The sequence below is a fragment of the Quercus suber genome, unplaced genomic scaffold, assembly GCF_002906115.3.
Source record: "Quercus suber isolate HL8 unplaced genomic scaffold, Cork oak 2.0 scaffold_186, whole genome shotgun sequence".
NCBI lineage: Eukaryota > Viridiplantae > Streptophyta > Magnoliopsida > Fagales > Fagaceae > Quercus > Quercus suber.
In genome coordinates, this window is record NW_027069644.1 from 77 (window position 1) to 72,165 (window position 72,089).

General features: G+C 36.0%; 3 protein-coding genes and 1 pseudogene across 3 annotated transcripts; 2 read left to right on the forward strand and 2 right to left on the reverse strand.

The window, feature by feature from the left end:
* Positions 1 to 6,217: 6,217 nt before the first annotated feature.
* LOC111991514 (uncharacterized) lies at positions 6,218 to 9,441 on the reverse strand. The gene is made up of 5 exons (XM_024023290.2): positions 9,027 to 9,441; positions 8,749 to 8,969; positions 8,095 to 8,619; positions 7,546 to 8,001; positions 6,218 to 6,355 (listed from the first exon to the last, which is right to left on the reverse strand). The coding sequence occupies exons 1-5, from the start codon at positions 9,439 to 9,441 to the stop codon at positions 6,218 to 6,220; spliced, it is 1,755 nt and encodes a 584-aa protein (XP_023879058.2).
* An 11,643-nt stretch (positions 9,442 to 21,084) lies between these two features.
* Positions 21,085 to 29,824, forward strand: LOC111991515 (uncharacterized). Its single transcript, XM_065778575.1, is given in 8 exon segments — positions 21,085 to 21,546; positions 21,588 to 22,205; positions 25,827 to 25,882; positions 26,054 to 26,284; positions 28,101 to 28,392; positions 29,034 to 29,230; positions 29,367 to 29,455; positions 29,458 to 29,824. Coding segments are annotated over 8 exon segments (2,007 nt in total). The 3' UTR covers positions 29,520 to 29,824.
* Positions 29,825 to 44,261: 14,437 nt separating this feature from the next.
* On the reverse strand, positions 44,262 to 45,538 carry LOC136069739 (uncharacterized). Its single transcript, XM_065778576.1, has 2 exons — positions 44,668 to 45,538; positions 44,262 to 44,554 (listed from the first exon to the last, which is right to left on the reverse strand). The coding sequence occupies exons 1-2, from the start codon at positions 45,536 to 45,538 to the stop codon at positions 44,262 to 44,264; spliced, it is 1,164 nt and encodes a 387-aa protein (XP_065634648.1).
* A 10,034-nt stretch (positions 45,539 to 55,572) lies between these two features.
* LOC111987924 (beta-xylosidase/alpha-L-arabinofuranosidase 1-like) lies at positions 55,573 to 58,682 on the forward strand (annotated as a pseudogene).
* The last annotated feature ends 13,407 nt before the right edge of the window (positions 58,683 to 72,089 follow it).

The window sequence follows — 72,089 nt, forward strand, 5'->3', positions numbered from 1 at the left end:
GAAAGCATGTTTATATATATATATATACATACATTATCCACAATGCAAGCACGCAAAGTAGGAAAGTAAATGCCAACATCCCTAGAACATGGCCCAAAATATAAGTGCAAGAAAATAAACAGGGGTTGTTATACTCTAGAGATGAGGATGAATGGTACATGACATGATATACCTAATACAAACCATCTAAGAGAGAAAGGAGGAGGAAGGAAGAGTTTCAAAAGAGTACATAACCAAAGGGAAAGGCTAAACTCCTAAATCTACTAAATACCCCCACTTGGCTTATTTCTACATGCTCGCGTCTGCGCCCCTTTTGCTTGTGCTTGGGAGATTGTGCCCTAGCTCCATTTATCCTTGCTCCATATGTATAGATGCAAAGGCAAAGACAAAAAACTAGCAGACAAGCAATGGAAGGAAAGATGCAAAAAGCATATGAAAGAGGCATAAAGCGAATAAGCATGATAGACATGGCAAGCAAAAAAGTGAGAAAAGCAAACAAGCAAAAAGTGAACAAAAGGTGGTGTTCACGAGGGACAAATGTAGGTTTGGATTGAATGTCCATAACTTCGTTGTGTTGAAGCATGGACAACGCACTAGCAAGCAAGACTCATGCATGAACATGTAAGTAAGCATGTAAAGATGCATATAAAGCCAACAGGTGACACAAACAAGCATGGTAAGAACATCATCACACGAAATGGGAAAGGGGAAAGGTATGCACGAAGCAACCAGTATCATGGAGATGCATCCCAAGTGGTTACATCTGAACACAGCCTCATGGGCATCGGATGCAACCACATAACCACGAACTTGCTAAGGGCATCAAGCGTGGCAAAGCCTAGAACTAGAGAGGCTAACACAAGCATAAAGCATAGAAGCGAGCAAGCATGGACGTGCAAATAGGGGTGATCTAAACCTTTAATGTGGTCCAAGGTGTACGGACAATGACAAAGACCATAGGGTCTAGATCAGCTCCTAACCATTAGGGTAAAACACAATAAAGAAGGGCAAAGCGACAAAAGGGCTACAATAGCACATGGCATGACAAACATAGCCTAGGTCTAGGCATACAAACATGGTATGGGGCGCACAAGCACATTGAACATAGCATAAGGCATGTAGAGAACATAGATCCAAGCAAATAGACATGTGAGAACATTGATCTAGACATATAGGCATGGAAACATACATTTAAACGTGTAGAAACTTAGCACATAAACATGGAAGAACATGAATCCAAGCGTATAGACATGTACGGATGTAGATCTAAGCATGAGACATGGCAAAAAGCATGTAAACGCATAGATCCAAGCAAAGTGTAGCCAACAACATCATACAAACATGTGAACATGTAACCCTAATTGTCAACCTAGAACTAAAAAAGGCATAAAACGTAGGAAAACATGACATAAAACCTTAAACATGTAGATCTAAACGTATAAGCATGTAAAGATGTAGATCTAAGCATGAAACATGGTATAAGGCATAAAAGCTAAGAGATTTAAGCTAGAAACACAAATAAAGCATGAAACATGCTAAAGAAGGCGATAAATCATATTATTCAAGCAAAAAGAGTAAGATAAATGCTAGAAAAAGATTTAGAAGGTTTGGGCTGTGGATGGTAGCTAAAAGCTTCATCCACACCCCTAAACCCTAAATCCCAAGTGTAGAACCAAGGAAAAGAAGATTGGGTATAAGAACAATACCTTGGGTTTGGTGAAGAGAGAAGAATCAACAAGTTTTGATGTTTTTTTTTTTTTTTTTTTTTGTGTTTTTTTTGCAGTTTGGAAGAGAGAAAACGTGTAGAAAAACCAGGCAGAGAGTAGAAAATTCTAAAAAATGTGTCTCCTCCCTGATCTGAGAGGTGCCTAGGGCTATTTATAGTCTTGCATGTGCTTTGAGGCGGCGGCCCTTGGAGAGCCACTGGCCTCAAAAGGCATAAATGGTGTTGATCTTAACACCCTTGGAAAGATCTTGACTTCCTATTATTGAAAAGGTGTGGAACTCGAAAATCCAAAGGTCGGATCAAAAGTTATGGCCCTCGTAAGTTAGCAGTACATTGATCAATGCGTCATCCGAGTTTTTATGATATTTCGATGGTTCTTACTTTGATTTCAACCTATGAACAGTAATTGGAATGAGAATTTGATAATCTTCGTCGGGTCAAAATTAGGGTTTTTGGGCCCACCTGAATCGACTTTGGGTCAAACTTGTTAAAATTCTCCAAGAAGCTCGGGTTCGATGTAAAACTATGGAAAATGTTGTTTTGTGAGAGTTTTGACTTTGTTCAACCTTCGATCAAATCTAGGGTTGACTAGGGGTATTTTGGTCATTTTTGTTGAAAGAAACACTTCAGATGCTTCGGTGCCCAAACGGGTTGTGCCACATCATTCTGGATGTTCTCGTGGCCCCATAGAGAGAAAATAATATTTTTGGATTTTTCGAGTTTCGGCACGCAAATCGAGGTAGACAAAATACGGTATCAATAACCCCAAAACCTAAAAAACTACTAAAATAGCCCTAAAATCTAAAAATTAACGAAACACCCCTAAAACCTAAAAAGTTAGTGACATTCCCTCGATACCTACAAAATGACTGAAATACTCTTAAAACCTTTAATTCGACGAAATACCCTCGAAACATCCAAAATACTCCGAACCCCTATTTTGGTAATTTTAGAGGTTTTAGGTGTATTTTATTCATCGTATAGGACTAGTGGTATTTTGGTCATTTTTGATATTTTGAGGGGTATTTTGGTCGTTTTATAGGTTTAGAGCTATTTTGGTCGTTTTAGAGGTTTGAAGGTATTTTTAGTAATTTAAGAGGTTTTGAGTTGTTTGTGGTCATTTTAGATGTTTTGGGTTTATTTGGGTCATTTAAAAGGTTTAGGGGTATTTTTGTCATTTTATAGGTTTGAGGGTATTTTGTCATTTTATTGTTTTAGGGGGTATTTTGAACATTTTTTTAAGGTTTAGGGGGTATTTTGGTAATTTTTAGGTTTCAAGAGTATTTTGATCAATTTTTAGGTTTTGGATGTATTTCCGTCATTTTTTAGGTTTCAGGTGCATTTTGGTTTTTTTTGGGGTTTCAGAAGCATTTCAATCAATTTTTAGATTTAGCGGGTATTTTGTTCAATTTTTAGGTTTGGGGGGTATTTTGGTCATTTTTTAGGTTTCGAAGGTATTTTGATTTTTTTTTTTTTTTTACATTTAGGGGGTATTTGGGTCATTTTTTTAGGTTTGGGGATATTTTGGTCATTTTTTATGTTTTGAGGGTATTTTGGTCAATTTTAAGGTTTTAAGGATATTTTTTTCATTTTTTTTTTTAATGTTTTAAGGGTATTTGGTCATTTTTTTAGGTGTAGGGGGTATTTTGGTAATTTTTAGGTTTCAAGAGTATTTTGATTAGTTTTTAGGTTACGAGGGTATTTTAGTCATTTTTTGGTTTCAGGAATATTTCGATCAATTTTTAGGTTTAAGGGGTATTTTGGTCATTTTTTAGGTTTCAAAGGTATTTCGATAATTTTTTTAGGGTTAGGGGGTATTTTTGTAATTTTAGGTTTCAGTGGTATTTTGGTTATTTTTTTAGTTGTGGGGCTATTTCAGTAATTTTTTAGGTTTCGTGGATATTGTTGTCAATTTTTAGGTATCAGGGATATTTCTGGTAAACTTTTAGGTTTCAGAGTTATTTTAGTCATTTTTAGTGGTTTTTTTTAGCATATTTGGTTTTTTTTTTTTTTTAGGTTTTGGGGGGATTTTGGTAAATTTAAAGGATTTTATGAGTACTTTGGTCATTTTCAAGTTGTAGTGGCATTTTGGTAATTTTGATTATTAGGTAATTGGATAGATTGAGGTTTACCCATAATAACTGGGTTGGGTTGGGTTTGGGTTAGAAATAAATCGTTAAATGGGTAATAAATGGGTAAAGTAGTTTTATGTACTCAACCCAATTAGGTCCACCCAAAACCCACTCAAACCTACCCAACCCCACCAATTTGACACCCCTAAAGATAGGAGAGACAGCCCATACTTCTTCCAATAGATTTTCATCTATTATTAGAGATGGGTCAGTAATTTTAGCCAACCACAAACTGGGATTGTTTCGGCAACTTGAAGGATCGAATGAGGTTAAGTAGTTGGAGTGAGCGAGGATAGACCAGTTTTGAGAGAAAGATGAGAGATTGTATTGCTCCGAAGATAAGTTGGGACAGAAAGTGATATAGAGAAGACTTCTAGTTTTCAATTAATTAGTAAATAATAATAATAATAATAAAAAGAACATAAATATTAAAAAATAACCAAAATTAGATGATATGTAAAATTGTGAAACTTCCAAAGTTTAAGTGGCACAATATAAGAAAGTCAACAGTAGTCAAATGTTTCAGTTATATAGTATTTATAGATTATATATAACTAGCTTGTAACCCTATGCACTTAAAGATATACAATTAGATGCATAATATAATTCCTATATATATATATATATAATTTACATACTATTAATAGTCACTTTTATATTTTGTTATATCTTTAAAAAAATTTGTAAGGATATTATTAGGTATAAAATGTAAATTGGTCATATTTTATTTATTTATGGGAAATTGCAATTTACCCACTTATGGTTTGGCCTGTTTTAACAATGCCCACCCGTGGTTTGAAATTTGTCACTTAACCCACTCGAGGTGACCTCCGTTAGACCCCCGTTACACACCGCAGCCCTTTCCGTTTAAAATTCCCCTTTACTATATAAGCCAAAAATTAGAACCCAATAGAACACAATTAGAACCCTAAGGACTGAGCTCTCTCCCTCTTCCTACCTTCGAACCCTAAAAAATCCCATTAGCCTTAATCCCTTTCCCTCTGTACTTTGGTGAAATCCTCAACATGTCTTCTTCAAGCTATTACTCTGGTGCCAGTCACCATTCATGCTTTGCTGACCATTGTTGGCTACGCACTACTCTGACCTTGAACAATTTTGGGAGAAAGTTTTATGGGTGCAGCTACTATGATGTGGTGAGTAATAGTTGGGTTTCATATTTTGTTCCTTTTTTTTTTTTTTTTTTTTTTGGTTTTGTTGGCTTTATGAATAACCCAAATTTGATTTTGTTTGTAGGATGAGGAACCTACTTGTAAATACTTTAGGTGGTTGAATGGCAAAACCTGTAAGCGTGGATCTGAAGTTGCACCTATTATCCTTGCAAGATTTAGAATGTACAAGAATCAAGCAAGAGTTGCAGAGGAAAAGGAAAAGGAGGCTAGTGATAGGGAAACAACAGCTATTGAGAGGGAAAATAAAGCCAAGCGAAGGGAAGAAAAAGCTAGGTTGAGAGAGAGGATAGCTAAAGAGAAGTTACAGAAGTACAAATTTCCACTTCTTGTGTCATGGGGGTTTTTTGCTATTTTTTATGTGTTTTCTGGTAGGATGGGAGGATTTGGAACAAATCCATTGTGTCTGCCTTGAAGGAAAATTTTTGTAGTTATTGTATAATTTTGGGTACTACCACTTTTGACAAGTGCATTTCATGTATTTGGCACTATGTAATGTTGTTGTTTATTTGAATATAGTATGTGTTCTTTATGTTGTTCTTTATGTACTGTTGTTGTTTATTTGGCACTATGTAATGTTGTTCTTTATGTGATGTGTTCTTCTTGATGTAATATGTTGTTGTTTATGTAATGCTACCTTCTTTATGTAATGTGATATTGTAATTTGAATAAGGTATGCAATCTGTTAGTCTTTAAAAAGATTGTGTATGTTGTACATCAATTGGGTAGGCAAGGACATGCACCCCGCAAGATTCTGTTTACATCAATTGAAGAAGCATAAATGTTTTAAAGTAAGACCATTCCATACACCTATAATACTGCCAAATATTAATGGTTAAACACTATATATAATATTGTCATACATATATAACACTGCCAAGTTTCATCTAAGCAAGAGTACCATTCCATACTATATAATAAGCATTGTTCAAAATAAGTGGTCTTCACCAAACATTAATGGCTAAACACTGCCAAATTTCATCTACACAATAGGTTGTTCTGTTCCTACTAAGACTACAACAAAAGCACTTTATAGTATAAAGTTCTGTATAATAACAAAAAAATAAAAAAGTGGTGACATGCCACTATCAACTAAACAATTGCCCTTGTCCTTGCCATAATAATAAAAAAAAAAAGTAAAGTAAAGTTCCTGCTTGCACAGTCTCCAATTTTCATTTCCCAAAGACATTGCCTTTGTCCTTGCCTTTGCCCTTGCCTGTTGAGAACATTGCACCAGATGTCTCAGCTCTTAATCCACCTCCTCCACCTCCTCTCCCAACGACCCTTGGTGGTACCAACCCCTTTCGAGCCTGCAAAATACATAGAAACTCCATATCAAGATCTAATTATGTAAGTATAAAGGGTAGTGTTTGTGTTTGTGTATATACCTGAGGATCCTGAGAGATGGGTTGGCTGCATGAGAACCATTGAGCAGTGGGTACTTTGCTTGGTGGTCTGGTTGAAGCTGAAGCAGATGTTTGGGCTGGTTGTGTGTAGTGTTTGCCCGTTGGCTGCCTTAGTGGTTGCTTTTGTGGCTGGTTGACTGGTTGACTTGCTTGATGGGTGGTTGGCTTTCTTATTGAATGACTAGCTACCCCACTTGTTGGTTGACTGGTTGTCTAGTTCTTTGCTGCTTTGGTTAACTGGTTGGCCTTGGCCTTCTTGTTTGCTAATCTTGTTGACTGCCTTGCTTGCTTATTGGCTGGCTGGTTGGCTGGCTGCTTTGCAAACCTCCTTGGTGGTTGCCTAGGTGGCTGGTTGGCTGGCTGGCTGGCTGCCTAGCTAGTTGGCTGGTTGGCTACTTGGTTGGCAAACCAGGGTGGCTGCCTTGGTGGTTGGCTGGCTGGCTGGTTGGCTAGCTGGCTACCTGATTGGCTGGCTGGATGGTTGGTCCTTGTCCCTCTTGTCCCTACAAAAATAATAGCCTTGCATCAAAAATAGACTTGTAATATAATTGTCATAGTGGACACATTATTGCTTTACTTACAAATTTTTTTTGCCTCTCAATTCTCTGCCTCATTTGCCGTGGTGTCTCACCAGTTATTCCAGCCTTACACCTCATTGAATTATGTCCCTCCTGATGGCAAAACCCACATTTTATAGGTCTATATGACCTAGAGACTTTGTATAGGTTGTTTGGCTCATCTGTATCTTTCTTCCTTTTCATTGGTGGCCTGCCTGAAGGCTTGTACACAATTGGAGCAACAGGAGCAGGTTGGCTCGTTTCAGCCTATTCATCTTGGCCAGGCAGTGGGGTAATCATCTCCTTATATGCAGCCACATAGGCATCCTTTCTAAAGCATGCATGCACATAATCCTCAGGCCTCTCTAGGTTCTTATAGATTGCTGCAACACCATGTTTACATGGGATTCCTGTCAAATCCCAAACTCTACACGTACAAGACTTTCTGCTAAGATTAACCACATGTCTTTCATACTCATTATCAACCTCATATATATAGCAAGCTGATGGAATAGCAGAAAAAGGCTAAGAATCAACTTTCAACTGCTCAAGCTTCTGCACTATGTTTGGACAAAGGTCACTAGTGAATTTTTCTATCCCAGTCCTCTTATTGTACATTCTAGTCATCAACCTAACCCTAATCCACTCGAGCATGGCAATGATAGGCTTATCCCTAGCTTCTAGTATCATAGAATTAAATGACTCACTAAGATTGTTCACATAACAATCAGAGATGGCCCTTAGAATGAAATGTGACTTAGTCCATTGGGTTGGTTGGATATCTGCTACATACTCCCGTGCTTCTCTGTCCAATTTCTTCAGCTCTTGCATTCTCTTTTCAAACTCCCTAACTGTTGTTGCTGCAGCACACCTCCATAATGTAGCCTTCAACTCTGAACCCTTGAATTTTAACTTAAAGTTGTTGTAAATGTGTTTCACACAAAATCTATATTCCATTGTTAGGAACAACATCTCCATGGCAGGTATCAATCTCTGGTTATGATACATACAATCAACAATGAACACCATCAGCCTAAGAATAAAAACAAACAAGTATAAAGCAGAAATGAACAAAACAAATATTACCTTTTGCCTATCTGAAATGAACACCAGATTCAGCTCATCTAGCTTCCCAATATCCTTTGCAAATGTTTGTAAAAACCACATCCAAGAATCCCTGTTTTCTTGCTCAACTACACCCAATGCAACAGGGAAAATATTGTCATTCTCATTCCTGCCAGTTGCTGATAATATATGTCCACCAAACTTGCCATTCAAGTGGCAACCATCTAATCCTACAAGTGGCCTGCACCCCTCCAAGAATCCAACTTTTTGCGCATTGTATCTCATATACATCCTCTTGAACTTGGGTTGTGTGTTAGGCTCAGTAATCTCAGTTTGTAGGATCACCTTACTCCTCACATTAGTTACTCTTATCATCTCTGCATAGTCCTTAAGCTTCCTATATTGCAACCTTTCATCGCCTAGTATGAACTCTTTAGCTTTCCTTTTAGCTCTGTACACTTGATTTATGCTCAAGTCAACATTTACATCCTGCATGACTCGGTGCTTCACACCAGAAACTGCCCAGTCAGGGTTTTTGTTGAAATCCTACAAGTATTTCCTAGCCATATACGTAGAAGTGACCTGGCTATGCTTGAATGTCCTCCCACATGTACAAGTTGGAACCATGGTCTTTATCTGGAAGGTTAACTCCCCTACAATCTATGGTGTGTATACCCTCCAACCACAGTCATACTTGCAGTAGACAGAAGCTTTGGTCTTCTCACTAAGCTTGAACTTAATGTCCACAAACTTTCTTACTGCATATTCCCTCAAGGCAGCCTTAAACACCTTAACATTTGGGAACTTCATACCCTTGCATAACTGAGGGTTGCTCATGCCAGTGTTCTCATTAAACTCTGGATATGCCACCTTCTCATCCTCATCCTCTGAACTATCTATGCTCCTAGCATCATCATCATCAAGGGCTTATTCAGCCCAATCATTATTATCACCAACTTGATCACTGGCAGTAGCTTCATCACTCCCAGCAGCTTCTGGTCTCTTCCTATCATCTGTAACTTGCTCTTTCACACTATCTCCCTCATTTACATTTTCACTATCTCTTTCATGCTCTCTCATATTGGGCACCTCATTATTCTCAGTACCAAATATGTCATCAGGATAATCTAGTCCTTCATACCCTTCCTTTAGCCAATCAGGTTCATCCACATGAACATCTTTACTACCAACAGTTTGTCTATGGGTTGTTTGGTCATCCACATGCACAGCTCCACCAACACTGCCATCCCTAAAACCCTCAACAAGTTCTTCACTAACACCATTTTGGTCAACCACAGACTCCCTAACAGTATTGGTCACCTCCTCATAATTAGGATCATCATCAGTATCATCATCTTCATCATTCATTTCCCATGACTAGTCTACTGCAATTGGTAGATCTGATTCAGCTATAGGTTTTTCAATAGCAATTGGTTCAACTTCAAGTTCTACATAAAGTGTGATTTCATTTGTTGGCCACTCAGCATGTAGTTCACACATATAGGTCACATCCTCGTCTGAAGTAATTAACCTTAACCCTTGCTCTAAGTCATCGCCAGTTATTAAATAATAAATCCTACTGTTAATGGGTCCCCTAGCCTCAACACAAATGTCTTGTATCTCAAAATGACTTAGTAGATCTGGATCAACATTAGCCATTGTAGATACCTTGCCACCTCAATACTCTAAACCAGGGTTCCACTCAAAATTCCCACTATGGTGAATGGTAAAATCAAAACGAATTTCAGCAGCCATCTGCAGGGTTTAAAACACATGCACAAACAACAGTAAGTAAATACATAACCAACACATGCATGGAGACAACACATAAAAGCAAAATAATTTCAGTTGCACACTAAACACCAAGTAACATGGGGTCAGAGACAAGAAATACAACCAACTAAACAATTTGTCTCCATAGGACCACAAACAACCTAAACATGCATCTAACCAAAATATTCCTAGGGACCACAGTCATCAATGTCAACTATAAAAGAACAAACACACCAATGGTAAACCCAACAATGGTAAACCACTAATTTTATGACAAAAAAACTTTAATCTGAATAAAAATTGGAAAAGAATAATGGTAAACCACTAATTTCATCAATCGTTACACATTGAAAAAGAATAAACACAACAATGACAAACCTTAGAAAGTAATTTCATACCTGATACAGAGGAAAACTCAAACTTCAGCACTCCTTCTTACTTGCAAGTGTTCGGGGAGGGATTTCACTTTGGCAATCGGAGTACAGAGGGAAAGGGATTAAGGCTAATGGGATTTTTTAGGGTTCGAAGGTAGAGAAAGGAAGAGAGCTCAGTCCTTAGGGTTCTAATTGTGTTCTAATTTTTGGCTTATATAGTAAAGGGGATTTTTAAACGGAAAGGGCTGAGGTGGGTAACGGGGGTCTAACGGAGATCACCTCGGGTGGGTTAAGTGACAAATTTCAAATCAGGGTGGGCATTGTTAAAACAGGCCAAACCACAGGTGGGTAAATTGCAATTTCCCTTTTATTTATTTATTATTGAGAAGCATTTTTTTTTAATTTTTTTTTTTTATGATTCATTTATTCTAAACTCTTTGGTTTTGGTACTTAATAACTTACTTGATGAATAATTATGATGTGGTCCCATATTTGATTCTAAAAAAAAAAAAGGGGATAATTACAGTAAATTACCTGTGGTATGACCTGTTTTCACTTTGCTTACCCGTGGTATAAAACTTTACACCTTGCCTACCTAAGGTTAATCCCGTCAGCCTTCCGTAATCCACCTCTCCGTTTGCTGTTAGAAAAACACTTTTTTAGGTAAAAACAAATATAACAAGAATCAAAAAGTTAGGGTTTTAAATTCACTCTCTTTGTTCTTCTCTTCTCATCTCTATCAATTCTTTCTTTCTTATTTCATCAAATATATATATATATATATAATGTAATCAATGTGTAAAAGACAAAAGAAACACACTACAATACCAACTTTTAGATGCAATATCTTTTTAAAGTGCAAAGCCTCACTTGAACCACCGGTCCTTCTATGCATATGGGTGAATACGTGTAACGGAGAAGAAGTGTAGTTCATCAAGTTCGCTTTGTGTGATTTTCATTGGAGAGAAGGACATTGAGGGACGATAGTGGTTGGGGAAGAAATCTAGGAGGACATAGCTTACTTGAGGCAGATATTTGCTTCGGGATTTTATTTATTTATTTATTTATTTATTTATTTTTTAAGATTCAGGTGATAGGTTTGAAGTTGGGGAAGAAATCTAGTAGTGCTTACCTTAAACCAAACGTGAAGAAAGAGAGTATCCTAAACCCCAAAGTACACATATCTGATGGTACTGGTGGTGGTGTCCCTCGCCTATTACCAAACGTTGAATCATCCACATCCACTAAATTCTACCGGTGTTCTAATTCCAGCCGAAACTGTGATAAATATGTGGCTTATGATTTCAGCTCAATTTGCCCTTCGTGCCAGCGTGCTATGAGCAGTGAGGTAAGTTTCGTAGGCCTACCAAGCGCAACAAATATGGAGTCCTCCAGTGAGGTAGGCTACGTGAAAGGCCTAGTTTCATACATGGTGATAGATGATCCGGAGGTGAAACCCATTTGATTGGTGTGTTGTTCCTTCACTTTGTTCTCATTGGAGTTCATGAGCAATAAAAAACCTAACTTTTTTTATTCTTGTTATATTTGTTTTTGCCTAAAAATGTGTTTTTCTAATGGCAAACAGAGAGGTGGGTTATGGAAAGCTAACAGAATTAATCTCAGGTGGGCAAAGTGTAAAGTTTTAAACCATGTATAGGCAAAGTGAAAACAGGCTATACCACATGTAGATTTACTGTAATTATTAAAAAGAAAAAGAAAAATTAAACTCTTTAAGAACAAATTATTTAGGACGCATGGCGCAAAATTAGAACTCTAATTTAGAATTCTAATTTGAGTTTCTCTCAGTTTCATCTATTATTTTATATATATATATATATATACATTGACATGGAAATAATTAAATCCTTATGAAAATTCACATAACTTGCACAATAAATTTATATGTTCAAAGAAATTATGTAGAGGGCGATGGGGTCCTCACACTCATTTTAGCTACCCGAGATCCAACGATCTACTTATGGGTTTTTATTACATCTTTGATTGATTAAAGTTCATAATCCAATCTATTGGATTTATGACTTCGATCCAAACCCACACCAAACATCTAATCCGTTTCCAAGTTTTGTGATTTCTTGTCTTTGTTTTGCATGTATGAATGGAGCACAAACTTTCCAAAGGTAAACAACGGCATTTTGTTAGCCCCTAATTCCATTAGTGATCCAATCCTTTCTAGCTCATATATTGTTCATGCATGCTTATGCTACATATCTTGTGTGGAGTATGAAGCACAAAAGTAAATTGTGCATTTAGATAATGGAATTTTGTGATCATGGATTTTCTTAACCTTGGGATGTGAGCATATATTTAAGGTTGTTCTTGTAGACATATCTCCACGTTCCATGTGTTCATACTTAGCTAGTGAAATGAAGCTTCGCCATATGTACAATATGCATCACTTAGGACATCATTGATGCATGTTAGTGCACCGAGAACCGCACATACCAGTGACACGACACATCTAAAGCAAAACTCTCCCAAATTTTCGCTGTGAAAATAATTGCCAAATTTTCACTACAAAAGTTTGGCAAGGGCACTGTCATGCGTGTCAAAACGCATCTACTCTGAAAACCTTATCAGTTTCTTTTTTTTCTTTTTTTCTTTTTTTTTTTTAATTTTATTTTAACATGAAAACTAAGGTAAAACTCTACTAGATTTTTATCATATACATCTAATAGAGGTCTAAGTTAACTAGCAAAGCATTGGTAGAGGCCATATACCTTTACAAAAAATTTCAAATCACCAAAGACATTGTTGCCTTGAAAGCTAAGCCAACAGTTTCTTTTTATCTGCCAATGACAAAAAACTAGGAACAAATCAAAATAAAGTGTTGTCAAGTGATAGGCGTAGTAAGGTGCCTAACACCTTCTTTATGCATAATCGAACTCCCAAATTCATGATTCTGTTTCAAGAGACGATTTTTTACCCTCGCTTAGATTAGGAACACTTGAATTTTCTTCTATCTATGCTTGGTAATAAAATCAAATAGACATAGGTGGCCAGTCATACCTTAAAAATCCCAATAATTGGCGGCTACTACCAAAACTTTAGGTGAATTGTTAATATCCCCCACACTTAGTGCACATAAAGGGTTCACACACTCATCACGAGCTCGTTCACACATTCTTCTCAAAAGGAGGGAGGACCCATTGCCGACTAGGCCTTGCATATTGTTGTCACGAGTGGTTGACTATCCTTGACGGGAGGGAATCGACATGATGTAGTTTTAATGCATTAAACAGTATTTTTTGTATGAGTAGGCATTTGATGGATAACTCATCGACATATATACACGAGTTTAAATCCAAAAACTAAGTGTTCATTTGGCATCAACTTATTGGGCTTTTTGAAAATGGATGTAGGCACCCCATTTTGTTATAGGTTATATCTAAGGTCCCTGATCTTGATGACAAAGAAGGCCCTGATTTCTACCAAAATGATTAGCACTGTGTGTTAAAGTCCAACAAATAACCTTGAAAAGCCCCATATCCATTTTTCAAACTCATTCAGTGACTTCCTTCTGAATGTAGAGTATTCTGCTGATATAGTAGCGTACTTCGCTTAGAGTACTCTGCTTTGAGGTTCTTGCCCAAAGTAGAGTACTCCACTCTTTTAGTGTAGTACTCCAGTTTGAAAACCATAAGCTCCATTAAGCCTATAAATAAGACTCTCCACCTTAATTTCAAGGGATCCATACTTTTCCCATACGGAAACTCTGCTAGTTTTACTTTACGCCTAGTATCCAAGTGGTAGGAAAGGATTTTTAAGAGCTCAACTTATTTTTCTAAGGGCCCTTTATTAGAAAACTAGTCTCCTACTCACTAGTCCCAGCTATCACTATCGCACCATCCCACCATCACAATTGTTCCTATCCTTGAAATTGCTAATACCTTATTGGAGTCTTGCTAATATCGCATGTCTTCTGTTTGGTTAGAGATGCAAATTTGTGGTAGAGATTTGATGATGCAAAAAAATCGTCAGTGAGCTGATTGTTCACACATGCGTTTGCTAGGGTTTCAGAAGCGTAAGAAAACAAATAACCAACAGAAAGCACTAGTGGGTGCTGATTAAAGACCCTTTGAAGGTTAAGTAAGTTATAGGAAAATCCCAAGAACTCAATTGTGTGAGAGCCAATAATTTTCATGTACCTTAAAGAAGAAGATGTTTGGTGTTTATATAGTGGTGTAGAGCTAGCCAAGATCCCTTGAATGTGAGGAGTTTCCTTGTAGAGAAGATTTGCAGTTAAGGCTTTGAGGTCTTAGGGCCTCCCTACCCATATAGGAAAGATATAGATGTGTAGTAGGGTTTCTGGATGTGGTGTGCAAGTTCTTTCCATGTAGGGACACATGAGTAGAGGATACGTAAAGACTTGTGGGACCTAGTAGGTTCAACTGTCGGTGTGACCATCCATCTGTAGGGATAATCCTCCATCCATCGATTTTCGAGAAAGGGATAAGGTGTGAATTGACCATCGAGCAAATACACAAGTTACTTGACGGGTCTTGAGTAGACAACAGAACTATTGGGATATTGAGGCATTTGAATAGGGAACTTATCCTGACGGGCCCTTTGTCTGTGGTATCATTGGGAGTGACATCTGCCCTGATGGGTCAAAATGTACCAACAATCTTCATGGACAAAAATACCCCTATCATGATTCAAATGAAGGATCGGTCATATAATCATCATCTAGAGGTAAGGAAAGAGGTAATGGTCTGCTACCATGACCCTAATTCTCCTGCTTAATTTCTTATTTCATTTTCTTCGTGAATCACATGTTTGATTGTTTTCTTGTTGTCCTATACTTATTCTTGTTGTTTATATTTTAGAATCAATGATAACATGAACACTGCACATACAAATTATCCATTAACTTGAACTTTTCACATTTTTTCGTGTTTGAAGCTTACTGTCCAAAGTAGCCTACATCTAAAATGATAAGTTTACGCCATTTGTTCTTGTGTTGTCTCTTTTGTTGGGGTTTTATTTGGAGCTTAGTGGTGTACGCCACCCTGGGCAAAAACCTTAATTTGATTTATTTTCCATTATCTAAATTTGTAAAATTTTAGATCTTGCTAGGGAAGAGAGAATGGAAAGGAATGAAAAGAATAACTTTAGAATATTCTTCTATTCCATTGTTTAAGAGTTTTAATTGAAGGAATGGAAAATTCATTTCCTTATTTGCGAGTTTAAGTGAGAGGGAATAAATTGGATAGAAGAGAATACTCATTCATCTCTATTTCCTCAAAATCTCAAATTTTCTTTCCCCTTGAAATTGGGAAGGATTGGAGGGAATGAAATTAGATTTAATGAATTTTTCATTAAAATTTCCAAAATACCCTTATATATTTAGCCCTTTATTTTAAAATATGGGTCTAATAGTAATATTGTTGTAAAATTATTTTATTCCTTTCGCTCTATGTTATTCCAAAATAAGGTTACTTACATTTCATTCATTTTCATTCATTTCTATTTCTTTATTTTAAAAAAACCAAATAAGGTTACTTAATTCCATTCCATTCCCTTCCTTTATGATTATTCATTTTCATTCCATTTCTTTATGAACTCCCAAACGAAGCCTTGCTTTATTTTATTCTACTTTATTTGAGTCATTTTAATTAGTTTAATTAATTTAATAAACCAAAAATAAATAATTCTTTCAATTGGCATTTAATTCTCCTTTATTCTCAAGATAGGGTTTCCTTGACTTGGTTAGAATAATTGGGATAAGAAATAATTTATTAGGGAACCATAATAAATGAAGGGTCATGCTAATGAGTGCCCTAAGGACACTCATTAATAATCCATTTTAGGAAAGTTTTGATACCACTTTTATGAGAAATGAAAAAAACTGTCAAAATATTAATTACTTTTTTGTTAAATTTCCCATAAAAATTTCTTTAAATGAATTATTAACCAGTGTCCTAAGGGCACTCATTAGCATTTCCCATAAATGAAAGATCACCTTTTTCCTAAAGTGAGCAAGGTCAAATGGAATTTTAATTCCAAATTTAATTTTGAATGGTTAATTTTAGGAAAGTCTTAAGGACATTTAAAGATAAAATAATTCACAATCAATGAGAATCAAACCTTGTGTCAACTAATTCAAGATTCAAAATTTTGAAAGATGACAATCTTAAATGCATATCTTCCCATAAAAGATGATAGATGACTAGGTTTAAATTTCAAATTCGAATCCAATTCATATAAGAGGGAAAATTCTCAATTACCTAATTAAAGATTAAAATCTTTCCAAATTTATGGAAATTAAGATTTAATAACATAGGGAAACTAATTTAAAATTTGAATTTTCTAGTCAATTAAAGAAAAGATAAATCTTTAATGAGGTAATAAATGTAAATCTTTCCTAAAAGACTTTAAGGATTAAATTTTAGATTTGTTGACACCATAAGACATTAAGGTGGCGTTTGGTATGGGGTAATGTTCTAGGGTTCTTGTGAATATTGAAAGATTCTCATGTTTGATTGCAAATCATATAAGGGAATTAGATACCAGGGGTATTTGGATTCTCCCGCAAAGCTTTTTTATTTTATTTTATTTTAATTAATTAATTTATTTATTTATTTTTGTGTGTGAATGTGAATTCCTTTTTAAAAGGTGGGCATCCACATTCCCATTCCCATTCTTGGATAAAGTTGCATTTTGTATAAATTAACAATTTTACCCATTCTTTCTACCCTTTAATAGAAACAAAATAAAAATAAAATAATTATTATTATAAATTGACAATTTAAATAATTATTTTTGTATTATACATGCCATTTAAAAAATGTTATATTATATTTTTAATGAATTTTCTATGCTTTATGGTATATATATTTTTTATCATCATTTATTTGGAAGTAGATTAAAAAAAAAAAAAAAAAAACAAACTTCACATTGTATTTACGAAACAATTGGTATTTTGGAATAAGCATCTCATATTTTCATGAATTTTATAAAATTCCAAATCAAACCTAATATAAAAATAGTTACATTTCAGGACATCCAGATTGTCATACATCACATTCTTAGGAATTTGGATGCCGAGGATAATGTGGATTCTCCTATACCAAATACCACCTAATGGATTAATAATAAAAAAATCATATTGCCTAAAACATTTAATACAATTACATTTGATTTTTTTTTTTTTGGATACAATATAGAAATTCTACACTAGCTTAATCTAAATGTATATGTGTGTGAAGCTCTCTCTTGGTAACTTGAACCTTGACTCTTATCACTTACACCCTACAAGCACTTATACAATTATACTTGTAAAGTGACCATCGCACATAGGGTGCGTGGTAGTTATACAATTACATTTGAATTTGAAATTTTATTATGAAGGACAAGACAATTAATAACTCAATTAGTGGGAGAATCCTTCCTAAAAGACTTGAATTGAACTTAAAAGCTAAGTGTACATTTAATTCTTAATGTTATGACTAATTTGGGAAGATACTTTAGATTTAATGAAGATAATTATTCAATTCAAATTAAATGTCGAATCTCTTCATTGATGACCACATTCTTGGATGCTCACATGTTTGGATGATACTTGATTGATTCTCAGATTTTTATTTTTGAGAATCCTCACATGATTGGTTGACCAAACTATTTGGGTGGCTCTTTTTTTTTTTTTTTTTTTTTTTTTTTTTTTTTTTTGTACTCCATCATTGTTTTCTCATCTCTTTGGTTCTCCTTTCTTAGTTAGATTCTAAGGTTAGGGTTCGAGTGCATGTATAAGGACCTATGTAACACAAATGGGGCCTAATTACGGTTGGGCAATGTGAGGTACCTAATCATTTTTCGCAATTGTACTTTGACTTTAGACTAAATCTGGTGTGTAGATCCTCATCATAGAGTTAACAAATGGTTCATGAATTTATAATCAGGTGGTGACTTTTTTTGCGCTTTTATTTTAGAGGCACGTGCATACTTGATTTATTGCCAATAACAATGTCAAATGGCAAAGGGATTGAGCAAACCACGTACCCCAACCGTGAGACAAGGGAAACCAAAAGGCACTAAAAAGGGTACAACCCAGGATGCTTATTGGCGTTTGGCAACACTTATTTTTGTCAACTTATTTTACTATTCAGCTTATTTTTACTACTATTTATGGGCCCCATTGCATTTTTTAGTACTATTCATAGGTTCTACTGTACTATTTCAGCTAACTTTTACTTTTATCTAAAGTACTTTTAACAAAAAGTTTTCAGTTAAAATAAGCGGATCTCAAACAGACCCTTAGAGCAACCATATTAGCTTGTGGAAAATTTTGCAAAATAGAAAAAGTCACTAATTTTACACAATCTAAGCAAAAAAACACCTACATCAGTAGGTGTAAACTTGTGTATAAATGCAAGTTGCTACAGTAACCATGTACGGTTACTGTAGCATATGCATATAATATATTTATAATTTTTTCTCTCTCCTCTCTGTATTGACTCTCAACTCCCTCTCTCTTAGGCGCACAGCTCTCTCTTTCTCTCATCTCATCATTCTTTCTTCCCCTAGCTTCCGCTGATCGCCACCACTGCCGATGAGAACAAGGTCGAGCAAGCTGAGTCGTTGGACGAGTCCATCGCCTACAACACAAACAATGTTCTTCGACGGAGAAACCTGAGGCTTTGTTCTAAGCACCGAGGAGCAGAAATTAGACCACCACGTAGACGAAGTCGAAGATGACAATGTGGGTGTGGGTCGGTGGTATTGGTGATTGTGGGTATGGGTCAGTGATTGTGGAGCTGGTTTTTTGGTTTTTTTATTTTTATTTTTATTTTTGATTATTATTTTTATTTTTTACTGGGTTTTTTTTCTCTCTTTTTATTTTTATTTATTTTTTCTAGTTTTCTTTGGGATTTCGGTGATTGGCTTGTGTGGATTTTGATGTCGATCTTGTTGCACAGTAGGAGGCTGGAGGCATTGATCTTGAGAGAGATGGTGGCTAATGATGGTGGGTTGTGTTTAAAGAAATGAATATTTTATTTGAATAAATATGTATAATAGACAAACTGATGTAGGTGTTTTATAAAAATAGGTGTGTAAAATAGAAAAAGTAAGTTTTAAATGTGTAAAATGGAAAAAATTTTACACATACTGATGAGGATGCTCTTACAGTAGGAAAAAGTATAATTATATAGAAAAAAAAATTGTATATATTTAAAATAAGCTAAAAGCTAAAAAAATACTCGTGACAAATAAACACTTAATAATGTTAGCTACACATCTAAGTTTTGAAATGTTAAGAAACAAAATCAAATTTATCACAAATTTTAAGAATGCATTTAGTTCCCCCCCCCCCTCCCCCCCCCCCCCCCCCCCCAACCCAAAAAACAAAGAAGAAGAAGATGATGTGTATATGATTTAATATTAATATCACAAATTTATTTATTTTAAATGAATTTGTACCATGAAATGGTTGATGCTTCATCAGCACCATAATTATAGGTGCAATTAAAGGTTCCAGGCTTTCTTAAAGTTTCTGAGTAATATTAGATACATACAAAATTTTACAATATATTTTTTTCTGTTTATAATTTATTGAGATGGTAAGTTGTGAATTTTATTTTTTGAAGGAAAAAAGTTGTGATTAATAAAATATAATTTTATACAAATATATAAAATTCATTATTAATATCCTTTTATTTTATATATCTCAATCTAAACATGCTATCTCAATTATTATAAAAAAAAATGTCGTACTTTTTTTTAGTGACTAAAACTTATTCTCCTATATTATGTAAAAACTGGAAAAAAAAAAAAACTGGTCCACTTGTTTTTTAAGGCAAATAATTCTTAAGTAATCTTTTTTGATGAACTAATAATTCCTTATTATTTCGTTGTCCAGTTTTCAATTATTTATTTTTGATAGGTTAAGTTTTCAATTATTGGGTGGCCACTGGCCTAATGAATGGAATGGGCATGCAATTTGGTTTGAAATTGTCGAGATTGAGGGGTATATTTCCGGAATCAGCACTGAGATGATGCTCCCATTTAGAGCGGTATAAGTGGCGCCACTTGTAGGATACGATGTGACCCTTAACTCACTAACAATTAATTAGCCCAGTCAGATGAGATGACTTGGCATCATGCCCCTAGATCACCGCCGCTATAACCGTTCCTTCGAAATTCACAAAATTACCCCTAATCCATTGCTTCAAACTCACACTACTCTCACAGCCACAGGGTTCTTTTTATAATTTTATTTTTTTTTAATATATATAACTTGCCAGGAGTGTCATTTTTCTTTTCATTTTAAACTTTATTTATTTTACCCGAAAAAAAAATACATAGTCAGTTGAAATATTCAAAAAACTAATAATCAATAATATGGTAAATTGAATACAAGACTTCAAAGCTTTACGTCACGTTTCAAGCTAATCACGTTTCAAACTAATCGGATACCATTTTTAACCTGGGGTTCTCAAAGGGGTAACTTAGTCCACCCATAATTTAAAAACCAAAAGTCTTCCCAATTGAACCCGTAAAAGACGAGAAAAATGGGGCCGTAGATAGTTTCAATGGGCCGCCGGCTGACTATAGCCCAAGAAAGAGTCCCTTTATCTCAACGTCTTTGACCTCTTCTTCTTTAGTTTGTTTATGAGTATATTTATTTAAATAAAATTAGAGATAAGGATTTTGTTTTAAAAAAAGAAAATTATATTATCAAAATTCAAAAAAATATCCAAATTCCGTTGCATTAAAACTCTCAATTTCTTTTCCTCCATAAAACCCCTCCGCTTTCATCGCATTCTCTCATTCCTTAGCTTTCCTCGCCTCTCACTTTTCTCTAGTGTCCAGCTTGGTTTTAGTTTTTGAAGAAACAAAAACAGTTATGGAATCAACCCAATTGGAAAATATCGAAATATCCGCTGATTCATCAAAAGCCAATGATCACGGAGAAGCTCGAGATGAAATAGAGATCGAGAAGAGAGAAATTCCACTAGAAGAAGAGGACGAAGAAGAAGACGAAGACGACACCGACGACATAACCGAAACGTCGTCGTCGGTGACAGACAAGTCATCAATAAACGACGACGTAGTAAAGATCCTCCAACCTCATTCACTGCTCCCAAAGCCAGAGGCGCCTCGAGGCCTTTCTAATCCAAACAACAACAACAACGACGACGACGACGACAACGACATGTCGTTAATCACCGGAGCATCCTCAATCGGAAAGTTCATCAGAGAGAGAAGCAACGAGTTCTCCGTAGCAATCGTTAAACGACTGTCGTCGCTGAAGGAGAACAGCAACGACGACAAAGACAAAGACAAAGACAAAGACAACGAAAACGACGTGACGCAGTTTGATCTGTCGGGGCTAAAGGTCATCGTTAACGACTGTCGTCGCTGAAGGAGAACAGCAACGACGACAAAGACAAAGACAAAGACAAAGACAACGAAAACGACGTGACGCAGTTTGATCTGTCGGGGCTAAAGGTCATCGTAAAACAGAAAAACGACATGGAACTGAAAGGTCGAATCAGCTTCTTTTCTCGGTCGAATTGCAGAGACAGCACAGCGGTTCGAAGGTTCTTTCGGGAGAAGGGATTGAAATACGTAGAAATAAACATCGACGTGTATCCGGAAAGAGAGAAAGAGCTGGTGGAAAGGACAGGAACCTCGTCCGTACCACAGATATTCTTCAACGACAAGTTGTTTGGGGGTTTGGTGGCTTTGAATTCGCTGAGGAACAGTGGGGGTTTCGATCAGAGGGTGAAGGAAATGTTGAGTACGAAATGTCCATCGGACGATGCTGCACCCGCGTCGCCTGTGTACGGGTTTGATGATCAGGAGGAAGAATCGACGGACGAGATGATTTCTATCGTTAAAGTGTTGAGGCAGAGATTGCCCATTCAGGACCGTCTGATGAAGATGAAGATTGTTAAAAACTGCTTCTCTGGGAGGGAGATGGTGGAGGTCCTCATTCACCACTTTGACTGTGGCCGTAAAAAGGTATTACCTCAATTCTCAGTACTCATTTCTCAATTCTACTCTAATTCACTACTATTATCACCTTATTATTATTAAATTTTTTTTTTTTTTTTTAATAGCTTAAACGATAGAACTATGACATTATTATTATTATTATTATGTGATTTGCGGCATGCCAAATATATCTTCTATATTTCTATACTATTATTTAAAGAGCTTCTTTTTTTTGGGTTCTTCATTTTTTTGTCAAAAAATACCTCAACACTCTTATGTTTAAGTAGAGACAAAATTAATGGACAATTTGGTAAAAATGCAACTCTAACTCCTACTAAAATATTGCCTAAAAAATAGGACCGCTCTGCTATTAATTTCTAAATTGTTTTATTAACTTATAAATTAGATTTTCAAAATAAAAATTACATATATAAAATAAAAATACAAATTTTTTTTTCTAAAAAAATTCTCATTGCACGCGCGAATCGCGTGTGGTGAAATTAGTATATATATAAGTTTTTTTTTTTGAACGAGAAATGCCATACATTTATATCTTTAATTTATAATATAGTTAAAATTAAAATACTTTATTCTCAAAAAAAAAATCAAAATATTCTGATTTTTGTTTTATCACGATATTACAACACATAATTTTATTTTTTAAAGTGGATATTGGTCCCACAAATGTCAGGTCTTTTGTTTTATATTTGTTATATTAATAATTTATTTTAAAATAAATTATTTAGCTAATTTGGTAGGGCCTGTTAACCTAAGAATGCGGGATTTTGCTGAGGTCAACTTCAAATCAACAGACCAAATAAACCGCCAAACCAAGCTAATTTCATTATATTTTGAACTACATGATGCCTCCCTTGGTTATAAAATCACTATACTAAGTTTGGCTTATTTTATATTTTAAATTTATATTAGAATTTTGATAGATCTTATGTTATAGTAAAAAATATATATAATTTTACATAAAAACACAAAAAATAACAATAAGAAATGACTAATATAATTATTATCAAATTATATAGATAGACTAGAACATAAAAATAAAGAAAAAGATGATAACAATACGTGTGTGGGTGTCATTTGCTTTGACTTGATATTTTAAATTTGGGTTGATATTCAATTCAAGTGTCTAAACGTAAACTGAAAACTGCGCGTAAGTAAAGTCGCTGACCAACTAAAGATCAAGGGCAGTATTGAATTTCCAAAGGCAAAGAGACGAAGCTGTCCTTTTACTGAGACCAAGAGAAGTCTGTGTTTCCTATTGGTGACATTAATGATGACAACACACTGCACGGCATGATAGCCGTTGATAACAACCTCGTTTACTGCAGGGTAATTAAAATAATTTATTAATTCATGATGGGACATTGGAGTTCATTATAATCTTCCTCTTATTATCATATTTAACAGTGCCAGCCATGGTTTTACTTTTAGTCTTTTTGGTAGGAATAGAGCCACGGTTGCACTTTTGCTTACTTTATTTATTGCCTTTCCCATGACCTATGAGCAGTGTTATCGTTGCTTACTATAGTTGTTACATTGTCTAATAAATATATTCATATGGGCTTCTTTCTTTTCCTTTTTCTTTTTTGCCTTTTCTACATCTCTAGATTCACAAAAATATTATTAATAATACATGATACAATTTTAGCGAGATAATATTTTTTTACAAGTTTATGACAATTGTTGAGATATTGTGTGAATGGAAAAATATTATTTTTTGAACTAATTTTGGTTTTAATCCTTAATTTCGTACCCAAATAAGAGCTTCCCTAAATTGTCCTACATTGCTACATAAGACTTCCCCATATAATTTTATTATTCGGTCTGATATTTAATTTTTTAATAAGTTTCAATCCGCGTTGCGGTTGATTTATTAGTGGCCACTTGCCAATCTTTATAATGAGATTTCAACTGTATATCCAATAAGAAATTATGAGGTCAATCCATCCCTTAAGATAATGATGAAGAGATATATATATGTATATATATATACTAATTAAGTAAAAATTAGTGTTAACCAAACTCTTGGAAAGACTATTAATTGTTAAAAAGAGTCTATGACTGGGTCCTCTCACTGAAATGGACTCCCGTCCCAGTGGCTCTCTGATTGTTCAACTTTTGAATTTTGTACAGAATGGTTCCTAATTTATGAGTGTAGATTGTGCATCATATGGACCACGTTTACCTTATATCAACCGAGGGGTTAGAATGAATGAGTCCCACTCCCACTCCTTAAAAAGTTTGAGAGGGTCCCAACTCCCAAAATACCATGATGGAGGACACTTTCAAATGTTGGCTCCTCCCCCCATCCCCACACCAGCCCATACTCGTGAAAAAGTAAAACATGCATATGCATTGGTCAATGTCTTTGGCTTTTTGTGCTCTCTACCTTTGTCTACCAAGTTTCACCAGTGGAAATAATTTATTATACAACATATTCTCTTCACTATATCTATATTTATAACCTTTGGTGGATTCTATCAATTATGTTTTTTGATTGACATCAAATGTTGAGGAATATCCTCAAGTTATACCCTAATTGATAATGTCACACGTAGCATTCAAAATTGATGATTATATCTTGAGGGTTTCTTTTTTTTATTTGGTTCTGTAGTTTTTCTATTCTAGCTATAGAGCTTTATTTTCCTAATCTGGTTTTAACTTTATCGAATTGTTTGATTCTTAATCTGAGATTTTAACTAGACTTAAAAGAAAAACAATAAACATCGTTGATTCATTGGGTGAGCATAACATACTAGCTTCTCTAATTATTTTTTTCAGAGGGGAGGGTCCGGTAAGGTCATCATTGTTCAACATGCTAGATGTGATTTGTGATCTTACATGTACAGTTGTGTGTTGTCTTTAGCCTACAATCTTAAATGTAGTTCTCTTTTGCTTTTTATGTTCAGCATAAACGAGGCCGAGCATTGCCCTAACTTAATGTTATAGGCCACAATTTTCGGCCTTAGTCAATTTTGAAAAGTTCCAATTTTCAAGTGATGATGATGTATATCCATTTGGGTATAATTTATTTAGTCTTTTGTTGAAATTTTTTTCTAAAATTGTGTTAAAGTATACTTGTACTTTAAAAGAAAAAAGGTAAAAAAATGTGAAGTTTTAAGAACCTGTATATAAAAGTTGAAAACTAACCTTATATAAGCTCAAACCGAATAAAAATGGTTCACGTTTCCTTGATCTTATTCTTGGATTTGGCAATTGTGATGCGCACCCAATCCGTACTCTGTGCAATTGGGAGTGCAAAGAAAGCTGATACCTTTAAAGTAGGTGTTGCAGTTTAAGGATGGTTGCTTTGTTCGAGTACTCTTCCTTATGTGCACAAATTAGTATTAAGACTCCTTTGTTTCAAATAGTATGTAGAGAATCTCTATATATAGCAACATGGTAAGATTTGGGTTATAATGTCTGCAAACATTAACTGCCACAGCTCGATTTTATGGAAACTGAGTACATGCACTCATGTTGCCATGTGCAATAGTTATGATTTGTTTTTCTGACTATATTTTCTGTAGCCACTTTCTGTGTGAAAAAAAAAAGAAAAAAAGAAAAGAAGATATCTAGACTTCTCTCCTACATAAATGTCTAATGAATTTTGTGCTACAACAAATATAGGCTGTTTACATTGGATTGCAGCTTGGCAGGAAGCATTTTATTCATCACGTTTTTGGGTAAGAACATGTCTCTTGGACTAGAGCACTCCCAGTCCCCCACCCACCTCACCCCCCACCCCCCGGCTCCCAAAAAAAAAAAAAAGAAAAGAAAAGAAAAAGAAATTAAGTACTTGAAGTATACCTTTTTAGCCAATCACAAGTTTCATTAATGGTTAGTTATTTCTGCAGGGAAAATGATTTTGAAGATGGGAACCATTTTTATCGTTTCCTTGAGCACGAACCATTTATTCCCAAATGCTTCAATTTCCGAGGATCTATAAATGACAGTGAACCAAAGCCTGCAACTATGATTGCCCAAAGGCTCACCAAGATAATGACTGCCATACTGGAGTCCTATGCCTCTGATGACAGGCGCCATGTTGATTATACGGCCATCAGTAACAGTGAAGAATTTCGGAGGTACGCTCAATGTTCCTCTTGGATTTACTTTATTCCATCTATAATTTCATTTTGTTCTCCAATACTCAATAAGTTATGCAGCAATTAGCTTATATTGTCAATTTCTAATTTCATATATGTTAGGAATGCTGAGAAAATGCTTTCTTTTTTTTTTTTTTTTTTTTTTTTTTTTTTTTTTTTAACTTTGAAGTCTGTTGTTACATATGTACATCCCCTTGGGGGCGCCCTCCCCAAAACCACAAACCACCAAAAAGGAGAAGAAAATGTTTTACTTAAACAGTAGGTGGCAGTGCAGACACTTCAACACCTTTTCATCTTAACTTTTGTGCTTACTTCGTAGACAACAATAACAATGACAACAAGAAAAGCCTGAGTCTCAAAACATTGGGGTATGCCGTAGATCCTATAGGCTAATCCAGTTCAGTCATTCACTCATTCTATCATGCATGCAAATGAGCAGCAGAAATGACCATAATGGATGATATGTAAGCCTATACATCACATGCTGGAGATTGAACTGGCAAGTAGAAAATGGAAGATTCATGAATCATGCCAAACCATATTAAAAAAAGGAAAAAGGAAAAGGGAATTCATTGTATACAATTCCAATACAACAATAATCTATGTAGCACAATCAGACTAGTTGGAGAAAATGTTAATTAAGAAGGAAAGTATGATGCTAAGATAAAACTATCTTATGCCTTCATTTGCTTCTGGTGTGGAAGCATAATGGTGAAAATATTGTGTTAGTATGTTTCCAATACCAATACATAGTCTGCGAATGCATGGTACTAGGATGTATACTTGTGGCAGCATAAAATCTTCAACAACATTAAAGCACAAATTCAAAATTCAATAAGGAATCCATTTCCCAAAAAAAAAAAAAAAAAAAAACCCTAATCTCAAATAAGAAAAAAATTGAAATAAAATAATCTTTGAAATGATTTTGGTTGTGCTCCCTGCACCAGATAGATAGAAATAGATGTTATGGCTATAATGATGATACTGAAGTGCTTATTGAAATAGTAACTGGAGTATGATTGGTTATAATTTTTGGAAAAGAATGAGACCTGCATCATAGCATAAGCACTACGTTTTAGAACAATTATCTTTTGTTGATTTGTTAGTTAGCTCTAACTGATGAATGGGTTTCTTAGATTCCTTGTTGCAATTTATTTAAAAAAAAAAAAAAATTCTAAATGACAAATAATCTGTGGGAATTTTCTTTGGCCTTGGTAGCCAAGTGGTATCCCTCCTGCCTAATAAGGAAGTTTTTGGGAACAATTCATTATGGTTGGTGGGGATCTGTCATGTTAGGGATTATTTCTTTTCATTTGGAAGAAAATTGTTTTATGTACACGTATGTTGACTGTCCTGAAACTTATGTTCGAAATCAATTATTTGTCCTACTTTTTCACAAGTTAATGTTGGTATCTCTCCTGCTTAATAAGATGGTTTTTTTTGTTAAATTTGCTGTGTGGTGCGAATTCGTGATAGTAGGGATTCTTCTGTCATTTGGAAGAAAATGTTGTGCGTGTGTCCTGAAACATAATTGATATTTGTCCTACCTTTCAATACAAGTTAATGTTTACAAGGTGCATCAATTATCACGTGACAGATTCTTCATAAAAAATATATATAAATTAGCCATCATAGTAGTTTCTTCTTTGAAGGAAATGAGTTAGATTCCGCCTGATGCCATGCAATCCCTACAAAATTATTATTAGTTGTTTCTTATATTATGAGTCATGTACAATTCAAAAAAACTAAAGTTCTCTAAATATATAGATTTTTTTAAAAAATTTCCCAAATGCAGGTATGTAAATTTGGTTCAAGAACTTCACCGGGTGAACCTACTAGCTCTCTCAGAAAATGAGAAGCTAGCCTTCTTTTTGAACTTGTACAATGCCATGGTCATCCATGCTGTGATCAGGATTGGTTGTCCAGAGGGAGTAATTGATAGGAGATTCTTCTTTTCTGACTTCCAATATTTGGTAGGAGGGTATCCCTATTCCCTTAACATAATTAGCCATGGGATCCTTAGAAACAACCGGAGAGCCCCTTACTCCTTGGTCAAGCCCTTTGGCACTGGAGACAAGCGTTTGGAGGTGACTATTTTCACTTATCTTTGTTACAAATATATATACCATTCCCTCTCATTCTTACGCGTTATAGGTGTCTAATATGTAGTCTCTTTTTCTCTATATGATATTTTGTTTTGGACTTTGTTTTTGGATAGCTTTAGTTTCTGGCTTTGGTTCTGGCAGGTGGAGTTAGTTGCTATAGAAATTTGATTAACAATGAGAATTGTTGTATAGAATGTTCTACGATGTGCAACTAATTGTTATACAATGAGAATTTTTGTACAATATACTTTGAGTGAAGTTCTCCTAAGTCAAAAAAATAATACACACACACACACACACACAACAATCTGCCTCTCTTAGGCTCTCCTCCCCACCGCCACCCCAAAAGAAATGTTGCAATTATAAAATATCAGGAAATAAGTCTCTCATGTACTAGTTTACTCTCAAGTATTCTTGAAAGTTTTTAATTTCTATATTCATTTTTTGAAAATGAAATGTATTCGTTTACTTATTAATAATATGTTCAAAACAAGGATATTTGAATCTTTTAGTGACCCCTCTCCAATGAAGCGTACTTTTGAGAGAAGATGATGCTTTAATAGTTTCTTGCATTCTAATTAGATGGTCTATAAAACTGATCACTGTATTCATCTAAATTCAAGCTTGCTCCTGCTAAAGTAAATCCATTAGTCCACTTTGGGCTTTGCAATGGAACAAGGTCAAGCCCAACTGTCCGATTTTTCTCACCTGAAGGAGTTGAATCAGAATTAAGATGTGCCGCAAGAGAGTTCTTTCAGGGTGATGGAATGGAGGTTGACTTGGAGAAGAGGACTGTGTATCTCACCCGAATTATTAAGTGGTGAGTGACAAAGTGTTTAGTTTTTCCAACCATTTTGACATTTACAGATATTGTTAATCAGGCCACAGACGACAATTATATAGGAATATATTGATCCTTTCAAATAGAATTTTCACATGTTCTATTTCCCCTGCAGGTGCAGTGTGGATTTTGGAAATGACAAAGAAATACTTAAGTGGATCCTCAATTACTTGGATGCAACTAAATCAGGTCTTTTGACACATCTTTTGGGGATGGAGGCCCAATTAATATTGTATACCAGGACTACAATTGGTCTTTGAACTCTTGACTACCTCTTCGGCCATTGTTTGGACATTAAAACAGAGTTTTTTGACAGGATATCTTTAAGAGCCTGCATTGGTGAGGGAGATATTGTATATAATACTATAAATTTTGAAACCTTAATCATTAAGCCAGGAACTGGTTTCAAAATGTAAAATAGGGGATTTTCTTTAATACTGGCATTATGAAACATTTACTTTTTTTTTTCTTTTAACCCCGCCACCCCCCCTTATGGGTCTGGGCTGTGTCAAAATACTTGTGTGTGTGTGTGTGTGTGTGAAGCAATGAAACTAGATGTTCAAGATGGTAGAAGTTATGTGACCTTTGATCTCTCTCTCTCTCTCTCCATGTTGCTTAATGCATAACATATAATATTATAGTCATATGCATACCAATGGTCCTCTAATGAGGGTTGAATTGGAGAGTGTGATGAACTTTTAGGTGCTTCCATAACAGTAATAGCATGCACCAATGAGTAGTAGATACGTTTTTTGCTTTACTTCAAATTTGCATAGTAAATGCAAGCGTGGTTGAAAATAAAAGGAACCATAATTGGTCTTCCTCGGCATGAAAAATGTCCAGCGAAAACCTCAAGCCTTGGTTCTCACCGCAACGTTGCTGAATTGAGGCAGTAAACTCCTGGCCCTGCCAATATGTTTGATCCAAGTACACTCCTAGGATTCAAAAGGTTTGCTCCATAATTAGTTGGAGTTCTCAATCATACTTGTGATTGTTAACTTAATTAAGTGAGTTACCGAAATCACCATTGAACAACTCAAAAGTTTCTAACCCAAGAGTTTAGTCCGTTGTTTTTCAGGGCTCGTGATCCACGAGGTTCATGTTCAAGTCTTCTGATTAACACTTTGAACCCACTCTCGTTTATATTATTATGGGTTTGTTTGGATATTGCTTATCTTTCTGAAAATGAGAACTTATTACTGAAATGACTGTAGTAAAATATTTATAAGCTAGCTGATTTTTTGGGTTGAAAGTACTGTAACTTCAGCTGAATAGTAACGTGAACAGTACAAAATAATTCATCTGCGCTTTTCATCTTTTTGTGGGGTTCGTGAACAGTAACGTGGGACCCAAGTAATTTTCAGCCAAAGCGAAAAAGTGGACGCAAAACGCTATCCAAACACTCATATCTAAAATTTGAAGCGTAACATTTATTCTTACTATGCTTTTTTTGAACTACATTAGCGGCCACATTATTCATTTATTTCTATATCTTCTTTTCTATTTTTAAAATTTTCTTCCCCATATTCTTTAAAAAAAAAAAAAAAAAAAAAAAAACCTATTCTTCTCCCTATTAGTCTACACCAACTGTTACAATTTCTTTAACTTTTCCCCTCCCTTTTTGCCCTTTTATCTCCCCCCTATTCTATATTTTACCGTACACTTCATTCCTTTATCATTTTCCCTTTCTTATATTTTGACTATTCTTCTTCACATTTTATTTTGTATAAATTTGATATCATTTCTCCCATTCAATCCATATTTTTCTCACACAAAAGCTGTGAGTACTCTCTCTCTCTCTCTTGGTGGATTTTTGTTCTTTCTTATAATTAACTTTAATTAAGGTTGATGGTTTTTTATTTATTTATAAATATGTGTTTTGGTATTGTGTTTTTTTTTTAACCCGAACCCACCTAATTACCCAATAATCAAAATTAACAAAATACCCCTAAAACTTGAAAATGACCTAAGTACTCCTAAAATCCTCTAAAATTACCAAAATACCCCTAAACCTTAAAAAAATCAAATGTGCTAAAAAAACACTTAAAATTACCAAAATACCCTTTAAATCTAAAAAATGACTGAAATACCCCGAAAACTAAAAATTGACCAAAGTACCCCTTAAACCTAAGAAATTACCGAAATACCCCCCGAAACCTAAAAAATGACCAAAATACATTTGAAACCTAAAAATGACCGAAATACCCCTAAACTTAAAAAATGACTGAAATACTCCCAGAACCTAAAAAATGACCAAAATACCCTGAAACCTAAAAATGACCAAAATATCCCCTAAACCAAAAAAATGACCAAAATACCCCTTAAACATAAAAAATGGCCGAAATACCCCAGAAACCTAAAAAGTGACTAAAATACCCCAAAACCTAAAAATTACCAAAATAGCCCCAAACCTAAAAAATGTCCAAAACACGCCGAAACTTATAAATGAGCAAAACACCTCCAACACATATAAAATGACAAAAATGCCCCTTAAACCTATAAGATGATAAAAATACACCCTAAACCTAAAAAAAGACCGAATTACCCTCGAAACCTTTAAAAAAAAAAAAAAAAAACCTTGAAACATAAAAAATGACCGAAATACCTTCAAAACTTAAAAAATGACTGAAATACCCATGAAACCTAAAAAATGACAAAAATATCTCTGAAACTTAAAAGATGACTGAAATTACCCCCAAACGCTAAAAAATGACCAAAGTATCCTGAACCTAAAAAATAACTGAAATACCTCTAAACCTAGAAAATTATCGAAATAGCCCTAAAATCTAAAAATTAATGAAACACCCCTAAAACCTAAAAAATTACCTACATTCCCTTGAAACTTACAAAATGACCGAAATACTCTTAGAACCTTAAATTGATGAAAATACCTTTGAAACATCCAAAATACCCCAAACCTCTATTTTGGTAATTTTAGAGGCTTTGAGTGCATTTTGTTCATCTTATAATTTTAGTAGTATTTTGGTCATTTTAGATATTTTGAGGGGCATTTTGGTCGTTTTAGAGGTTTCAGGGTATTTTTGGTAATTTTATAGCTTTTAGGTTATTTGTGATGGTCATTTTGGAGGTGTTGGGTATATTTTGGTCATTTTAAAGGTTTTGGGGGTATTTTTGTCATTTTATTGATTTGAAGGTATTTTGATCATTTTTTAAAGGTTTTGTGGGTATTTTGATCAACTTTTAGGTTTAGGGATTATTTTGGTAATTTTTTAGTTTTAGAGGGTATTTTGGCCATTTTAAAAATTTCGGGGGTATTTAGGTCATTTTTAAGTTTCAGGGGGTATTTTGGTAATTTTTAGGTTTCGATAGAAGGGGTATTTTGGAAATTTTTAGGTTTTTGGGAGTATTTCAAGCATTTTTTAGGTTTAGGAGGGCTATTTTGGTCATTTTTTAGGTTTCAGGGGAATTTTGGTCATTTTTAGGTTTCCTGAGTATTTTCGTCATTATTAGGTTTAGGGGGTATTTTGGTCATTTTTTAGATCTCAGGGGTATTTTGATCATTTTTAGGTATAGGGGGTATTTTGGTCATTTTTAGGTTTCAGGGGTATTTCGATAAATTTTTAGGTTTTAGGGTTTGTTGAGTTAAGATAGCTTGACCTCGGTTAATTAATTCAGTTACCCAAGTTAAGTAATTAGGGTTCAATTGCATGCAAATCATGAAGGCACCAACGAATCACAAATTAAACTAAATGTAACAGAAATTAAATTGACATGGTGATTTATTGACAAATGGAGAAAACCTCTCGTAAGGCAAAAATCCCACCGGATGATTTTAAGGTCACCACTCCCAAGAATCCACTAATCAACAATCAAGCAGTTACAAGTATAAAGAATCTTATCAACTACCCTGGCCTATTCTGAAATGCCAACCTACAGTTGAATTTTCACTCCAATACTCAATTAGACTTGATCTTATAGTAGCCTTCTTTCCTTTAATGCACAAATCTCCAATCTGTGACTAACCCTTTGCACGGATCCTAGTATATGACTAACTCCAGCAACTTGAAGAATGTTTTTGGCTGCAAATTTCTTCACTTCATCAACAATGAAGATCAGGAAGTACTTGGTTACAAAACCTTATGGCATACAAACGCAGTAGCTTCTCACAGAGAAAATAACTCTTTTGGTTTCTGTATCTTTTAAAATAAGTCTTATATATGTCTAGGGTCGTAAGAAAAGAAATCCTAAACAAAGACATAAGTTTGGGCTGAAATTCAGATCTAGGAAACTAAAAATCATAGTTCTCGATAGATCGAGCTGCTGTCGAGCTGTCTATCGATTTTCATATTAAGTCTTGATAGTAGGCATCGGTCGAGCTATCTGTCGAGATTTATTGAACAGTTTTTCTTCACTTGTTTCTTGGATATGCTTTGAGCAACATATTTCTTGATATATTAAACCCATCTTACATCTATCCAAGTACAAGTAAAGTGCATTTTGTCAAAGGATTAACCAATTACATAAAATATGACCCTAATAGTCTTCCCCTTTGGTAATCTATGAGAAAACCACAATCATAATTATGAGAGAAGTATAAAACAACAACTTCATAAGTATTACAAAAGCCAAAAATGCGAAAAGTTCAAAAGCCTAACTAATACAATGAGCTCTTGAAAAACTTTGCAATAAAAGAAATCATGGCATCATAGACTTGCAACCCTGTTTATCTGAAAAACTTACACAAGATTCATCAAGGCATCGAGTGTGAAACATAGACAAGTTGTATAAAAGAAGAAACATGTGTATAAAGATAGAAAATAAACAACACATGTGAGATAAATGTGAAGAAAACATACATCATTACATATATATCAAAGAATACAATGTAAGTAAAAGTGGTCATAAGACCATGGTACTTGAAGTAAGAAAAGATACATCAAAACCTCACTACATCTCTCAAAGCACTCTACCCCTAATTGGTCTAACCTTATGCTAGTTCTCCCCCTAACAAAAAGACTACTCTCATATACAAAACCACTCCTTTTTGTCATGAGTGACAAAGGGTGAATCACTAAGAAGCAGTCCTCTCATTATGATACTCAGAGCCAAAAGCATCGTTATCTCTACCATCCTTATCATGCCACAATTTTCGTGTCATCCTCCAATCCTTTACATCTTTTATTTGTCTTTTAGAATTAGGTGATCACAAGATATATGGTTGAACAAATAAGAGATATATAAAGGGTACCCTCTTATTGATAAGATCTAGGATCTCTCTAAGTGTGGGTAGGTTCCCTAAGGATAAAGGGATAGATAATTAGGTCACTTATAACTTGGTGGGCTATGATTCCAACAGAGGGCCTAAGTGGACCCCATAGTAGATTAGTAGCAAACCTTTAATGTACTCAAAGCCCATTATAGGTGATGACACCAATTGTGAGTTGGTGGGATGAACTCTAGAAGATTTGGGCCCGAATGGAGCCTTCCATCTTCTCACTCATCACCAACCGCAGTTAAGGGACAAACGAACCATGTGAAGTGTGTGTAAACAAGTATGTTCTGCTAGGCCTAAACATGTGAAAATTAGACTCAACGAGACTTAAATGGAGGATTTAGTACTAAGCAAAACAATCAAAAGTGCAAAAACCCTAAATTTGCATTTCTGGGCATAAGTATGCATACGCATACATGAGTATGTGTGTGCATACATACGCGCCTAAAAACACAGTTTTAAAGCAAGCAACAAAATAACAATCAAACCAAACCTAACATGATTCTAATATAAAACTAAACAACTTAAACTAACAATAAATATATCAAAGATAAATAAAACAAAATTTATTCCTAAACATGCATTGAATCCAACAACAAACAAGAGCAACACTTAACACATCAAAACATATTCATCAATTTATCAAATCATATCAACTTTCCAATCAAAACATGATGAGACTTTTTTTTTTTTTTTTTTTTTTTTCACAAAGCATTTTTAAGCATGAATAACATATAAATTAACTACGAACAACAAAAACACAAATTATAAAAGAACCAAATCAAGGAAAAGCTATGAAGAGAAACTCACCTTGCTATGGAATACAAACTTGATTGATATTTAACCGGCTCCTCAGTGCCTACACAACAAGCTTCAATGAGACATCAAGGTAAAAGAAGATTTCAATAGTTTATAGGTAATCACAACTCAAAAACAAGATTAGTTTTGAAAAGGGTTTTGAGAAATCAAATTGGGAAAGTAGTTTCTGCCTTAGAACTAACTAAAGAGAGGTTTTTAATTTGTAAAAAACGTGCAAAGGTGCTATGTGTGTATTTTAGAAAAGAGAATTAGGGTTTTAGAGAAGATGGAGGCTAAAAAATGGCTTTCTCTAGCTAAGGTTTTGATTGGAGGTATAATATGAGTATTTATAAGTTAAAATTAGGGTTTTTGGACTTTTTAAAGATCATTGGCCGTTCTCAAGGGTCCATGGGCTGGCACACATCAAAACATTATATTTTGGCTCTTAAAATGAAGTTTTAAAACCCAGAAAATCAGATTGCCCAGTTAGGCCAACTTCAAATAGTCATAACTCACTCAATTTAAGCCCAAATTAGGCAAAAAATTGTGTTCAAATTGAAGTTCAAGATGTTTACTTTCCAATGAGATAAACATTACTTAAAAAGTCTTTGTCAATCAAAAGTTATGGTAAAACAAGTGAGTAAAGGTCATTTTTCAACAATGTTTTCAAAGCGATTTGAGCACTGTTGAGTTCTGATTACTTCCAAACTATCAAAATAACTTTAATTACATTTTTTAGACATTTCAAGATCATCATTGGGACTAGGGACTAAAGTTTATTAACTGGGTACAAAATGAGGTGTCTACAAGAGTAGATGAAGACGGATGGGGGGGAGGGCAGCATCATCCTTCGCATAACGCCACTTGGCTGCTAGTTGCACATCGCTCCTCCTAATAGATTCCTTGCTAGTGGCATCTATGGCATGGAAAGGAAAAGAGAGAGGAATAGTGACATGTATGTGTGATAGCCGAAGAAAAGATAAGCTTATCATGTGTAGTAGTGTCTCGATAGCAATCTATCGTTGATAATATCATATGTGAATGAAAATCTATAGAAAGATTTTCCAAAAGAGAAAGAAGGAAACAAGCACAAGGCTCGGTTATAGCGTTATAGTGAGACCGTGGTGTGAGAACAAAGGTTATCACTATATTAAGGATCCTTGGACCTTTAGCAAACTTGGTTGTGGAGAAGTTAAGAATATCTCCCCACACCATGGCCTTCTCACAGAAGAGTGAGGCCATCTCATCTTGAGAGACAGAACTAAGATGACGATGACTAGGGTAATCAGGACGATCAACCCTAGGAACATGTAGTACATCGAAAATGAACTCTGGGGTAACTACGATATGTGTACCCCAGAATATCATAGTAAACCTAGGAACAGAGGTATCGATGGCGTGCATGTTGGAGTAAAACTCCTGAATGGACACATTGGGACACCTCTTGGGTATCTCACATAGAGAAGCCTAACCTCAAGAGCTAAAAGCATTGGGTAGAGGAGTGTTTGGAAAATCAAATAGAATGACCTGGTGTTCCGAATGAATTTATCATTTAGAGAAGTTCTCAAAGAAGTCATTTTTGGACTTCTTATCATGGAACCTCAAGAATCAGGAATAGAGAGAGCAGAAGAAGAAGAAGAAGAAGAAGAAGAAGAACCACAACACCTTATTGGGTTCTTAGAGGGAACTGATTTTTTAGGTGCCATAATAAGGAAACTAAACAGAGAGAGAGAGAGAGAGAGAGAGAGAGAGAGAGAGAATAAGGCATAGGAAGGAAGGAAAACATGAAGTGTAATGCATAAAAATGCATGACCATGTTACGTTCAAAAGAAAAAAAATGCATCATCTGTAAAAACCCAATCCAAACTATAGCACTCACAAGATATAATTAGTCACACAATCCTAAAATGCATGAAACATTGTTATAATGAACATATAATGAATGCATGATCATGTGAGAACAAAACAACAAAACCCACCCCAAAAATTTCACAAATAACTCAAAAACCCAAAATTTTCCTTAAAACTTGAAAACCTAGGTCTAAATGCATGAAAGAAGGGAAGATGAAGAGATTAAGAACACTTACCAAGAGAAAGAAGCTTGGATTAGGTTGAAATCTTGAAGGGAGGAAGGTTTTTGGTGTAAAGGAGTGGTTTGGATTGAGAGAGAAGAGAGAGACATTGAGATATTTGAGTTTGAGAAAACCGGTTCAGACCTCAGATATATATATATATATATAGAGAGAGAGAGAGAGAGAGAGAGAACCCAGCTCGATAGATTAAGAAGGTATTGAGCATCTATAGAGAACAAAATCTCTATAGATGGAGAGGTATCGAAGAGGTATTGACGGAAAAAAGATCTTAATAGATCGAGGAGGTATCGAGCATTTATTGAGCAGTCAAAGACTCTAAAGAATTGGCTCGATGGATCAAGCTATCTATTGAAAGGTACTAAGAACAAATCCAGAAATCTCGATAGAAGAGGCATGTATCAAAGAGGTACCAAGCATCTATTGAGAAGCCTGAAATAAGGTTTTTCAAGGAGAAGAAATAGCAAAAGATGAATGCAATCAAGATAGACACCAAAACAAGCAACCAAGAAGCATGTTGAGCACTCAAACACACCATCAACTCTAGATGCAAAGCATTCCTAGATCAAAAATACACTAAACAAGTCTAACCAATTTTATTTTTAAAAACAAGTTTAGACAATTTAGAAAGCATATACTACCACATTTATTCCTTGTGATGGCCAAATCACATTGTACCTGTACAATAGTATCAAGAGTAGCAAAGAGTATGCTTGTTGTGTGTAAAATTTTGCAAGTGAGCATAAGTAAATCATTATATGAAGAGTAATGATATAAGAGGATCAAATACATCCACACACAATCATAATTGGAATGTTCCAAATCCCCTATAAAAACAGTTTATCTTTTCTTTTTCCCATGATGTCCTTTGAGGAATTTTCACTCTGCTCATGGTCTTTGCCCCTATCTTTTGCCTAGATCGCCCTTTCGGGTTTTCAACTTAGCAGGTTTTTTTATTATTTTTTTCAAATGTTGTACCTTTGGAACCTATCCATCTTTGCTTATTGTCATCATTTGAGCAATGAGAAAAATGATGACAATAAGCAAAGATAATAAATGGATGGTGATAGATTCTCAAAAATCAGTAGGTCGAAAATCTCAGGCGCTGATGATCTTAAGGTTGAGTCCTGAAAGAACAAACACAAGATCAGAGGAGACCGGTGGAGGCCGGCCAAAAATCCTCCGATGGTAAAGTCAGTGGGTTTCAATTCCAAGTAAAAAAGAAGTGTTTTCAGGATTTACTTGTTTGTGGAAAATTATATCCCTCTCTCTCTAGTGGATGAATGCTTATATAGCATGTGTAGAACAGTTATTTGTTTAATAACCGTTCCTATTGTCGAGGAGTTAGGAGGATTCGGAGGTAACTTCCATAACTACCATGAAATTTACCTTATTTGGACCAACGGTTAGTGGAGGGCATGGCTTACAGCAGTACAACTCATCCATAACGCTTGGTGGGAATCATGCTCGTCCAAAACTAGACGTATGGAGCCCAATGAACTCGTCCGTCCTTTATTAACGGCGGACGAAGTTATTGGGGACGAGTCTCCTTCATGCATCCACTTTTTCCTTCTTTTCTCATGGATGGCTCGTATGGACGAGATGAGACTTGTGCACTTTTATTGCACCATCAGTTGCCCCCTTGTCCATAAGGGTCGTCCAAAGGGAAGAGTATTCGGGCATCATTTTCTTTGAATGAATGTACTTGGTATCAAAGTTGGTGTGCCACATGTCATTATTTTATTGGTGGCCAATTCGTCGATTCATTTTTTCAAGGAAAATGACACGTGTCATCTCCTTATTAGTTGTGTCGCTTCATGTGCTCAGGTCAACTGCCTATAAATAGTGGAATACTTCCACTACCCTTCACATTCCTAAGATTTTTCGTCTTTGACATTCGTCGTCTAGAGCCTTGTCTAGGAGTTTCTTCGCATCCATAGCTTTCATCCGTCTTAGAGCCAAGTATTCCCTTCTTTCTCATTTTTTTAGGTTTCTCTTTAATTTTTCTTTTCAAAAATGTCAGAAACAATTATTTCCTTATCTAGTAATAGCACAGAAAAAGCCATAGATGAGTATTACGATGAGAGTAGTTCTAGTACTAGTGGTACTAGTAATAGTAGCGGGGGGAATACCATGGATGAGGAGTATATTTTTGGTGTCCTTGGGTTTCTTGTGGAAGTCGTACAAGAACAACTTAGAAAGGCCTTGGGGTCCCAAGCAGGCACCTTGTCCAACATCCCTTCGTCTAGTCCTTTGGACGAGGGGGAAATAACTGTTTATAGTTGTGCAGTAAATATTTCTTCCAAAATAGACGAGCAAAGACTAAACAATCTTAGGACTTGGTACCAGATCCTGGATGAGCTTAATCCCAGATTGGGTGTCCATGGGGAATGGTGTTGTGACCCTCGTTTTGGGATAGGCGTTTAAGAGGCTTATCTTTTGGGAGGTCTAAGGTTTCCTTTAAATGTTTTTACCAAAAAGTTATTAGTTAGGCTAGGTTTAGGAATATTTCAGTTTAACCCTAATGCATGGAGATTAATTATCTCTATGCAAATTTTGTGGAGGAAAGTATTTGGAGGGGACTGTCCTCTTACTGTAGACGAGTTCCTCTATTGTTACAAGCCCTCTGAAGTTCATCAGTCCCCTGGCTTTTATCAATTCATAGCTAGGGGTAGGGATTGTAGACTAATTAGGTCCCTAGCCTTTGACAGAAAATGGAAGATGAAATTTTTCTTTGTCTCTGGCTTCTGGGCTGGGAATCATGTGGATGTTGGCCGGGACACGTTTGGTCGTTACATTAGGGACCTAGGGAACCTTCGTCCTGAGGGTAAGTCCCTTGGCCATTTCTTTGTTTTCTGTTTTATCTTTTTGGTTCACACCTAACCTTTTCTTGTTTCCTTACAGCCGTTGAACGACCTTCTTTGAGTAAGCTTCTTCGTGATCACATCCACAGGGCTCGTCTACACGCAGATAGGGATTTTCATTCCTTGGTTTCGCTTAGACGACTTGCCAAGTGGGGATTAGGTCCTAACCCGTTTGAAGAAGCACTTGCACACGAAATTACAGTAAGAAAAAGTAAATTTTAAACTCCAAATATTCCTTACTTTGTCTATTTTTCGTTTTAGTGCTAAAAATTCTTCTCTTCCCATTTTATTTTTTGTTTTATTTTATTTTATTTTTTATTTTTAGGAATGGCAACAATGAAAGGGAATAAAGGAAAAGAAATAGCTGGTGAGGGGGATCGTCCTGAGACTAAGCCTTAGGCTCGTCCAACAACTGGGGACAAAAGGAAAACTTTGTCTAAGAACTTGGATTTGGGAAATCTCCCTAGCTGACGAGGTAAAAAGGCTAAGCATGGCTCGTCCAAAATAGTCAAGCCCAACCTTCCTTCATCCCAAAAGCTTGCCCAAGTATTTGAGGTAGATTCATCCACTCCGGTTGAGACCACCCCGTCCAAGACTCCTCCACCTAAAATGACTGTATCTGCCTCATCTCAACCTTCCCAAAGAGTCCTTTCAAACATTATTGAAAATGAAGATCTGGCTTAGGAACGTTTTCAAAATGCTGTTTCTGATGATGATATAAATGCTTGCTATAACATGTCCCTAAAGGATTTTGAACATTCTAGGGTTCATGATCTTTTTAAAGTAAGTAACTACATCTTTGCCTCATCTCTACTATTTTAAACTTCTTCTTTTTTAACTCTCATCATTCGTCCTTTACCTTTTTATAGGCTATGTCAAAGTTTATGGCAGCGTCTAGATAGGCTACAGGATTGGAAAAGATGAGGGTCTTATTAGAGACGAGGATTCAGGAGGTGAAGGACGAATCTAAGAAATGGGCTGAGGTGGTTGCCAAGGCTAAGGAAGAGACAAAGGAGTTGCAAAACTTGGTTGAGGAGTTAAGAGCTGATGCAGTGGAGAAAGATACTCGTCTTGGTCATTTACAGAAAAAGAATGATAAGCTGAGTACTCTTCTCTCTAAGGCTAAAGAAGATGCTGTGGTTGAATTTAAGGCGTCAAAGCAATACACTGACCTTCTGGACACCGATTATGCAGCAGACTCTGAGGATTTTAAAATGGATGCTATAGAAAACTTCCCTAAGGTGAACTTTAGCCCCATTAAACTTAATTTGAATGCTGTTGCCACTAGCTCTCTCCTTCAAACCGGCTTCGAGGACACCAATATTGAGGACGACACTACTACTTTGCCCCCTTAAGACGAACCTAAGGATGATGCTCCCCCTGCTTAGAAAATATTTCAATGTTTGTATTTTCCTCTTTTTTTTTTTTTTAATAATTTTAAATTTTCCCCTGCTTAGAAAATATTTCAATGTTTGTATTTTCCTCTTTTTTTTTTTTTTAATAATTTTAAATTTTAAATTTTTTATCTAGTCTACTTGACGTAATTCTTAAAGGCATCAGCTTCCACGTTCTCCTCCCTTGGGACTTGAACGAAGTTAGCTTCCTCAAATCTTTCCATAAGGCGTATCACCCTATTAAGGTACTTTTTCATTCATCCTTCCTTAGCCTCATATATCCCATTTACTTGGCCCATGATTAACTGAGAGTCTCTCAAGACGAGTATTGAATTTGCTTCCACAGACTTAGCCAATTCTAGCCCTTTGAGGAGAGCTTCATACTCGACTTCATTATTTGTCATCTAGTATTGCAAACGAACCTTGTGCTTTAGTTTATCTCCTTCTGGGGATTGTAGAACCACACCTATTCCTCCTGCACGCTATGTAGATGAACCATCCACATGGACGATCCACTTAGTATTTTCCATCTCTTCTAAATCATCATAATTTGGAGTAAACTCCGCAATAAAATCTGCTAGAGCTTGAGCTTTTATGGCATTCCTTGGTTGATATCTGATGTCAAACTCATTGAGCTCGACAGCCCATTGGATCAATCGTCCGGCAGCTTCCAACTTGTTCATTGCTTTCTTGAGCGGATGATCTGTCATGACATTAATAACATGGGCTTGAAAATAATGCTTTAGCTTTTTGGAAGCTGTTATCAATGCAAAGGCCAACTTTTCTATTAGTGGATATCGTCCTTCCGCTCCCCTCAGTGCTTTACTTGTGTAGTACACAGGCCTTTGCACTTTGTCTTCTTCCCTCACCAATGTTGAACTTATGGCATACGGGGTGACTGCCAAGTATAAATACAACTCTTCTCCCAGCACGGACGGGCTTAATAAAGGAGCCACAGTGAGATATGCCTTCAGATCTTCAAAAGCTTTCTGACACTCGTCGGTCCATTCAAATGCTTTTTTAAGAACCTTAAAAAATGGCAAACATTTGTTAGTAGCTTTAGAGACAAACCTGTTAAGGGCAGCAACTCGTCTGGTGAGGGACTAGACTTCTTTAACATTTCGCGAAGGCATCATGTCCAGTATTGCTTGGATCTTGTCTGGATTCATTTCAATTCCTCTATGTGAAACCATAAACCCCAGGAATTTCCTTGATGACTCTCCAAAAGCACATTTGCTAGGGTTCAACTTCATGTTGTACTGCCTGAGCGTGTCAAATGTTTCCTGTAGGTCGTCTAGATGCTTTCCCTCGTCCTGGGTCTTTACCAGCATGTCATCAATGTAGACTTCCACATTCCGTCCAATCTGTGGATGAAACATGTGGTTAACCAACCTCTGATATGTTGCCCCTGCATTCTTCAAACCGAAGGGCATCACCTTATAACAGAACAAGCCTTGGCTGGTGATAAAGGACGTCCTCTCTTGGTCTGCCTTGTCCATCTTTATCTGATTGTATCCAGAGAAAGCATCCATAAAGCTAAGTAACTTGTGGCCTGCAGTGGAATCTACTAACTGGTCAATGCGTGACAATGAGTAGCTGTCTTTGGGGCAAGCCTTGTTTAGGTCGGTGAAATCTGAACACATTCTCCACTTACCGTTTGCCTTCTTGACCATCACCACATTGGCCAACCAGTCTGGATAATAAACTTTTCGTATAAAATTTGCTGCAGTTAACTTCTGTACCTCTTCTTTGATGGTGTTGTTCCTCTCAGGAGCAAACACCCTTTTCTTCTGTCGTACAGGCTTAGAGGTAGGATATACATTCAAACGGTGGGTAATGACATTGGGGTCTATACCTGGCATATCTTCATGATTCCATGCAAACACATCAATATTTTTCTTCAGGAAACAGACGAGGTCCTGCTTGGTTTTCTCTTCTATATCTACTCCAACCTTGGTATACCTTTCTGGGTTATTTTCATCTAAGGAAATATCTTCCAACGCTTCGGTGGGCTCCACTACAACTCTCTTTTCTTCAATATTCATGGTTTAGACCTGTTCGTTCATGGCCAATGTGGCCAAGTAACATTCTCTTGCTACTAATTGTTCTCCTTGTACCTATCTTATTCCATACTCGGTTGGGAACTTGACTGACAGGTGGTAGGTAGATGTAACAGCCTTTCAACTATTTAAAGTTGGCCTTCCAATTATGGCATTGTAGAAGGATAAACAATTTACCACAAGGAAGTTCACATCCTTTGTGATTTGTTGCGGATATGCCCCCACTACCACTGGTAATGAAATAGTACCCACAGGCTGTACCTTCATTTCACCAAAACCTACCAGGGGGGAGTTCACTAGACGGAGTTGGTCTCGTCCTAACCTCATTTGCTGAAAAGTTGGATAATATAAAATGTCCGCCGAGCTTCCGTTGTTCACTAGCACCCTTCTGGTTGTGTAGTCAGCAATAAGTAAAGTGATGATGAGCATTATCATGAGGGTGGTGAACTCTCTCGGCATCCTCATTTGTAAAAGTAATCGCTTGCTCGTCCGTGGTCCTTGCCCTTGGTGATCGTACAGAAAGTTAGACGCTCTGCACTACCTTCAGGTATGCTTTCTTTGACTTGGATGACTAGCCTATTGAATTTCCCCCTATGATAACTTTTATTTCTCCGAGTGGTGGTCGTGGTGATTCATCTACCTTCCCTTTCAATTTCTCGTCCTTGTGGTCTCGTCGAAGGAAATTTCTTAACTTCCCTTGTCTTATGAGGTTTTCAATCTGCTGTTTTAGATCAAAACATTCGTCTGTATCATGCCCATGATCTCTATGGAAGTGACAATACTTATTCCTATTGCACTTATTGGGATCTGCCTTCATTTTTTCCGGCCATTTCAAGAAAGGATCATCCTTGATTTGCATAGAACCTGCACAAGTGGAACATTCAAAGGGGTATATTGTTGATTCTGCACTGAAGAGCCAGGCTTTTTATTATCTCGATCTCTCCTTTCTTCCATTCGTCCCTTCTTTGGACGAGGACCTTGCTCGGAATGGTGAGTGGGGTTTGCTTCTACCCTCTTAGCTTTTTTCCTTTTCTTAGCTATAATCGCGTCTTCTGCATTCATGAAATTTTGGGCCAAATGGACGAGTTCGACCATGGACTGAGGCTCTTTTTCATAAAGTTTATGTATGAAAAAGTCAGAATTAACCCCGTTATGGAAGGCTGCCAATAATAGCTTGCCATCCATTTCGTCCATGCTTAGGGCTTCCTTATTAAAGCGAGTGATGAAGGACCACAAGCTTTCATTCTCCCCTTGCTCTATGGTTAACAAGCTGGATGAGAAATGCTTGTGTCTTTGTCCCCCAATGAAGTTATTAACAAATAATTTGCTTAACTCTTTGAAAGAACTTATCGAATTCGGGGGTATTTTGCTGAACCAGACTCGTGCCGAACCTTTAAAGGTGGTAGGGAAGGCTCTACACATAATTTCATCAGGAGCCCCTTGAAGATGCATTGTAGTCTTAAAAGTTGCAATGTGATCAAATGGGTCACGCATTCCATCATATGAATCCAATGAAGGCATCTTGAACTTTGGAGGCAAGGGGTGGCCATTGATGGAAGCTGTGAAGGGAGAATTTGTTTGGTGAACTAAGTCTTCTATAGGATTTGTTCTCCTCATGTTTTCCCTCATCTCATCCATAACTTTGCTCATCTGATCCATCTCTTTCTCCAAGTGTGGCACCCTTCTTGGTGCAGTACCCCTTGATTGGCTTTCCGACTCTGCATTCCTTCCATCTCCCTGGCTCTGTCCATGCTCTTCTCCATAGGCCTCATGTCGTTGCCTTTTGAGATTAATCTCCCTTCTCAATTCCTGGTTCTGGCGAGTTAATTCTGCCACGGTAGCAGCCATTGATTGCACGTGTTGGATAGAAGATGATTGCATGGCAGGCGTAGATTGATGGCCACGATGGGGGTTACTTGAAGCATCTCTACTCTTTTGTGGGCTTGGACTAGAAGCCCTTGATCTTGTCCGAACTATTTTAGCCCTTTGTTGGAGAAAAAATTGCAGAATTCAACAAATGAAGTTCGAGTGCGACAAATTCCTTTCCCACAAACGGCACCAAGTGATAGATTCTCGAAAATCAGTAGGTTGAAAATCTCGGGCACTGATGATTTGAAGGCTGAGTCTTGAAAGAATGAAAACAAGATCAGAGGAGACTGATGGAGGCCGGCTAAAAATCCTCTGATGGTAAAGTCAGTGGGTTTCAATTCCAAGTAAAAAGGAAGTGTTTTCAGGATTTACTTGTTTGTGGAAAAATATATCCCTCTCTCTCTCTTGTGGATGAATGCTTATATAGCATGCATGGAATAGTTATTTGTTTAATAACCGTATCTATTGTCGAGGAGTTAGGAGGGTTCAGAGGTAACTTCCATAACTACCGTGGAAGTTACCTTATTTGGACCAATGGTTAGTGGAGGGCACGGCTCGCAGCAGTACAACTCGTCCATAATGCTTGGTGGGAATCATGCATGTCCAAAACTAGACGTATGGAGCCCAATGAACTCGTCCGTCCTTTATTAATGACAGACGAAGTTATTGGGGATGAGTCTCCTTCATGCATCCACTTTTTCCTTCTTTTCTCATAGACGACTCGTATGGACGTGATGAGACTTGTGCACTTTTATTGTACCATCAGATGGTTCTCCCATTGCTCAAATTAAAAGATGATAAACTGTTTTTACAGGGGAATTGAAAAATTCCGGCCCTTTATTAAATTCATAAGAAAAGACATGAGAATCATAAAGTGTAGAAAAGTAAAATTTGGGGTATATCAAGGTGGTCGATTAGTCTTTCTTTCCTTTGATTAGACTTTTTGTAAGCTTCCTCAGCTATGTTAACTCACTTTATGATAGCCGCTAAGTCCTTTCTTGGATGAAGCAATTGGAACCTCTTGTATGGCCATATCAGGAAAAGGAAAGAGAGAAGGAGAGAAAGCATGAGTAAAAGGAATAGAGAGAGAGCGAGAGAGAGAGAGAGAGAGTTAAAAAAAGAAAAAGAAAATGAAAAAACAATATAAGGAGTCTCTATGGGTTACAAACCGAAAGGCAATCCACGCAAAAGTTAGAGGAATTCCACTAGGTTGAGGACCTAGGCAAAACTTAGGGATTGAGAGAAAAGATTCACCCATTTTGACTTGATGATATGGGAAAGATGTAAGAGAGAGCAAAAGGAGTGAGAGCCTCTTTGAAACCATGGCTAAGTTTCTCAATCCATGCCAAGACCTCTAAAGGAGAGAAGTTTTGCAGTGGAAAGCTTGGAGAAATGTTCTCTAAGTTTAGATGTGTTTGGTGAAGGTTTGGAGACCTTAACAGTTATTTTTGACATGGAGAGAGGCAATTAGGGTTTTTGATCCTCGATACATGTACACAGAGTCAAGACTGTGCACGCATGGTCATTACCCGCACATGCAGGCCCATGTCTGCGCATGTAGGAAGGTAGATTGAACCAAGTTTTCCCTTGTTTTAAGTATGTTTTCTCCCAAAAGCTTCTCTTGCAAGTCTTACAGCCTAAAAAATTACTCAAGGCACAATTCAAGCTCTAGATTTCCAAATATCGAAGATTAAGAATAGTAGAATTGCATAAAGTTTCAATAAGTTTATAATTTAAGTACATATCCCAAATAAAAGCATAAATGTGAAAAATGTTCTTAAATACAACCCAATGTATCAAATCAAATCCAAAATGCAGGAATGTATGCTAAAGAAAGGAAAAAAAAAAAAAAAATGAAAACAGCAAAAAAGAAATATGCTATGCTATGCTGTCTGTGTTTGTGTCTATCTGTCTGTCTATAAATCATCGAAAATGCCTCTTCCTTGGCTAATGGGTTGGAGTCGACTTTGAACCTCTACCGCCATCACCACCACCATCATCATCATCAACAACATCCTTATCACCGTACAGCTGCTGGGAGTATTTAGTCACCTCTAGCTTGAGGTTCCCCACAAGCCAAACGAGCTCCTCATGCTCTTGTAGGGTAGGCTGAATTGAAAGAAGACATTGTTAGGATAAAGGTTGAGAGATGCAAGAAAAGTAAATGGAGAATGAAAGAGAATTCATTGCCTGTGTACCATCAGGAAAAGGGTAGCCTGTGACATTTGTATTGCGGCTAATGGAATGCTCTCGAGCAAAGCCATTAGGGCCATAAGCATGGACTGACTAGGGCAAATAGGAAGGGTCAATTAGAGCACCAGTAGTAGGGCCAGCCTGATAGAAGTGTTTCATTTGAATGTTACCAATGTACAAGAATTCAAATGATGAATGGTTGAAAAGAAATGAGAGAAGCAGGAGCACATATCGCAGCAGTAAGGGAAGCCATGAGTGTAGAGACAATGGAATTTGGAGTCGCCACTTAGTTTTTGCAATGGTCTAGGAACCATATATATAACGTCCTTTCGAGGAAGTACCTTTTTTATCTTACTACCAGAGATATGAGTTCGGAATTAAGGTACGGTTTTAGGAAGGTGTTAAGCATCCAAAACTGTCCAACCCTAAGGTTGGTTTCCTCTCATTGTGTATTATGTCTTACCCCTATTAAAGGCACACTCAATATTACATCTATACTCACACACACACTAGTATACATCTAGGTATACAACTTGGCATCAATCATCCATAACCATACATCTATCATGCTTGCCATCCATCACAAACCCTAGTATACATCTAATCATGGCATGTCACAACTCAAACCTAACATACATCTAGCATGGCATCTCCTGACATTCATTTAGCATACATGTCAAACCAACCTAGCATTCATCTAGCATGATATAATATAAACCCTAGCATGTTACTATTCATCTTGTCATCATATCTCATCCAAGGCAGAAACATAGGCATTAAATGATTCAAGCAAACATGTGATTAAGCATAATTCGTCCAAGCAAACATGTTCAAGTCTATCATTAAACAAAATCATATTCAATGATGCATGTTCATGTGAATGCATGACTTACCTCACTTACCTTGCAGCAACTCAGAACCTATGACGTTTATGCATAAACATGTGGATGCGTGTTCATGGCATTGAAATAAGGAAAATACAAGACAAACCCTAATTTAAGATGTGAAAGGCAAACAAACAATTAAACATGTGAAACAGAAGGTTATAACCATAAATACATGAAGAAGGATCGAAAACAGAAGTATTACATGTGAAAACAAAGCAAAAGTAGATAAAATAAAATTAGGGTTTTTGGGTAGGATCATGCGCACTTATGAATAAGCCTGCGCATGCAACTAAGATTATGCACACGTGGGTTTCAGCCCAGAAATCCTAGAAACACAGCAAATAGAGCAGAACTTCAAAACACTAAATCTAACATCTTAATATACTTTAAAACGTAAAAACTATACAAACGTGAACTACATAAACATATTAAAATACAAAACAAACAAAGAAACAAGATAAACAATACAATTAAAATAGAAAAGAGAGAAAAGAGTTTAGAACTCAATACCTCAAAACAAAAGCTCCTAGGCTTGATTTTTTACCATTTCCTCAGTCAAATCTATTCACAATAAAAAACAAGAGTGATTAGTAATCTTAAACTCGAAGATCAAGGCCAGAAAATGCTCTAATCAAAAGAAAATTGACTTGAGGATGTTTTGTGAAAAACTCTCTTTGATTCACTATTTCTAGTGAATCTTGGTGTGCATTTGGATTGAAATAAAAAATTAAAATTATTTCACTATTCAGCTTATTTTTACTATTATTCATGGGTCCCACTACACTTTTTGGCATTATTCATGGTCCTACGTACTATTTCAACTAACTTTTACCTTTATTTACAGTACTTTTAGCAATAATATTTTAGTTTCAGCTAAATAGGCGATATTTAAACTCACCCTTAGTGTTTTCTTGTAGGATTTCTATATGTTTTAAAAAGGTACCATATAAGGCTACTTATATTGAGAAAATTGGGGTTTGAAATGACTCTCAGATGATGTGAGATTTGTTCCAAATCTCATCATTAATGCAAAAAACTTGTCTTATTTATGTTTCAGGAATCCGCCATGCGTGCACAAGATCGTGCCTGTGTGTGCATGATTATGGTTGCACGCGCAAGCTAATTCTTGCGTGTGCATGCCGAGGGTTCTTACGTGTGCATGAGGTGAGTCCCACTAAACTCGTCATAGTCTAGCCATCTGTGACTTGCTTAGTAAAGGGCATGTCCAACCCCTACAGGTCGTACTCCGCAGTTGTCATGGAGCAAGGGGCAAGCATGAACACTAGAAAGTCCTTTGGAACTTAGGGCACATCCTCACCTGCTAGCTTGCAGCACACCTTCTCTGCCAAATAGATCACCTTCAACTTAGTGCCCTAAAAGGTCGGGGAGATCCTAGAAGCAACAATAGAAGTTTCCTCCAAGTTCGGATTTGCTACAAGATCAGCACCAGCCTAGGGACTCCACGTAATATGTGACAACACATGGGGTTAGGAAGAGAATCCTAAGAAGCATGCAAACAATGGAGAGAGCCTATCGAGGAGAGCCCGAATTGAGGTGACACTCTTTAAGTCCATCGAAGTTCCCCGAGTGATGAGGCCGTACTCCATGGCCCAACACTAAAAAGATGACAGTTTGCAAGAGGTTGTGATACAGTTTGCAAGAGAACATTACAGTTTGCAAGATGATTGGGTGCAAGAGGTTATGGTACAATTTGCAAGAGAACATGACAGTTTGCAAGATACAAATATGATAGTTTGCAAGATGACAGTTTGCAAGGCACAAATATGGCAGTTTACAGGATAACAGTTTTGTAAGATATTGGTATGAATGTAATTAGTAAGAAATATGGTACATAGTCTTAACCTAAATGGCATATAGATATATGACCATAAGGGTGAAAATACATAAGCTACAAGAGAAAAAGGAAAGAAACTAACCTTGAAGAGTTTCTAAGGCCCCATTAGCTGGCGCAGAGTCCCTTAGCTGAGCGTGTCTAAGTAACAGTAAAAGTAGGTCAAGCATGCTTGCCCCCAATTAATAGTCCGAGCCCTCTCAAAGTCCTGGAAAAGGGCCAGCAACCTTAAAGACAATGTCTGCCCACCATTGGCAAATAAGTATGCCCCCAACAGGTACAGCAAAAAGACCTTGGCTATCTGAGCACACTCCTTAGCTGTCCCTTATGGATGATGCATGAAATTCACCTCAAGGTTAGTGTAGTGGATCGTCTTCGGGGTGTACCTCCCCTCAAGTAGCTCTGCACCCAGTTGAGTGCTCAACTCGTCCTCTAAACTTATCAGGACTCTATCAAACCACAGGCCAGTCATGCGGTGGAAGTCATTGGGAGCGATGGTCTTCTCCCAATCAGCAATGTGGAAGGTGTAAGTAGTGTGCCACCATCTCTCAGTTAAGGTCTGCGCCAAGACAGCACTAGCAGACCTTTCAGTTATCAAGCAGAGGACAGGCTCAAAACCTGTAGTACAAATGTGACCCCGAGTCTCTTCGATAAGGATATTATGCCATACCAATGCCCCGTTGGTACTCCCTTTACAAGAATATGGAGGTAAAACCTACTAAAAGAGAGCGAAATTAAATTCATGATTAGGTGAAAAGAATGGTGGGAAAGTGATAGGAGATGTGAGGCATGCAGTAGGATGCAAAAATGCTGAGGAATGATGTTAAAATTGCAAATAGATAAAGAATAGATGAAAAAGGAGTCCAAATGCCCAAACTAGGGTTTCTGCCTGGTGCCATGTGTGCGCAGGAAGGAAGTTGCATACGCAGAATTTTGCAAGTGTGCGCAGGTCGAAACTTGCACGTGCATAAATTGAAGAACAGATACACGCGTGCAAGAATAAGCCTACGTATGCATGAATATATGCTACGCATGCAAGAACATGTCTACTCACATAGGCCCGAATTTGCACACGCAGGAACGAACACCGAATGGTGTTCTTTGACTTTTCAAGGTTTTCTCAATCAAAACTTATCCTAAACATGTTCCTACCCATTCTAAGGTGTTAGCTTTTTCATCTAAACCCATCCCACAGTAAAACCCAAGCTTTACAAGCCTAAAAACATATTAAAACAGAAGATCAAAGGAAAAACTTGAAAATGGATAAAAAATGAAAAAACTCACTGATCTGGCCATTGCACCCCCAGAAAGATTTTGTTGTGATCTATAGGTCAAGGGGGCAGCCTCAGCCAATCTTACTGCTCAATTCTAGTGAGTGAGATGAAATGCATGAGTGGAGAGGATGTAGGAACTCTTCTTGGACTTGGGTGCCATTGAAGGAGATGAGAGAGTTTGAGAGAGAAGTTAAGATTGAAGAAAGAGATAAGGGTCAGATTGTAAGGGAATGAGAGAAAGGCAGTAGGTTTTTGTAGAGGGAGTTAGAGAATGTGAAGAGGTGAGGGAGATGAAGAGAATGAAAAAAAAGAAACAGTTGGTAACCGTTGGGAAAAAAAGATGAAGATGTGGGAGCATACCTAATGGCTAAACTACATGTAGTTTAGGCCTCCCCACTAAACTATGTGTAGTTAAGCGAAAAAATTATTTTCAAATATCCCCATGAAGTTCTTAGGAGGCTAGAAGTGCAAAGGAAAATTCAAAAGGACATCCAAAAATGACAGAAATTCCCTTAGTAGACAAAGAACACAATGACCCTAAAAAGCATCCCAGTGGATCGAAAGCATCAAAAGCATCTCCAGTGGATTGAAAGCATTAAAAGCACCCTTTAATGGACCAGAAATCATCATGAAAACTTCTCCGTGAGTCAAGATCATCAACCAAATCCCCATGCAAATTTTAGTATCATAGGAGGACTCCCTCGTGGGTCCAAGACACAGAAGCAGCCCCCTTAAGAGTTGCAAAATAAAATTTCCCTAAATAAAACCCCCCTCGAGGGTGGAGTCAACATCAATCCCCAGTGAGTCATAATTTTTCCCCAGTGGAGAAAAGTTTTCTCGGTGAGCAACACTTCATTAAGAGATCCCCAGTAAACTACCCCCCCCGCTCTAGTGGGCCGTACACCATCAAGACTTCATGATAGGTTAGAATCATCACCAAACACTTCTTAGTAGAATCATACTCCCTAGTGAGTCCTTTGGCACCCTAGTGGATCTTTCATCCAAAAATAGTCAGAATATAGAATTCGTGCACATATCCAGATGGAATTGAATATGCATGCATAGTGGAAGAGGTAGAGATAGAGATTGAGACCGTCACCCCGAGGCAAGAGCCTTACTAGAACTGGTAGAGATAGAGATGAAGAAGACAAGTATTATCTAGAGGTGCAAGCTACCCAAAGAAGTTTGAGACAAAAGCCCCAGATGGACATTACAAATATATATCCTTTTAAGCTTGTAAGAACACCCTTGTTTGTTTGGTTGATGGTTGTGGCTGGTTGTGATTGTGGTTGTTTAGAACTTGCCTTTTCCTTGCAATTGGCAAAATAGGTTTTGGGATAGTGAACTTGTCATTACTTGTTTCCCGAGCAACGAAGGTGGGAATTCGGACATACGAATCCATGTATGCATGGGAACTCTTTGGAGTTGCACCTCACCCCATATATGTGTGATGTGTGTCCTGTGCACGGGTTGGGCCCAAACCGTACGTCGAAACAAAATGTTTTGTCTCTTATTCTTTTAGTTCCATTAGAGAGGCTCACGAATCAAAAGAGAGGCATCTGTAGATACCGCATTTTGTACCCCTTACTGTTTGTTTTTAGACTCCTTAAAACATAATCGGATTAACCTAGTTAATTAGCCAAGTTATTACTTAGTCCAAATTCTAGATCTAGGTTAACACAATCACATACTCATATCAATGTAAAGTGCAAATATAAAGAGTACAAAGATATGATGACCTAGGAAAACCAAACTGGTAAAAAACTTGGGGAGGATTTAACCTAACTATCCTTAAGGTAAACTGAATCCATTATGAAAAAATTGAAGTTTTATAATACCGACTTAGACCACTAACATCCTATTGCTACCTTATGTAGAAAACTTATTGACATGACCACGTGCAAGCTCAGAGACCATGGACTCCTTTCTTGAATTCTCCAGCAAGTACAATCACTTCTGCTTGTGTATCTTTAGGTTCTTACTGCAGCAATTGAATGATCATCAAGCTCTCAATGAATTCTCCTTCTTGATAATCCTAAGCATGTGTAAAGGTAACCACCTCTCAGATCTCATAAGAGATTCACACACACAGTAAAAGAGCAACCACAAAAACGTGGCTAGGGTTCTCCTTTTATACCTAAGGCAAAATATAAAACCCTACATGTCATATGGGCTTAGAGCTGAGTTGGAAATTTTGCAAAAAAATCATTCTGCTCGACTTTCGATTGGTCAAGTCTAATTCTTGATCGATCGAGCTAGACCGAATTGCACAATTAATTCTGCAGTAGGTTGATTCTAACTTTACATAAAACACATACTTTGAGCAAGTCTAAAATAAGACTAAAAACTTGTTTTGATCATGGTTTGCCAACAATACAAATTAGAGTTCTAATACACTTACAACTTGAGCTTCCGTTCCCCAATAATGTTGAAATTCTGAGATCTAAGGTTGGTTTAAGGCCCAATCAGATATTAAATTGACTTGAGAAATGTAAAATGATAAATATAATTTTTAATGAGCATATAAATATATTTTTGAAAAAATAAGGCTAAAGAAGCCCTTGGGATGCACACACAGGAATTAACCTGCGTACGTGGCCTTGGTGCATGCTTACGCAGGCACAATCCTGTGCACGCATGTAGGGTTCCAGAAACTATGAAAGGCAAGTTTGTGTACAATCAATGTTATACTATAATCCTAGTTTAACATTGATTGTACCTCATCTTACTTATAGTGCAAATAATGCAATATTTAGTTAGTCTATGGTAGTTAATTAATCTAAAGTTTAGTCTATTATTATTATTATTTTTAATTGATCTATTATATCAAATAATTCAATATAACATATATGTAGTTGATGAGATCTCACTATTAAGTACAAGGGTCACTAAGGTCAAACCATATTAATTTTGCTTTCACTCTATATTCTTTTCTTCACAATCACAATGACAATCTTAATAGGTATCAAAACTATGTCTTAATATGTATAAATTAATATATATATTTTTCACCAGAAGAAAGAAGAAACCATATGTCTAATCAGAACGACAATCTTAATAGGATATCAAAACTATGTTATAATATGTATAAATTGAAGGTTTTTTTTTTTTTTTTTTCCAGAAAAAATTGTAGTAGTTTTTATCACGTTATAAAATGTGGAAGAGAAAAGAGAAAATATAATTTTCTAGAGAGATTTTAATGTAAAATTTATTACTGAAAAAAAAAATATAGAAGATTTGAATCATTCAAATGTCTGTTTTAGGAGTAGCTTGCAATATCAACTGCTTTCAAGACTGGTTTCTGGAGGTGGCAAGCTTGGAATAGAAGATGACATCATTATTTTGACAAAAAGCCCCATGTTGTTATATAAATCTTGCTCAAAAAACAAAAAGGTTGTTATATAGATAATATCCTATAGCGGGCAAACTAATTAAATCCAGTTTAATAGAGAACATTATTTGGTTAGATTTAGGTTGTTAAATTCAGAAAACAAAAAGGTTGTTAATATATATAGACAAACACATAAAGTCCTATGGCGGGCAAACTAAACCCAGTATAACAGATACCATTACTTTGTTATGTTTAGGTTGTTAAATAAACAAATATACTATCAAGCGTGGAAACCAGAAGTCTACATAAAATCTCAATCGAGAAGCAAGCTTATCCTCACAATAAAGAGATACGCCAACTCACAAGCCTAATTTTTTATTTTTTATTATTTTGGATATGAGATCTTCCTTTCTCTATATATAAGAGCCTTAATGGGAGACTAGTATTACATGCAAGCAACGTAATTACAAGCCATGGGGAAAACACTACTTACTTTTCTGCTTTGCATGTATCTCACTTTTGCTTTCTGTGTCATATACACTGATGCAAGAAAAAGAGTCACTAAAATCGGCCGTGATGCTGTGACCCCTGGCCGTAGTAACTTCACCTACATATGTGATCCCGCCAGGTATGCCCAACTTGGATTGGATATCAAATCATTCCCTTTTGTGACAAGAAACTTTCCTACCAAGTCCGAGCAAGAGATTTGGTGAGTCAAATGACGTTGTATGAAAAGGTGCGACAGCTAGGAAATCGAGCTTACGGAGCCCCAAGAATAGGTCTGCCTGAATACGAGTGGTGGTCTGAGGCGCTCCATGGTTTGTCCAATGTCGGTCCAGGTACCTTTTTCGATGATTCAGTAGCACATGCAACTAGCTTTCCCACGCCGATTCTCACAACAGCTTCATTCAACGAGTCATTGTGGAACACAATTGGGAAGGTAAAATTTAGCCATTAAGTTGTATTTAAAGTATAAAGTATTCATTTTTAATCAATATGCTAAACTTTTGCTGGATACAGGCTGTTTCCACAGAAGCACGAGCATTGTACAATTTAGGGCATGCTGGATTAACATTTTGGAGTCCAACCATTAACGTAGCAAGAGATCCAAGATGGGGAAGAATCATTGAGACACCTGGTGAAGATCCATTTGTAGTTGGCACCTATGCTGCGAATTACGTGAGAGGCTTACAGGACGTTGAGGGAACTGAGCATTATAAGGATTTAAACTCTAGACCGCTTAAAGTTTCTGCATGTTGCAAGCACTTTACTGCCTACGATGTTGACAATTGGAAAGGAGTTCAGCGTTACACTTTTGATGCTAAGGTAACAACTCTATGAAAATCCTAATTCTAAAGTTGATATACCACTATGATTTAAAAATCTATTAAAGCAAAGTATTTATTGATTTTTATTTGAAGGTGACGGAACAAGATTTGGTAGAGACATTTAACAGACCCTTTCAAATGTGTGTCCAAAATGGTGATGTTAGTAGCGTTATGTGCTCTTATAACCGTGTTAATGGCATACCTGCTTGTGCTGATCCCAAACTCTTGAAGCAAACCGTTAGAGAAGACTGGAATCTTCATGGGTACAATCTAAATTCTAATCTCAATATCAAAATACTATAGTCCGTTTGAATTGAGGTGAAGGGAGGAAGAGTAAAGAGAGTAAATTAAAATTGGTCCAAAATTAACATATTTTTAGCTAATTCTACTTTATTCTCATCCACTCTCCAATTCAAATAGACCCTAAATTTTAATTAGGATGCTATTTTTGTAATTAAGACTAATATTACAATTTTTGCCAGATATATAGTTGCAGATTGTGATTCTATTGAAGTAATGATTAAGAACCACAAATGGCTAAACGTTGACAATGAGACTGCAGTTTCATATACACTCCAAGCAGGCTAGTTAATTATATGCCTTACCTATTCATTTCTCTCTCTCTTTTTTTCCTCGTTTTGCTTTCTTGTTCACTGACATTTAATTTCTTCTTGGTTTAGGTTTGGATTTGGATTGTGGAGTTTACTACACCGATAATGTTGAAAATGCTGTGAAACATGGGAAGGTTAGGGAGGCACTTGTAGACCGGTCACTACAATACCTCTATGTTGTGCTTATGAGGCTAGGAATATTTGATGGACACTCTCAATACAATTCTCTTGGAATAAATGATGTGTGCTCTAACGAGCACATCGAGTTAGCGGCAGAAGCAGCGAGGGAGGGAATTGTTCTTTTGAAGAATGATAATGGAATTTTGCCATTAGCAACTGGAAAGTACCCTTCCCTAGCAGTGGTTGGACCCCATGCTAATGCTTCCATTGCCATGATTGGAAACTATGCGTTTGACCCATGGAANACAGAACTCCACTTAATTGCTTCTCCAGTTATGGAAGATGGAGCTATGCAGCAGGATGTTCAAATGTTAAATGCCCCGATGGGAGCTTGATTGGCCCAGCCGTGCAAGTCGCCACAGCATCTGATGCCACTATAATTGTTGCCGGAATTGATTTATCAATTGAGGCAGAGAGCAGAGACAGGTTGGATCTCCTCCTTCCTGGAAAACAAACTGATCTTATCAACCAGGTCGCTAATGCTTCAAAAGGCCCCGTAGTTCTTGTAATCATGTCGGCCGGAGGTGTCGATATCTCCTTTGCTAAGAATAACCCCAAAATCCATGCCATCTTGTGGTCTGGATATCCTGGAGAGGAAGGTGGTCAAGCCATTGCAGATTATTTTTTGGAAAATACAATCCAGGTAACATCTAACTTAATTCCGTATGCCTATGCATATCCACCTTGGTTAATTTCCTTTGTACATACATATTAATACATACATATTCTACTATATATTTTTTTTCAGGAGGAAGATTACCCGTTACTTGGTATCAAGCCGATTACGTTGACAAGCTACCCCTAACATCCATGCAATTAAGGCCAGATGATAGCAATGGCTACCCAGGTCGAACATATAAATTCTTCGATGGCCCCACTGTCTTCCCCTTTGGTTATGGCCTCAGCTATACAAAATTCAACTACACACTAAAAGCCGCGACAAATAGACAGCCAATAAAATTGACAAAATTTCAACACTGCCGTGACCTACCATATAAAAATGGAACCTTCAAGCCTAGCTGCCCGGCAATTGCAATAGATGACTTGAAATGTCCTAAAAAATTTAAACTTGCAGTTGAAGTTAAAAATGTGGGCAACAGAGATGGAGATGAAGTTGTTTTGGTTTACTCACAGCCCCCAGTTGGTATTGTTGGAACTCATATTAAGAATTTGATTGCGTTCCAGAAGGTTTTTGTTGCAGCTGGGACGAGTAAGACTATTCAGTTTGCCATAAATACTTGCCAGGGCTTGGGCATTGTAGACTCCAATGGTAATGCTCTCTTGCCATCTGGTGCGCACACAATTATTGTCGGTGATGGTGTAATTGTTTTCCAATTCAATTAACATATCGTTAGAGCTGTGACGGTGACCGTGTGAGGAATGATACTTTTAATTGTATCATTATTATATTGTTGTAACTTGCAGGTCTATTTTATTTACGATTTTCATAATTAATAATATATTTTTTTTTCCCCAACATCGCTCATTGTGATTTAGATTTACTAATGCGTGTTGACTTTATGCATTTGCACAAGTAAAATGTGAATGATTTGTAAATAGAAATAGCAAAAGAGCAAAATAGTCACTTAAACACTAAATGATGCAAACATTATTTTTAATTTTGATTTCAAAGAAAGTATATTTCTATGTAACTGCAATTAAAGAATAGATATATAAGGGTTAAAATATAGAGAAAACTCAAATACAATATATGTAAAAAAAAAAAAAAAAGGAAATGTTAACTGATGCCCCAAAGGCATTTGCTAATAAATCATTTTAGGAAAGGTTTTATAGGAAAAGAAAAAAAAAAACAATTAATGTTTTTATAACTTTTTCACTACCGTACACTATTGGTGCAATAGTCGCTTTACAAGTATAAGTATTTGTAAGGTGTGGGGTGTAAGAGTTAGGGTTTAAGTCTTCAGAGAGAGTTTCACATACATATATACTTAGATTAGGCTAAAATAAAATTTCTATCTTGTATATATATATATATATATAAACAACAACAACAACTTTTTTTTTTTTTCCATAAAAGTTGTGTTAAAAATTTCTTAAAATAATATGTTAATAATTATTTTAAGGACCCATTAACATAAACCAACAAAAAATTTACTTTAAAGCAATCGATAACTTCCATATACATAATGACTGATGACGTGCTTCCTTATTTGATGAAAGAGAAATGATATATCTACAAATTTTTTATAACAAATCCTAAGTGGCAGGTTGTTACTGGTTGTTATTGTTGGGGAAAAAAGTAATCTTAGTGTTAGTTTCAAATTTGAACCAATAACAATTAACCACCGGTGATTTGTTGTAAAATTGTTGTAGACGTAACATCTCTCTTGATGAAATGTACATGTCTTCGGTGAAATTTTGTTATTAAAATTTTGTGCATGGATTTATATTATTACCGAAATAAGAAATTGAATATTATAATACTACAAAATCTTTTCTTTAAATAATTGAAACCTTCATTATCTAACTTTTGAAAAAAAAAAAAAAAAAACCAACTGACATTTAATTATAAAAAAAAAAATTTCGTTGAGTATTTAAATATGGTAAACTTTAAATTCAAATGGTAATCGTTATTGAGAGTTACATTTGCATTGTCCTTTGAATGTTTGTATTTTTTTTCCCAATGTTTGCATGTTTAAAGAGCTATTTTCAGAGTCTACTAAAAAAAAAAAAAAAAAAAAAGCAAGCTATTTTAAGAGTTTTTTTTTTTTTTTTTGGGCAATGAAAGATTTATTTATTTATTTATTTATTTATTTATTTTGGGAGTGGTTTAATTATGCTATTAGAATACTGACACATAATTAATGTTATAATCTTGCATTATTCAAAATAGGGATGCTACGTCCTTAATATTTTCTCAACATTTTTACAACATATCATATGTGGTAAGTTGTTATTGGTTCTAATTTAAACTTACAATTCAAATTACTTTTTTGCCCACCAATAACAACCTTTCACTTATAATTTGTTATGAAAATGTTGTGGACATAATATTTCTTTTCAAAATAAGCTATCTCACATACCCTCTCACAAAAAAATTTATCTCACGTAAGGGTGGCTATTCACGTTCGCATGTTGAGTCATGTTGTATTGACTTATAAGTATTGGATTATATGGTTCGACACTAGCCCAACACATTTCTTAAACAGGTTAATATTTCCCAATCATAACACAACCTGATTATTAAACGGGTCAACCCATTTATCATATTTTATCAAAGCAAGAAAAAAAATATTTTAGTATTAATTAAATTGATATGAACTATGGAAAACAAAAATTAAAAGATTTTTTAAATATAAAATTCAAAACTAATGAGTAACTACATAAAACATAATCATTCAAAATTAAAACATATCTCAATATTACAAATAATTAATCACAATATGTCAAAGAGAATAACCACAACAATTAATAAGTTTATATATCTAGATTTTTTTTTTGAGTAAAATATACCTAGAGCTTTGAATGGTATATTGATAGATTTAATTAAACAGGTTAGACTAGTTGAACAAGTTTTGTAGATTGGACATTGGACACGAACATGACATGTTTATTAAATGGGTCAATTGTATTAACCTGAATATGATACAAACCTGTTAAACCTCAACCTGTAATCTACTAATTTCATGTCATGTTATATCATGTTTGTAGATTGTGTCAGATTTTGCCACCCCTAATTTTGACCCTCTACAATATAAAGGGGGTTGAAGGGTGTAAAAATTTAGTATCCATGGATTTATTGAAAAAAATATAAAGTACTTTTCCATCAAGATTTGATTTAATGAGGCAAGATTGAAATCTTGAGACTTCTTAGATATATATGAAACCTTGTCGGTGCGCCTTAGTGCACTAAATACGAAACTCTATTGGATTTTTGCCATGAAAATAGGGCATCCCCATTGTCATATTCTCACATCGAAAGTTTGGTGAGAATAGCGTTTTGTGTGCTATGACGCACCTGAGGTGAAGCACTGTCGGATTTCTGCCACAAAAATGAGACGAAATGCAGCTAGATTTTCGCCGCGAAAATTTGGCAATGATTCCACACACAATTGGGAAGCGTTAATCAAGACCACACCCTTTCTAAATCCAAACCGCAAAGCCCAATTCTCTTAAAGCCTCAAAAGCTAATGCCAATAGCTTGTTTTTTACTACCAATGTCCGAAAATTATGATTTTACCAAAACAAATGATTGTCTATGGACAGGCGTTATGTGGTGCCTAATACATTCCTCACACGTAACCAGACTTTCGAACTCAAGAATCAAGATTTTTTACCCATCCACATTAGATTAGGAAAAACGACCTTTTTCTTAGCCCTCGATCGGTAATAAAATTAAATAAAGTCAGGTGACCAATCATACCTAGAAAAACCAAATGATTAGTGGTAACTTCACTTACCTTTGGTAATTTCCTTAAAATCAACTAATATTCTAGTCACACACCCAAGGTATGACATTCCTCATACACAAAAAAGAGAAAGCGCACGAGCGTCGCCATGTTGGGTGGTCGAGCAGCTGCGAGGCATTGACAGACTGGCAACTCCACTAACATTGAAACTGGCATTAGCCTTCGAGGCTTTCCTTTTGAAAAATGCTTTTACTATATCCTAGTAAACTATTTTTTAAACTCAAAAATATTTTCCAATTTTTTTTTTCAAATGGTTTTCCAAAAACCAGCTTTGAGGTATTTTTGTATGTGTAAAGCTTTACTGCTTTCCTAAAGCATGCTTTACAGCTTCCCTTCACATGTGCGAACTTAGGGTAGTAAAATTTAATTTCTGCTACACCTTTATCTATGCATATATCTGTTGTGCTTGGAAAGTATTTCCCCTTTCATTTCAAAATGCATGACATCACCCCTCATATTGGGTTGAACCTAGACTTAGTGTTGAAGGTGAATTCTGGATGTGTATACCTTAGATAGTTATTGGTTGCCGAATTGTGGGCTTTCCTAGGTCCATGGGTGGACAAGATTATGCTGAAAAAGCCCCCTTGATCTTCTCTGGAAGGATTAGATGATGAAGGCCCCCCTAAGAATTGGACTAACTTACTAGTTAAGCTGTGTCTCATATAGTTGGCCTAGACTAAGTCAAAACAAGTGAGGACTAGGAAGAGCCAAAGCCAGCTGAACATCCCAACCTAGGGTAGGATATCCTTCATTGGATTGTTTTCAAAATGAGTCAAAGGGAAAGTGTTAGTTTCCATTTGCAGGTTTGCCCTTTTTACTTGCGTTGAAGAAGTTGTGCTCTACTCTAGGTTCTATCAGGTTAGCCCTTTTTGCTTGCGTCGAAGAAGTTGTGCTCTACTCTAGGTTCTATCAATCCTATTTACATAACATCTATGATTAACCCCTAGGGAGAAGCAACACCGTTGCTTACACATTAGATCATACCCAATCTCTAAGGGTTTTTGACCCTATAAGGGCATGGATGTATACACTAATGGCTCTGTCATGTAAATGTGTACAGATAAGCCACGGTCAAATTAATAGAAAAAAAAAATAAAATAAAAAAATCAACTATAACAAGTAAGAGCACTTAATATAGTATTAAACAAAGAATCATGTGAATCCTATGTAGCCAAGTGGGAAATCATGGAAAAGAGAATCACCTTACTTTAGATCACAGATTTTAGATTGTTTAATCGACCCCTCAGTAACTACAACACAAAGATTAGATGGAGAAGACAAAGATAATCAAAGAACACAACAATAGTTAGTAATCACAACTCAAGAACAAAAAGTTTTGAAAAAGGTTTTGAGAAATCAATTTAGAAAAATAGTTTTTTGCATTAGAAATAACAAAAGAGAGCTTTTTTTTATTTGTAAAAAACATGCAAAGGTGTTGCCCCATGGTTTTGAAAAGAGAAAATTGGGTTTTAGAGAATGGAGGCCAAAAATAACTCTCTCTAGCTAGCGTTTTGATTGGAAACATAAGATGAGTATTTATTAGTTAAAATTAGGGTTTTTAGGGGTTTTTTAATGGTCTTTGGATGTTCCCGAGGGTTTAGGGGCCGGCCCACATCAAAGAATGATATTTTGGGCCCTTAAAAATGATGTTCTGAAACCTAGAAAATCAGCCCACGTATGTAAGTCCCGCCCATGTGTACGCATGCATGATTCATTTGTATGCATTCTCCCCAGAAGCCCTAATCTGACAGCTCTGATGGCCCAACTTCAAACGGCCATAACTCACTCAATATAAATCAAAATTAGGCAAAAATTGTGTTCAAATTGAAGCCCAAGATGTTTAATTTCCAATGAAACAAACCTCACACAAACTTTCTTTGTGGATAAAAAGTTATGGTCAAAATAGTGAGAAAAGATCATTTTCTAGTATCGATTTTAAAGCGATTTAAGTACTTTTGAGTTGTGATTACATCCAAACTATTGTGAACTCTTTAATGACCCTTGGTTGACATATGTCAAGCTCCCAAAATTTATTAACGAATACAAAATGCGGTATCTACACCAAACATGAACAATTAAGGCAAATAGTTCAAGATCTTATCTTTGAAAAGTATGATGAAGGAAAAAGGAAGCTAAGGTACCCAAAGGAATTTAGGATAGGAAGCCCATGCAGAGGCAAGTCAAATGATGTTACTATTGTTCATGCTCGCAATGGACCAAGAGAGCTAACCCTACTGGGCATGCCTTTGTCGAAAGCATTCAAGGATTTATCAAGCAAAGGAATTATAAAGCCATTGGATCTTGGTAGGTATAATCCAAGTATCTCTTCTCCAACTTACTTTGCCAACAAGTATTGTGAGTACCTTCAAAGAAAAGGTCACCATATCGATAAATTTGCTCATCTTCATCATGACGTTAAAGACCTTATCGAATCAAAGAAGATTACAAAGCCACATATTGGAAAGAATTCTCTCTCGGAATGCCATGTTGTGCCTTCCCCTACTTAGGGTTGATTGATCAAGAAGTTTAGTCTTTGTTATTTCAATTCAGAAATGTCTTTGTTATTTCAATTCAAGCATGTCTTTCAATTAAGTGAGTCTTTCAATTCATGTACTCTTTTAATTCATCAATAATGTGGTTTGCAATGATTTGAGTTTTATGATAAGTTCTCAAAATTTCAAGTTGATTTGATTCTCAATATGTGATGTTGAGTTTTATGATAAGTTCTCAAAATTTCAAGTTGATTTGATTCTCAATATGTGATGTTGCATGTTTGCCTATAATTGAACAATGGAAATTGGGATGAAGAAAGTAAGTTTGATCCTTTGTTATCCATTCTCTGTGAGCCATAAACCTAACCCTTCATTACAAGCCAAGTAAAAGTCCTCTCTGATCAATTGAAGTTGTTCTTGTGAACTACATTATGCTTGATCCTTTTTGGGTATGTAGGCAACCTTATGAGGTGCAGCCACATCACATCATGTAAATTGTGTAACTCATGTATTGAGAATTTGAATCATCAAGATTTTTTGAGGCTAAGTTGTAGCACTTGTTCATCGCATCTCATTTTTTTTTTGTTTCTTGTAAAAGTGAAAGAGCCCGCTATGTTGAAAACCTGTAAGGGTAGTCTAGGCAAAAGTTAGGGCCTAAAAAAAAAATTAAAAAAAGAGTAAAAAATGCTTGCTAGGTTGAAAACCTGTATGGACGGCCTAGGCAAAAGTTAGGGTAAAAGAAAAAGAAAAAAAAGAAAAGAATAAAGAAGAAAGGAAAAGAAAAGAAAGTGAATTGGTCAAGCTAGGGACAAGGTGTATCCCAAAAGGAGGATGCGTCCTAATGTTTGAGCTTTTTGGAAGTTATCCACAGTGAATCAAGTGTTTAGTTCCCATTTTTACCATGCCTATTAGGATGGTCTTGTTTCGTGTCTTCTTTTCTTAGAGTCCATTCTGTGTCCTATTGTCATCTTTGTTATCCTTCATTCTTTATGGTTTTGTGTGTTTGTTGCTTCTTTAGAAGTTGTCGTGTTTGTCCTTGTCGTTGGTGTCTTCATGTTTGCTTACAATCTTTGCCTGCAACCTTTGACTCCTCAGGGGCATCAACAACTACATGACATGATAGCATACAAGGTAAGCAAGGGAGATATGCAACAACATAAAAAATTAAAAAAAATTAAAAAAATAAAAAAAAGAAAAAAAAAAAAAGAAGAAGAAGTAAAGAAGTGGTAAAGATAGAAAGTTCATACCTATGGCCTCGGTGTCAAGCTCTTTATCAAAGGAGCCCTCGGAAGTAGAGGCCTTAGGGTAGACACCACATTTTGTACCCTTTACTGTCGAAATTCTAAGGCCCAAGGTTGGTTTAGGGCCCGATTAGATTACAAATTGACTTGAGATATATTAAAATGAGAAATATAACTTTTTATGAGAAAATAAATATATTTTTGGAAAATAAAGGCCAACGAAACCCTTGGTTTGCGTACGCAGGTTTGGTTCATGCGTAAGGAGGCACGAACCTGCGCACGTAGCTAGGGTTTTAGAAACCTATGAAAGACAAGTTTTTTGTATTAAAGACTAAGGTTTGGAATGAATCCCACATTGACTGGGACCTTTTTTGGTCTTGATCCTCGAGTTTTGAAGTTTACTAATTATTTTTGTTTGGTTGTGGATAGATTTGACTGAGGGGAATGGTCAAAATCAAGCTAAAGAGCTTTTTGTTTTGAGGTATATGTTCCAACCTTTTTTTCCTTTCACTTCTGCTTTAATCTTGTTTTCAATCTTGTTTCTTTGCTTTGTTCGTGTTTAGATATGTTTGTTTAGCCTAGGGTTTAGTATTTTCTGTGTTTAGAAGAATGTTAGATTGCTAGATTTGTCGTTTTAAAGTTTTGCTCTGTTTGTGTTCTTGTTTTCTAGGATTAGGGTTCTTTAGGATGCGTGTGCGTGTGCATGCTTCCTGCATGCGTACGCAGGCTCGAAGTATGCATACGCATACAACTGACTTGCGTACTCATGCCCAAAAACCTTAATATGAGTTTTTTTCTTCTGTTTCTTCTTTTCTTTTACATAATATGCCTCTGTTTTGACATTCTTGTATGTTTTTAAGTATCTGTTCCTCTGTGTAACCACTTGTTTGCCTTTAACATGCTAGATTAGGGTTTTCGTTGTATTTCTTGCTTTGATACCATGAACATGCATTCACATGTCCATTCATTGATGCATAGATGCTGAGATGCAGTAAGGTAAGTCATGCATTCACATGAACATGTATTTGTTTGTTATAAGAGCTTTATCTTCCTTTGATGAACATGTATATGCAAGTCTGTATGCCATGCTTTGAATGATAATATGATTTCTTTGTTGCTTATGTCTTTGCCTTGATATATACATATTCCTACTGTAGATACTCAATTTTGCACTAATAATTTAATCTAGGAAGATGACTAGAATGACCAATCATATACCCAAAATTCATGATTGCATTACATTCATTAATTCATTCATTTCATATCATAAAAATGATCTTAAGATTCTAACGGTTGTGACAGCATGCCGGATTTCCAAATCAGATTGTTGGATTGAAAGATATCACGAGATCAAGTTTTCATGGTCTATATGCATTGTATGGGGTGAAGCTAGTCACGTGTGATTAATTGAAATTAATTTTGATTGGTTAATGATTAAAGTTAGTTAAATGAATTTATGTGATTAGTGGAGTATTTTTCTTAAAGTGAGATTTGTTGCATGGGATTAAAACAAATAAGCTGATAATATTTAAAGGTTGTAGATAATTAGGCTTTTAGGATAATTATATTCAAAATAATTATTTTAAAAATTCTAATTATCACTTTGGAATGAGGTTTATCCTGAAAATAACTCTGAAATTCGTCCAAATACAGTTTTAGAGTTGGAAAACACTTCAAAAACGTGCTAATCAAGTAGCAAATTTCAGATTCACGTTGCAAGGGACTTTTGGCATAGTAAAACTCAAAATTCGGACTGGGCTATTTCTGGAAAAGTTGTAGATAATAGAATTTCCCTTCTGCTATCAAAATTTTAGCTTAATCCTAATTTTGAATAAAAAGATATGATCAAAATACTGAAGCTTGTTCTGATCTGAAAAATCAGCTTACTCTTATCCAGACCTCCTTTTTTTAAGGATTTCCCTGTACGGTTTTTGCTTATTTTTCAGCATTCCAACCTTTATAAATAGAGGATGTCTCTCAACATTCAGCACAATTTTTCATGCTCTGTGACTCCCCTCTTTTTGACTCTTCTCTTCTTTTATTTTCCCTCTTACGTCAAAGACGTTTTGGAGGTTTTGAACTTAGGAATTTCTCTTCTGTAAGCAAAATATTTTAGGCTTCAAGAATAATTGAATAAATTTCTTTGAACCCTAAAATAATCCTTCACTACTAAGAAGAGCACACATGCAAGAGGTAGTTAATTTCTTTTCTTTTTCTAGCCTTCTTTATTAATTTTGATTGATGATGCATGAATAGGTTTAGGATTTTTTTTTTTTTTAAATTTTTATTTCTGATTCTTATATTTGCCATGCTTTGTTTAGATTTTTCTTTTTCCTTTCTTTAAATTTGTTTTTAGATGATTGATTATTTCAATTCTTTATCTTTAACTTCCAAATCTGTAGTGACTATTAAAACAAAATAGATCTATATCTTAGATGCAGATCTGAAATTTTTAAAAAAATAAAAAACAAGTCTGTATCTTCTTTAGATACAGATTTGAATTATTTTCAAACACAAAACTGATCCGTATCTTCCTTAGATGTAAATCTAACCTTTTTTCAAACACGAAACTGATCTGTATCTTCCTTAGATATAGATCTATATTTTTTTGGTCATAAAACTAATCTAAATTTTTTCTGAAAAAGCTTTTTATTTATTTATTTATAAAATTGTAGATTTTGAAATTTAAAAGAAAGGATTGAAAGTTAGGTTGTAATTTCTTAATATTTGATGCATGTAATATAGATTTATCTCATGAGTGTAGTTCCTCTTCTAAAAAAGTCTTTTTCTTATTTTATTCATAAAAAACATATTTGATTTTTTTCTCTAGAAATCTAGATTTTCTTATTTACAAAATAGATCTTATTTTTCTTAATAAAAATCACCATTTTTAACTTTGCTCCAAAATAGATCTGATATTTATTAAAAAAAAAAAACCTTGTTCTTTCTTTACATAAAAATAGATCTGATTTTCTTTACAAAATTAATTTTTTTATCTACACAAAAACAGATCTAGTTTCTTTTTTTTAATGAATCAAATCAATATATATATATATATATATATTTTTTTTTTTTAAATTTAAAAAAACGGATCTGAATGTTTTTTTTCTAAAAAGAGGATACATTCATTAGATAGGTTTATGTGAGTTAGTTTTGGTCAAGGGTGTCATGTACAACATATCATTCACATCATGCAAAACGGATATATTGGTCATTAAAAGTCTAGAAGACCAGACTTTATCTGGGCAGAATGGGTGCCTAACACCTTTCCATTTCGTAACCTAGCCTTCGAACTTAGTTCTTTTAGATAGATAGACCTGTGCTTTGTCTTTCATTTTTATCTTTGGGTAGATTGTAACTAGGACAAAAAGTTTTGTATTCTTTGACATAGATTGTAACTAGGACTCAAAACATTGTAAGGTTTAATTTATCAAGATTGTATTTATCATTATTCAATCAATGACAACGAAGTATTTTGATTATGTATTTCTTTTTCTTTTTTTTAATAAAAAATAAGTGGCGACTTCACACCATATACCCAAAAAGAGAAGTGCCCTTCAAAGCACCCAAATATCTTTTTTGAGGGCACCCTAATTTTTGGTAGTCTCTCACACTTGCCATGGATGTAATGCAATGAAATGCCATGATAGATTTATGCTAGGTTTGATGAGATGCCATGACAGATGTATGTTAGTATTTGTGATGATATGAGATGCATGATAGATGTATGTTAGGGTTATGGGACGTTTGACGCCATGTTGATTGTTAGATGCATGTTAATGTGTGTGTGTGTGTGTGTATTGGATACAATGTTGAACATTTCTTTAATAAGATTAAGACATAAGACACAATGACTGGAAGTTGACCCATAAGTCGGGTGGGGTTGGGTGCCTAACACCTTCCCATTCTCATACCTAAATTTTGAACCCATACTCTAGTAGTAAGATCGGTCTTTCCACGTAAGGGTGCTATATTCACGATTCCTATACCATAAAACTAAGTGGCGACTCCTTTGTTTCTTCGCCTTGGTCCATTCAGCTGAGGTGTACTCCTTAAAATTGCGCATTGTGCCCACACCTAGCCCCTTCAACTGGCTTGTTATCAAAATCCTTAGGGGTCTTATCGGATCCCTTATTTGGGGACAACTTCATATCCAACATCTGAGTGGTAGAAGTAGGGACAGAAGATGGAGTGACCACCAATAAGGATCCACCCCCAACTACCTGAGAAAGGGTAGTAAATGGATCATTGGCAAAAACGACTAGGGAGGGGTAGCAATAGGAACTCCTTCGGTCTAGGCCACCATTGGAGAAACGCCTCCTTTTGAGGGAGTGGAAAACTCAGAAGAAACAAGGAAAAACTCCTTAACAACATTCTCCATAATAGAAACATCCTCCTTGGGAAAAACAGGCTTTAATTGAGGAATTAAAACCTCGATAGAAACCTCCCTGGTAGCAGTAACTGTGGCAGAAGCCATAGCCTCTGCAATAACATCAGCACCATCAAAAAGCCCTCCATGGAAGTGTCAGAAGCTATAAAAACCTCCTCTTTCCCAAGTAGGAACATTGCCCTTAGTAGAAACTACTGTCATGCCAATAGTGGGTCCAACATGAGCTTTCTCACTTATGGGAGTATAGATGAAAATATGCTCAATGTAGATCTAAAGATAATAGGATGAAGAAAAGAATGAATAAGCGAAATAAAGAAAAGGAAGGAATGATGCAAGAAGAAAGAAAATGGAATAAAAGAAAGAAAGAAAAAAAAAGGCACCTCAGCCTTGTCAAGTATAATGGGCCGAGTGGCCGAAGTGTTCCTTTTATGCTTGGACTGCCAAAAAAGAGAAGGATACATGCACATAGTTTGCCGCAGAAAGAGACATCACATAACTAAAATAAAGGTGAGGAAAAATTTAGAAATAACATACTCTCCTCTCAGAAGCAGCAAATGAAACTGGGGGAGATGTCTTTCTCTTACTGCCATAGGTTTTGTTAGATGGAGGAGAATCTAATGGTTTCCTTGGCAATGGAGGCCTAGATTTGGCCACAACGAACCTCCTAATAGAATGGATCCTAGCAGAAGAGGGAGGAGTACTCTCAAGGACTATGTTGCCAATAAGAGGAAGGTCTTCCCTGTAAGGGACTATCTTTGAACAAGCCTCAGAAGCATTTGTAACATTACCTTTACCTTTCTTGGTAGACTTAGACTTGGTAGATTTGGAGGCCGAGCCCTTCTTCGTTGGTGGAGGCAGGTTCACCACCTTTGCCTTCTTCTCACAACCAAGGGGGAACTCACCTGCATACAAGAACCACCCCTCTTCCTCCTCCTGCCACTCGAATATGGCCGACCTATTTTACATCTTGGCATACGTGATCACAAACTTGGTAGGAAGAAGCAAACGAGGACTTGGAGAGATTATGGCATGCAAACCTCGAAGAGGGATAAGGGAGAACCCGCGGTTACCTAAGAGATCCTCACTAAAGCAAGTCATAACAGCCTACCAATAAGCATTCATAGGAGTAGTACAAAGACCCACTATCTGGGAACTTGGAATAGTGATTGCAGTTAAAAGCTTGCTCTAGTGCTTAAAAGCATGAGGACAAAGAAAGGGGTGAACTAAAGTAGTGGAGTCCAAAACTAGGGTAAAGTCATCAGAAACATCCTGGTTAAGCCTAAACTGCCTCCACTCTCTATGGGCAGAATAATGTACATACCTTAACTCCTCATCAGCCAAGTAAGGCAGCCACCTAGCATTGGTAGTAGCTAGATAAGTGATCCCCCTTTCGTTATAAGCAACAAAGGGAGTAGTCGTGCCAGCAATGCCCATGAAAGGCCCCATCACTAAATTAGCACAAGTAAAGCTAGAATTGAAACACCTACAAGCTCTCCAAGAGAAGCGAACTCCTTTATCAAAAAACTCCACAGCAAGATGACTAGAAGGCTTCAACCCGAACCTATGGTATGCCAAAGGGAACTCATTAACAGAGCTCCCACAAAAATTTGTGATCACCTTAGGGCAAGATTGGAACTTCTCCTTGGCATGATGGACAGGCTTACACTTAGCCAAGTGCCTAGCACAATGCTTCCAAAGGAGGTGTTACAAAATAGTACTATGAATAGAAGAAGTAACTATAGGGTAGGAACTCGTCTATCTCTTATCACTTTGCAAAATATCCAATTGAACATACAAATGGCCCAAGAACAAAGGGGCCAATGGCAAACTCACTCCAACAGAAATTTTTATGGCCAATTGGAAGTACATAAGTTTTACAGTATAATGGGGATGGGAACCAAATTTTTTTTTTTTTTTACATAGACAAAACACGATGATGGCGGCAAGACGAACAACAGTAGAAGCCACCAAAAAAGCCACATCCTCTAAGGTCACAGTGAGTTCGCCGTAAGAAATAAAGAAGGTATGGGTAGCATAACACCATCAGCAAACCAAATGGCAGAGGTTGAACAAATCACAGTAGTTGTACAAGCACCATGAAGAGACAATGGCCTTCAAAATGCCAGCCCGTTGGAGCACCTCCATGAAACCCACGTCAGAAAGCTCCTTATTAACCCACTCCTTCCAAACCAATGATGTATCCGACCTAAATTCGAAGAGAATAAGGTTGGGTAAGGTCTCTCCATGATGAATGGCAAGATTAAGGATGGAGGTTGCCAATGAAGCCTGAGAAATGTCAAAGTTACCCTGCTCCAAAGATA

Coding starts and splice junctions, on each gene's coding strand:
- LOC136069739 (XM_065778576.1), bottom strand. CDS start 45,538: ATGGCTGCTACCGTGGCAGAATTAACTCGCCAGAACCAGGAATTGAGA. Junction 44,555..44,667: donor CACTCACCATTCCGAGCAAG/GTCCTCGTCCAA, acceptor CCACTTGTGCAG/GTTCTATGCAAATCAAGGAT.
- LOC111991514 (XM_024023290.2), bottom strand. CDS start 9,441: ATGAATGATGAAGATGATGATACTGATGATGATCCTAATTATGAGGAG. Junction 8,620..8,748: donor AGTATGACTGTGGTTGGAGG/GTATACACACCA, acceptor AAATACTTGTAG/GATTTCAACAAAAACCCTGA. Junction 8,002..8,094: donor TCATTTCAGATAGGCAAAAG/GTAATATTTGTT, acceptor TATCATAACCAG/AGATTGATACCTGCCATGGA.